Here is a 72,089-nt window from a genome sequence, read left to right as displayed (position 1 = left end):
AGAAAATGTGAAAAGTTGTCTCAAATAATGCAGAATTTGACCCTGAAAGATATTGAACACTTTTGATAATACGTGAAATTCTCCTCTTAGCCACTTTCATCATTCAGAGTTAATGATAATTAAAAAGATCTTTATTCCTGTCATCGGTCTGTCTCTACAGTCTTCTGCAGTCTTTCTGATAATTTCATGAAGGGCTTAGCGTACTGACAAAGCACAAGCCTTTCCTTCTCTCATGCCACTGAGTTTGCAGCTGAGAAAACACATGCCTTTGGCTAGGAAAATTTTCAGGATGCCATTGGACTTGTCAACATGTGGCTGTGTTCAGAAGATTTAGGCACAAAGCTCAAGGCATGCAGCTGCCAACCTCTCCTGAGGACATCTGTTTTTTTTAACTGGGATTTGAGGGTGCGAAATAAAACATTTATTTAATATCTTTATCAACATTTAATATCTTCATCTATGATCTGGACAAGGGAATTAAGTGCACCCTCAGTAAGTTTGCAGACAAGACCAAGTTTGGTGGGAGTGTTGATCTGCTTGTGGGTAGGGAGGCTCTACAGAGGGATCTGGACAGGCTGGATCAATGGACTGGGGCCAACTGTATGAGATTCAACAAGGCTGAGTGCCCGGTCCAGCCCTTGGGTCACAACAACCCCATGCAATGCTACAGGCTTGGGGGAGAGTGACTAGAAAGCTGCCTGGTGGAAAAGGAACTGGGGGTGTTGGTCGACAGCCAGCTGAATATGAGCCAGCAGTGTGCCCAGGTGGCCAAGATGGCCAGTGGCATCCTGGCTTCAGAAATAGTGTGGCCAGCGGGACTGGGGAAGTGATTGTCCCCCTGCACTCGGCACTGGTGAGGCTGCACCTTGAACACTGTGTTCAGTTTTGGGTCCCTCACTACAAGAAAGACACTGAGGTGCTGGAGTGTGTCCAAAGAAGGGCAACGAAGCTGGTGAAGGGTCTGGAGCACAAGTCTTATGAGGAGCAGCTGAGGGAACTGGGGTTGTTCAGCCTGGAGAAAAGGAGGCTCAGGGGAGACCTTATCACTCTCTACAGCTACCTGAAAGGAGGTTGTATTGAGGTGGGTGTTGGTCTCTTCTCCCAGGTAACAAGTGAAAAGACACGAGGAAATGGCCTCAAGTTGTGCCAGGAGGGGTTTAGAGTGGATTTTAGGAAAAAATTCTCACTGGAAAGGTTGTCAAGCACTGGAACAGGCTGCCCAGGGAAGTAGTTGAGTCACCATCCCTGGAGGTAGATGTGACGCTTTGGGACATGTTTTAGTGGTGGACTTGACAGTGCTAGGTTTATTGTTGGACTCGATGATCTTAAAGGTATCTTCCAGCCCAAATGGTTCTTTGATTCTATGATTTCAAAACTTCATCAGACTGACCAGCTAGTTATGTCTGTGGATGCAGTTCAGCACTTTTGCAATTGCTTTACAGCCTATTCCTGTACATGAAGGTAAGGTGGGACACTGGGGCGGGGTACTGCCCAGGGCATGGACCCTCCCTCTGCCCAGCAGTGCACACTCCCAGGGTCAGCTGTGCAATGCTGCTCTTTGAAGCAGCGTCGACTCAGCCATTTGTCAGACCACACTGTGAATCAGCTCAGGGAACTGCTTTGGTTGAAAAATAAGCCAGCAAAACACAGTGCCATGGGGAGATAAGCCTGCCCAGCTGCAAAAGCAGAAGAGGCTGCGTGAGGAAGAAGGTCTGGAGAAACTTGGGAAGGTACAAAGCCAGCGAATCCACACCAACTCGTGGCTGAAACTGTGCCCTGGTGTGAACAGCATTATACGTCTTTGTCTTCCTTCATGTAGGGAAGCAGGGTGTGAGCTGGCAGCACACATCTCCTCAGCCTGCCTCATGCCCAGGCAGGCACAGGGGGTTGTTGGGCATGTCAACCCTGTTCCCTGCCCGACATTCCGCCACCCTGCCCAGGCTTGGGTGCTCCTCCGTGATCTAGCCGGGACCGCAGCAAAGGCTGCAGCTGGTTTTCTGCCTCTTTAATGCGCAGCTCTCAGAAGGGGCTGGCAAAGGCCAAGGCCAGCTCAGTGGTGGCAGTGGGGAGATGGGCTGCTCTGATGCTGAAGGAGGGGAGATGGGGCAGCAGGGATGCCTCTGCATGGCTCAGCTGGCCAGGAAAGCACCATGCCAGCATGAGGTGGCCCGCTTCAAAAGCTGCTGCATCCGGAGGTGAGAAAAGCACCTGGGTGAGAAAGCACCAGATAGTGGGGAAGAAAACCCCTGAAAACAACAGGGACTCCAGTGTTCAGGACATCTCTTCAATTACACTGTCATCCCCCGGTGTGCCTGATCTGTCTTGATAGATTTCAACACACCTTTTCCCTGCAAAGAATCCTACATCCTTTCAAACTGTATCTTTGCAGCATTTCTAAAAGGAAACTGACACACCAGACAAGATGCTCTGCACTACTTTCATAAATGCCAGTGCCGTATTGAGAGTTTACACTGGATTTCTGAAGCAGGGGACTGAAAAATTACGTTTCTTTCTCTCCTATCAGTGTTTTAGCCCAGGGCTTCCAATTTCAGCGTGTTTCTTAGTGTAAGACATACCGCAATGTAAAAACAGGCTCCAAAGAGCAGCAGTTCATAATGGAAGTGGCATACAGTCTTGTGATATAAAAGACCTGATTCATATCAGAGGGAAAATAATAGGAATTTTTACAACTGACTTCATACAGCAGTTGTGGTGGAGGGAGAAGAAAGTTATAATCACATCCGACCCACAGAGCAACACAAACAGATTTACCTCTCCAATGCAGCAAAAAAGCCATCCTGTTATGGGTGACTGGGCACTGCACTTGCTTGTTGATAACTTGTCTGGCAAGACTGCTTTGAACTTTGGACAATGAAAGCAGTTGCCACAGGGTCTCAGGCAATTTTGAATTTACCAGAGCAAGGACCGTACTGTACACAACACCTTCTGTTTGTGTTTGGGCTCTGCTTTTTCTAAATAAGCCAGAAGAATCCTGCAGTCCATTTCAAAGACTTTTGGAAGGATTAATCCTCCCAAAAGGCTGAGAATTGGTGAATAGTGGCACTAGTGCATAGCACACAGCTGTACATGCTCCCAGTCATAGACAGATTAAACTGCAATAGAATTCAGTACTGCCACATTTTGTAGTTGAAGAAACAAGCACAGATAGATTACTGGTAATGGATTTACACCTGGTCGTCCCCTAAAAATCCAGTAACACAGCTAGAAAGAGAGCCCATAGTTGAAGACAGCTTTGCAGCCTTTCTCTGACCAATGAGCCAAAGGACAATGGAAGGTACTGCAACAGTGACAGGAGGTGACAGTGAAAACCCTGCATGTGTCCTCAGCCTCCTGGTAGGCTGACAAATGTCAGCAGTCATGAAATGAGTGGCTTTATTACTTTGAAGGAGCTTTAGCCTTGGGCTCCCCTGTACAAGAGCTGAACTGGAGAGAGTCAAGTGAAGTACCACAAAGGTGATTAAGGGACTGGAGCATCTGTCCTATGAGGAGAGGCTGAGAGAGTTGGGACTGTCCAGCCTAGAGCAGAAAAGGCTCAAGGGTATCTGATCCATGTGTATAAATCATAGAATCATATTATCATTTTAGTTGGAAAAGACCCTTAAGATCATCGTGTCCAATACTGCCAAGTCCACCACAATACCTGATGGTGGAGTAAAGAAGAGGGAGCCAGGCTGTTGTCAGTGGTGCCCAGTGACAGGACAAAGGGAGGCGATGAGCACAAACTGAAACATAGGAAATTTCATTTAAGGTAAGAAAACACTTTTCTTCTGTAATGGTGTTTGACTTCTAGAAGAGGATGCCCAGAGAGGCTGTGGAGTCTCCATCCCTGGAGATATTCAAAACCCACCTGGACACAGTCCTGAGCAACCTGCTGTGGCTGACCCTGCTCTGGCCAGGGGTTGGACCAGGTCATCTCCTGAGGTGCCTTCCTGCCTCAGCTGGTCTGTGATGGGAGGGGTGTGTGTGGGTGTGTGTGTGTGTGTCCATGTGAGAGAGCGACAGTGAGCACAAAGGCCGCTCAGTGGCCTACAGTCAGTGCATGCCACTCATTTCCAGGTTATAATTCAGTCCCTGTTTGCTGGCTGAGCCTCAAGCCTGGCTTGGGAAAGAGGGCTCTGTCAGAGCACCATGAGTTTGCCTTTCCCAAGACTGTAAGCAAAGATACTAGCATAAGTGTTTCTGGATAGATCTGATCTTGTGTTTGAATACAATGCAAGAAGGGATTGCTGTTGGTTTTTCTCCTGCTTTAGTTAAAGATTTTGAGAAGCATCTTAAAAACAGCAAAAAGACACTGTAGAAAACTGCACGTGCGGCAAAGTTTGCAAAATTAAGTATTCTGGTTTGCCATGCCAGAGTTAAAGTTAGCAGCACGGCATAGTTTGTCCCTTTGTGCTTAGTCACGATGAGACAGTTTTTGTTCAGACCATCACGTTTTTTTCCCGTGCTTTCCTCCTCCTCCCCCTCATTCCCACGATAGATGGGACTCACTGAACAAACAACCAGAGATACTGTCTTTTAACCTTATTCAGCGTTTGACCAGTCTATGTGCTCATGTACGGAGAAACAACATGGACTACCTGGGGGCCCAGAGTGTGCCAGCAGGTTCCGTTTGCCCTGAACAGCTTCCAACCCCTTTTTGGAGTAATTCCCATCTGCAGCCCCCTGTCAGCCCGCGTCCAATGCCCATCGTGCTAGGCTGTTCAGGGGAAGGGGTGTGCCAGCGTGTGCCTCTCAGTGCCCCTGTGGCACCGGGCTGCAGCCTGGGGAAGCCGGACTCATCTGCTGGATCCTCAGGAGAGCTGGCACCCAGGGCTCCCACTCATACCGAGCGGTGCCGGCTGCTGGTCTGCAAGTGCTTCGGGGATAGAAGTACAGCGAGCTGATGATGGTTTGGGGGGGCTTTACCAGAGGAAGCAGTTGTTGGTCCCAGCCTGTCTCCAGCACCATGAGGTCCTTGCAGCCTCTTCAGCTTTGCAGGGCAACTGCTCACCTCAGCTGGTCTCTGACTCACTTCCTTTTGACGTGAGCCAGGTTAATTTTGAATTAACACCAGGAATTATGGTGGTGGTTGTTTCTGCTGCAGGATGGCTCTGAATGGGATGGGTGGCCAAAGGCCTGCGTGGGCAGAAGGTCCCTTCGCCTCACCAGACCCAGCACTGAGCTGGAGGTGGACCTGACCTACATAGCCACTTATACCCCAAAACACAGCTCCCCTGAGTCTGGGCAGGACTCGGTGTGGCATGGCCAGCCCTGCCAGCCATGCTCGAAGCGGTAACCTCATGGGTGGCAGTCACAGCACAAGGGGTTTCTCAGAGGTGTGTAGGTTGGTCAGCTTTGGGCACAGACTCACGGGGGCAGGAGAAGGTGTCCTTCCAGCAAAGGCTTTGTGCCAGGGATGGTTGTGGGTCCTCATGCCAGTGCGCAGATGCACAGGAGCTCGGCAGAGCTACATCTGCCAGCATCAGGCAGTAAGAAAGGACAGCGGCTGGAGCAGGCACCTCGTGTTGAGGAGTGTACACCAACAGGGTGATGTTTAGCAGCCAAACTAGCAACGGAGGCAGAATGTTACGATCAGATGAGTTTGAAAACTGTAATTCTAGGCAATGCTATTTTCCCTGCTAATATCAGCTATGAAAAATGTGTCTTTTTTTTCAAGAGAACATATGCAGCTACAAACAAGTTTTTAAAGAAAGATTAGTCTTGCCCCAATCATACCTTAAAAAAGGTCTGTGATCAGCAAACAAAACTGAAACATTCACAAAGCCCTATAGAAAATGGCACTGTGTGCTGAGAAATTGATGCATCAAAGTCAAAGTTTAACATAAAGAATATAACTGGTGATTAAACTGTGTGCTTTTAGTCAGGGCAAAAAACCTGCATTTCACATTTAGCTATGCAGTGTCTAGGATCTGCCTCTCTAATAACAACACAAAGGATATCAAAGCTAAATTGGCAAAGCCTTGAGCTGACCTTCAGTCTGAAGTAACATCCCCATGGTGACTTCCTTAGCAGGGCCTGCTCGTGCCTCCTGGGAGATAATGCTGAACTGGTCACCTTGCTGCCGCTGCTGGAACTGTTTGAAAGTGCCTTGGCCAAATTAAACAACAAATATACTTGTGATTGAGATTCACAGACATATAGGTGTTTTATCAACACATAAACACTAACTATTACTGAGTATAAATTATCTGCTTTTAGAGCAATATTTTTATCATCTGTTTTTTCCTGTGTGGAAAACCTGGTTGCTAAATGATGTGCAGTATAAGAAAATGAGTACAAAACTAGAGATAGCAAAGAAATTACATTAACCACGACGCAGCACCGAACACTACAGTGTTGAGCTAAACGTTAGGCACTTAATTTTGATCAGTGCTGTTAATTAACAGATTTGTGGTGGTTGAATAGGACGGAGCAGAAATAAGGAAATGGATGAAAGCATCTGGCTACTAGTTTTATTTTTCTGGCACTGAAGGACACCGTCGCATTACTGGCAGCAATATCTGGTCTGGTTTTCCCGTTGGCTTGATGTCTTTGACTCACATGCCAAAACTCAAATTCTTCTTTAAGTGCTGTGTTATCTTAGCATGTACGAAAATAAGTGCAAGCCAACAACCTTGGCCAGTTGTCACATGGAAAGAAAACAAGTGCATTTGTTCATGAGCAGCAGGGCGGGTTTGCCTCTGTGGCCGAGCCGAAGGGCTTCCACCAGCCAGCTCTGCCGTGGTGCAGCGCAGTGCCCGGGCTCTCAGCGTTCCCGGGCTACTCTCACTCAGCAGAAAAACAAGCCCTCGGTATGGGCTGTTCTTCTTCCCCCCTGGCCCTCCCCCTGGCAAGCCCCAGAGCGACAACGCCACTGTCAGCCCCTCTCTGCTGCGCGGAGAGGCTGGAGGGAGCCAGCCCCATGCCTGCTGCTCACAAACACAACTCTTGGCGTCCAGATGGAGCTATCTCAAGCAAGGCAGAGTTACAGCTTAATCTGGGAGGGCTGGGGGCTGGGAAAGACCGGGCTTCCTCTCACTCCTCCTCTTCTCATTTATGTCAGGGTAAAGCGTTAGTGGAGCTAATTACAGAGGTACCTGATGTTGACAGGGGCTCCCTGAAGGCCAGCCTATGGCTCTTGGGGGTGTATGCTGTGCCTCCTCTGAGGTCATGATCACCCGTTAGTTACTGTAGTGAGAAATCTTATTAATATCTTTTTTAAAAAGCTAAGCAAAAGAAAAAAAAGGCCGTCTTTTCCTTCCCTTCCCTTTGCCTGTCAATATATATCACCGCAGTGCCTTCAAAGATTAATCTCCTTTAGTTCTCGAGAGCTGATTATGCAGAGAAAATACACTTTTTGAAAACTGAGCAGTTTGGATGGAACTGTTGTAAGGGAATGCTTCCTAAGTGCATACAGTAACAAAAACAAGTGCTTATTGGCTGCTGGGAAAAAAATATATGGGATCATTTTCAGGCTAATGGAGACCAGTTTGACCTGCCTGCTGATTAGTGGTGTAGGTGAGTGCATCTTTCCCATGACTGGATTCAGCACTTTTTAAAGCTTTTTTCTTTCCTCACCCCGCCCCCTGCCACCCCCCCACCCCCCCAATACCTATGATTCTACAAAAGGATGATTTTTTTCAAGCATGTTTTTGAAGGGATAAGGAATTTCTACAATTTCTTTTTTTTGGGGTGGGCAGGGAGGGGAAGAGAAGAAAGAGACGTAGTAGAAGCCACAGCAAACAGGGCTATTACTTGGCTGTTGGTGTGCTGCAACTATCTTCCGGGAAAGAGAAGTACGTAAGAAATGACATGCTGTGTCAGAGCAACGGCCCGTTTAGCCCAGTAGCGTGACTCTGGCAGCAGCAAGAGGAGAGGCTGTTCAGGGAGTCCCCAGGAGTCTGGCGTCCCTCTGCCCTCGGCTCCCCCCTAGTAACCCCGCGCCGCCGCTGCGGTGCCCACAGGCACAGCCCTGCACGTTGCCTGTGGCTGCACATCGCAGGCAGCGATTAATTGGCAAAAGATTGTTACAAATTGTCTTATGTTTGGGCGGTTGAGCTTTTGGACAAAGAATACGGTCCAGCTTGTTCTGAATGGCAGATGCATCAGCATCAGGGAGAATGCTGTTGCTTATCAAAGCCTTTGAAGCCTATAGCGTGGTGAGAGAGGAAAATTACTGCACGTTCCAAAGTTAATTGCAAATTCACACTCTATTATTCCTTCACCTATCTCCACATTGAAAGACCATCTATCCTTAAATAAAGAAGTCACCTGTATAAAAGCCTCATTCATGATTAACCACACAAAGAACTTAAAGCAATGGCACTTCAAACAAACCTCTAGTTAGACAGGAGCACTATTATTCAGAAGTGCAGCTTACATAAACGTCTATTCCATATCACTTTAAAACCATCTTGGGAAAGAAGTCTGTTATTGTTTATTTCAGTGCACAACTCTGAACAGAAAAATTTGCAGTCTATGACTTTTCATTTTGAAGTCTGGCTGCCTTGGATTTGAATTCTAATTAATATATCTACTGGAAGCCACAAACTGCTACCTATCCTCCCCCAACCCCCTTAAAACTGACTTCTGCTGAAGCTATTCGTTAGCTTCAGCAGATTTGCAAACATCATTGAAAAGGTGAAAACCGTGGAACTATTTTTTGATAATTTCATCTTTCTTTAGGTGGATTAAAGAAGTCTTATCATTTAAAGCTGGTATTTGGCTTCACAGGGTTCTTATTTTTTTCTGCTATAATAGAAAGAAAAAATATTTTAAAGAGGAATTACTGGAACTGTTCTGCTTAGGAACCTCTACCAAACTGGTGTTATTAAAAAAAGTAGGCTACCCTTGGTTAATAAACCCTATCTCTAGCTATGTTTCTTCACTTATGGGATATAATGATTCATGCTTAACATACACTGTTATATAGACTTTATCTATATGTGTTATATACAGAGGTATCATGTATCCTTACCAGAAGTCAGTGAAGGCTGCTGTGTGCTTGAGTGACCACAGAACCAACATACTGACTCATGGATATTCCAATTACACAGAAAAGTACAATTAATGTTTAGACACTTTCAAATAAGAGGTAGAAAAAAATCTTAGTGATGTTCTCATTTTAGATATATATGAATGTATCTCATCAATTTTATTACTATAACCGCATAGATGCACCACACTACTTAGACTGCAAAGGCTACTTCTGTTCAAGAACCTATTTCTGCTTAGTCTCAACATTGCAATCTACTTTTAAAATAAGGATGAAGATGATGAAGATCATGAAGTTGTTGTAATAGAGGTTCACACATGAGTTGCTCCAGGACCAGTCTTGGTAGGCCTTTTATTACTGCTGAGGATTTTACTCAGAGGCATCTTGATCTAGAGTTAGTATAGTACCTTAGGAAATAGGATTTGAGCTGAACTTTCATTAATTATAATTTTTGGTTTTGTGAATAAAACTAAATGTTACAATGAGAGTGTGTTTAAAATGCTAGCCTAATACACAGGCTATGTTTTAAAGAATTGGAAAAGGCACCATTGGGTCGTGTCAGATTTTAGACCTGCTGGAAGTTGATTGTGCAAAAGAAGCGTTCCAAAGATTCCTGGTGGTTTTTCATCAGATTTATTAATCAGTCTTCTTGTTAACCTAATTTCTTGTGTGTGACATCAGTAATTTTAAAAAGAAAAGCTTGCAACTAAATGTACATCCTGGTAAGCTGGTGTTTCTCTGCCATTCCACACAGTTGGTCAAATGCCCCCATAGAAGTTCAACAGTGACACTGCTGCTGCACTCATGTGAAACACGGCTAGTGTATTTAATGCCTCCCTCTGATGGCATGACAATCTATACATCGGATGGGGTCTGAAAAGATGACATCATGGAGCTGTCCTGTTAGTCCAGCAGGAGCTGCTCTGCTGCCACCCCAACATGCAGCAAGAAATCAGTCAGAAACCTGACATGTTCATCTTGACATGTTGATCTCAGCTTGCAGTGACACCATGGAATTGTGTTACCAGCTGTTGTGGTTTGAGCCCAGAGGGCAACTGAGCACCATGCAGCTGCTCACTCACCCCTTCCCTTCTCACTAGTGGGAAGGAGAAAAATTAAGCAAAATGGCTCAGGGGTGCTCACCCATTACATCCAGGGGCAAAAGACAGACTTGTTAGGGGAAGAAAATAAAACATCACTTTAATTCAAACGCTAACAAAGGAGAACACTTAACAGACAAGGTGAGGACAGTGAGAAGCACCACCACATTCAAAAACCACCGCCCTGTACCCCTCCCTTTTTTCTGGGCTGGGCTCTGCTCTCAATCTCCCTGCCTCCTCCCCAGCAGCACAGGGGGCAGGGATGGGGGTTACAGTCAGCCCAACGCTCCTTCCTTCTCAGGAGGTGGGGTGAACACCGCGCATTCCTCCGCTGCTCCACATGGCTCCTCTCTCACTGGGGACAGTCCTCCACGAACCTGCTCCACCATGAGTCCTCCCCACGGGCTGCAGCCGTTCCCGCGCTGCTCCAGCATGGGTCACCCCTGTTGCCCTGGTTGGGGCTAGACTAGAGTTCCCGTTGGTCTGGCAGCGGGAGGAGCTGCAGCACCCTGAGACCCCAGGGGCTCCCCAGGGCCCAGTGCCCTCACCTGTGTGCGGGGGCAGGGGGAGCACAGCTGGAGGGCTGGGCCCCGATTGGCCGATATCCCAGGTCATGTGACATTGTGCTCACTATATAAAGGCAGGAGTGGGCTGGGAGGGGCTCTCACTTCTGGGAGTGTGGCTGTGGGGCCTTGGTGTTTGGGATTGCTGGCCGGGAGCAGGTGGGTGGTGAGCAGCTGTATGGTAAGTTACCTGCTGATACTGCTGTCAGTGTATTGTTCTGTTACTGTTATTAAACTGTTTTTATCTCAACCCGCGAGTCTCCCTTTGCCCCTCTGATTCCCTCCCCCTTCCCAACTGGGGGGAGGGTGGGTGAGCGGCTGCGTGGCATTTAGCTGCTGAGTAGGCTCAAATGACAGCACCTGTGTGTTGCAGTCCTCCCAGTGCCAAACCACAGCAGTGGGGGCTGCTTCTTCCCTCAGAGTCCCAGCTTATTTTAAGTGCAGATGCCTGTCCTGGTGTGGGCTCCTCCACAGGCTTCAGGTCATACTCTGCTCCACCACAGACCTCCATGGGTGGCAGGGGGGCAGCCCTGCCCTCTCACCACAGGATACAGGGGTCTCTGCTCCGGAACACCTCTCCCCCTTCCTCCTCCTTCCTTCCACTGATGTGGGTGGTTTTCCTTCTTGTATCCCCTCACAAGTCCCCACCCCCTCTCAGGTTCCCCTTCTGAAGTATGATCTTGCAGAGGCAGACATTGCTGCTAATTGGCTCGGCCCTGGCCAGAGCTGGGTCCAACTTGGAGCTGGGGGAGCTTTGGGAAGCTTCTTACAGGGACCACCACAGTATCCCCCTCCCCTGCTACCAAAAACCCTGCCACAGAAACCCGGCACACTAGCACTGGAGTATCTCAAGAAGTCAACACAGTTGCAGTGGTAGAAGGGCAAAGACCTTTTACCCACAGCCTTGTGACTCCTTATTCTCAAGCACCCAGCAAAGCTTTCCCTGTGGTTGTGTCGCCAAAATTGGGAATGAAAACTCCTTAACACTGGGCTTAGCATTAATGAGCAGGCATTGGCTGGGGATATGAGGGAATCATTCCACCTAACATGTCCAATGTACGTAACAGTAGACAAAGCTTATATCACTCTGTTACATACATATTCATCAAGTTTCCTAAAACTCATTCTCATATTTTCAAAGTTATTACGCATGTGGTTTAGGTCTCTGAGGGGCTTCCATGGTGGTCTCTGGTGGCCTCTGGAGAGTAGTCCTTCTTGAACTTTGTCTACACTTTGGAATTGGCATTTCTTTGGTTTATGTCTGCACTGTCTTATCTCCCGCCTAGCTTCAGCTAGTTCATTATTTTCAGAGGGACCTAATCTTCAAGGACTTCTGATTAGTAGTCTCCCAATTTATGCATTTGCCAGGAGGTGCTTATCACTTCTGCCTAGCTCAGGACCTCTGTGTAATGGATAACATGTTGCAGGTGTTCAACTAATTGTTTAAGTTATGCTACCCTAAACAATTGTTTTTTTCCTTCATCCATTTTCCAACAATTGCGTCTTCTGGAAGTAGTTAGATTTTCTTACTACTTCCATATATTCTGCTCAATGATACTTTTAGTACAACCTATGCAGATTCCTATAACAATTACAATTATATTTATATAAATCGTTCCTTCCAACAATGTGGCCAAACATCCTTTTAGAGACCATCCACTTATTCCTTGGAGAATTTTACTGAGACAGTTATTTTCTGCTGCATCCCTGATTCTGTCTTGTCTTCTGCTACTTTTCTCATTTTACCTAATTTTTCCTGCAAGGTGTCAGTGATGTTTAGGATGTGAATACAGCAATGTTTTTTATCCAATTTAAGGTGTCCACACACTCTTTGTTCCCTAATTAAAAGCAAGTCTAAGGCTAGTCTATTCTGTAATGTCATTTTAGTATTGGCTTGGACCTGTTTATAATTTGGAGTCCTTTTTGAGTGGCTCTCAACAAGGTTTCTATTTACCAAGCCAAATTTTCTATCAATATTAATTTTTCTAAAGCCACTAGTCTTGGTAATAGGAAAATTTGGAATCCCCAATCAACTTGTACTGCTGCAGAAGGCCCTGTCCAAGTATCAAAATCTTTTTCTGCTTCAGTATCTCTTTTAATTCATCTCCAATATTGGGCTTTGATTGGACTCTTTTTCCAGGTAGGACATAAAGTCAATAATCTTAAAGTTACTTATACTAGGTCATAGCCGGGTAGTCCAATATGTATCTGACGTGACCCATGTCATGTAACCTGGGGATGGAATTTCTTGTTTACAATCCTCACTTGAAAAATTTTGTTTCTGGCAATATTCTGTCATCATCAAAGTAGAATTTAGGATTGATAATTTACTATGATTTAAAACATTGGGGCATCTCCAGTTGGGTTTGCTGATATTATAACCAGACTTCATGCCCCAATTAAAGCACCAATCTATATTTCCCATATATTTCCAATACCCTTCTAAAGGTATGGTCCAAGTTTTAAGCTTTCTTCTAAGGTTGGTACATTTTGGAGCAGTGGTCACATTAGGTACTATGTTATTAGTAATGCAGAGTTTCAATAATCCTGCAGCCTGTCTACCTGAGGCTGCTAATGTTATTTGCAGAAGTTGAGCATTTAAGGGTTGTGATCCTTTGGGACACTGTTCCGCTGAGCCCCTCCTGGATACTGTTCTATTATTCCCTGATCTCCAAGGGGTAGCATTTTGAAAAACATCACTATCTCTTTGTCTACATTTATTCTCTTTGTCTGAGTAATAGGAAGCATTAGCCCATTTAAAGGATTTTGTGATGTTATCATATTCCCCTAAGAAAGATGAATTTATCGGTATGATTCCCCATGGCATAGGCTGACTGGCTGAATGGGGAATTGGATTACACGCTGTGATACTAGTAAGGTTATGCATTCTACCAAACCCTTGTATTAAAGACAGAATTAAATTTTCTTCTAAGTCTGTGTTGGCCTCTCCATCATTTGTTATTTATCTCCACTACACCCCACCCCAGGATACATAGTACTACGAGAAATGTCCTCATCTTTTTGCTATTTTCATTCATAGACCCTCTGCTGATTTTACTCTCCACTGAGGCTCCTCTGATGGTGTGGCTGGTTTCACCTGAGTGAAATATATCCATGGTTCGATCTCTTCAACTTTGACTGCCGGGTGGGTGTTCAGGAGGATTTGGAATTGTTCTTTGCACTTTTCTTTAAGAGGCTCGTTACTCCAGGTCCTGATGTACACTGAGTCCTCTGGGTGATAGGGATGTGCTTGAACATCCAAATTCACTGGAGAGGCTAAAACCACAATTCTATGTAGAGATAAGAGTATTTTCCCTAAAGATGTTACATATTCCCTTAAGTTATAGCTTCCCATTATATGACTGTCCCCTGGAAAAACAGTTATTTGATAGGGTCTTCCATACAGGATATCATAAGGGCTCACCTCTTCCTTAGAGTTTGGTTGAATCCTGGTTCTTAATAGGGCTAAAGGAAGATCCATCAGCCTTTTAAATGATGTGTCCTGACAAATTTTACTAATTTGCCTCTTTGGGCTCTGATTGTGGTCTCCATGGGATATGTAGGTCCCATTTGATTCCCATTATCTTGGATAAATTCTGCACAACCTGTGCTATAAAATGAGGTCTTCCATCTGATAACATTCCCAAAGGAACTCCAAATCTGGTTATTATTTCTTTTAATAGAACATTTGCTACTTCCCTAGCTTTGTTGGTGTGGCAGGGAAATGCTTCAGGCCATCCTGAAAAGGTATCAAACAACACTATCAGATGTCAATATCCCTCTTGTTGAGTTAGTTCTGAAAAATCTATCTGCCAGTAGTCTCAAGGGCAATTACCTTTTTTTGTGTTTCCTAAAGGGGGTCTCCTATATGAATGTGGGTTATTCTATGAACAGATTTTCCACTTTCTGTCCACACTTTCAATGAATTCTGTCATCCTTGTGCTTAGCACTTGGCTTTTTAAGCTGTCCACAATAGCTTCTGCCCCTCAATGTGTTACATTATATTTATCTTTAGCTGTTTAGTGAGCAGGCATTACTTTATTCAGCCAGGGACACAAGGGAATCATTCCAACATGTCCACTGTACGTTAGAGTAGCCAAAGCTTATATCATTCGGTTATATACATATTCATCAAGTTTCCTAAAACTCATTCTCATATTTACATAGTTATTACGTATGTGGTTTAGGTCTCTGAGGGGCTTTGGAGAGGAGCCCTTCTTGAACTTTGTCTACACTTTGGAATTTGCCTTTCTTTCGTTTATGCCTGCACAATCTTATCTCCCGCCTAGCTTCAGCTAGTTCATTATTTTCAGAGGGCCTTAACCTCCAAGGACAGGGCCTTCTGATTAGGAGTCTCCCAATTTATGCATTTCACTCCTGCCTAGCTCAAGGATGTCTGTGCAATGGCCAACATGTTGCAGGTGTTCAACTGATTGTTTAGAGTTCTTAAGCTACCCTAAACAATTGGTTTTTTCCTTCACCCGTTTTCTAATAGTTGGGGCATTCCCAGACACACACACACGCACTGCTCTCCCTCTGCAGATGCTTTGGTGTGACTCTGTCCTGCAGGCTTCTTTCTTTCCTCGTAAGTGGAACACCCGTAGAGGGCTTTGTAAAATCTCCTTCAACCACATCATCATCAAAGTTTTTGAGATTTTTTAGCCTTCTATCAAATTTCTATCAAGTCTGGGCAAAATTAGCAGATCCCTGAGTTAATGGGGTAGAGTGAGAGAACAGGACAGAGGCACAGAGAACTCTATAAGCCTTCCCTTGTTAGGTATTAGGTGGTTATTAAGAATCACACGCATTTTTCATCAGTGCTAAGTAGTATCTCCCCCAAAATAACATATTTTGAACATTTTAGTACATAAGTAGGCCCTTTTTAACCTCATGATCAGCTGCACTTAGTTAAAAGGTAGCATGTTGCCTGACCTGATCTCCTCTCATGCTCCTCCACTATACAAAGACTATATATGAAGGAATATTGCCTTTTTTGTCCCCCTTCTTAATAAAGAAGGAGTTGAAGCTTATCCACATAACTTTGGAAGATGAGAAATGCAAAATCAGTGTGTCTATTCGTTCTTTCTGCTAGCTTAAGGGCACATAGGCATGCTATTGCAAATGAATTATTAAGAATTTTTTCCTTTTATGTGGCACATCTGGTGCATGTTTAATGACAACTACATTTCACAGTTACAATGTCTTTTTCTCCTTTTGAGCAAAAACAAAACTTTCTTAACTTTCTAAATGATCACCTTCACTGCAAATTTATGACCTGTATGTAGCAGTCAGGTTTTTGGTCCCCTGAAATAGTTGACCTTTAGCATTGATGATACCCATATGTAGCATCAAGGACGTTAACTGTGTGCTTATCTTAGCTTCAGCCAGCATTTAACAATATACCTGCATCTACCTAGAGACTGTATTTGCCACAGAAATGCAGACATCTTTTACTGCTTGAGTCATTCTATTTGGCCATCCGTAGCCATGCACAGAGCCTCTGTACGAGCACAAAGCAAGGATTTATTGCTTCCCTCACACACAGAGGAGGTCAGCAGGGCTTACTGAGCCACGCGGCTGAGCACCAGCCTGCTGACCCTGGTAAGATGCTTGGGGAGCTGCTGCTGAGCCGGCAGGCATCGGTTTGGGGGGAGGTGCTGGAGGTGGGGGAGCCACAGACCTTGGGGACTGCTGAACCGCTCCCACGCACCAAATCCACTGATACTGGCAACACCAATGACCTGACTGACTGCCAGCTGTGGGCTCAACACCCTTCATTTCTTCCCTATTTCTGACCTTTTCATGTTCACGCTTTACCCTTGAATCCTTGAGCTACCAGTAAACTGCTCTGTTAACAATCCTACTTCAGCCTGCAATTTTACCTCTCCTCTTTCTCAGGGTGCTGTCTCACGTGGCAGCACCATTTCCCAAACCCTAGGGGGGTTCAGCATCCATGCCTGGGACCCAGGGAAAGCCAACAGCCAAACGGCAAGGGGGTGAGAGGGGAAGGTACTGGCAGGTTACCAAGAGTGCAAGCTGAGTGTTGGAGGGGCAGAGAAGAAATTTTCAGGCATTACAAGTACTGAGAAGTTAACTATGATATTTTTGTTTTTGTTTATGCTAACAGAAGAAGGATGGCATTTCTCAGGCTTTTCTCGGTGACTCAGGAGCGGAGACCACAGTGAGCAGAGGAGGACACTAGTGCAGGCAAGGACCAGGAGGTGTCTGACATGGCTCCCTGAGGAAGGGCCTACGGTAAAGAACTAACTACATAACTACACCTTCAACTGGCAAGTTAATTTGTTCTTAGTAATTAAGGAAAACAGTCCTTTAAATAAACATTCAAGCAGATGGGAGATAAACAAATGACTGCAAGACGTCTCCTGCCGGTTTCAGGACTTTATGGAAATGGAAACTGTATGAGATACAAATTAAATGGAGGCAAAAAGCCCGGTAAAGTTCTGCCTTTCATTCAACCGTGGGATCCACCACTGACTTGTGTTATCATTACACTACAAAACAATAGTAATTTAGTAGCATCTTTGTTTCTTCCACCCTCCTGCAGAATTTAATCTACCTCAAGAGATACAGCTGCTGGCATTCCTACTTCCCTTCATTCCACCACACCATCTTAGCATAACATCCTTATGAAATATTTTTTAAAAAACTTGAAGCCAAGAGATGCTAACACATTTAGTCATTGCAAACCAAAGGTGAATAGAGGGCTGCTTCACACAACACAATAAAAGAAGGACTTCTTAGAAAGCAGATTTACTTGCAGACTTTATGAATTTAAACCCTTTCTTTCTTTAGTTACAAGCATCATGATTTTGAGATGCTTTAGAACCACAGCTATTGTGTGGAAGTTTTCTTAATATACGACACAATCAACTTTAATAGCTTCAATGCTATTCCCACAGACACAGTTTCCTTAATGCTGTTTGTTATACATCACTAATTTCATATCCAGTAAAAACCAGAAACACTTTATTCATTCTTAAAACCAAAAATCCTGGGGAAAAATTAATAAAGCAAGCAATCTGCTAATCTGAAAAGGAAATTATCAGATTGCTTTATTACATTTCCCTCAAAATTAAATGACAGTATTTAAATATGTATAAGTTAATCTAAATCTTATAATTGCAAAACAAATTTAACTGCCTGTGCAATCTATTATATATTTGCTACATGTAATTAGCATTTCCGATTTTGAAACAGTTGCATTATCTAGAAAGTGTTATGTGTCAGAAATATTTCTAATAAAACCAACCAAACAAAAAAAAAATTCTGTTCCTAGGGTCTGATTAATTAAAAAGCAGTAACAAGCCTTAAGCCCCCTACCCACTTTCTGGAAATGGTTTGTTGGCCTGGAAACCAGCGCATGCATTGTCATTCGGGGGTGCTAAGAGAATACCCCATCCCAACGTGAGATCCCAAGCTAGAAAAAAGGGAGAGCAACATTTTTATAATGCATTTACCAAGTTGCTGCCAAAAAAAAGGAAGAATCTTAATGGAAATAATAGATTAAGTTCTTAAATGGATCTAACTTTGTGGTATGCTCTTTTATACGCACACAGATCTCATTCTGATCAAGCAAGACTCTTCTATGTGAATTTAATTACTGTCTAATCCAGATTTAGATGCAGCTGTGTTCTCACTGTTGGGGTCTCCAGGCACTGCAATACAAATAAATTAACAAAAGGTTTCAGGATTGAGTTTAGGTGAATGTTTTTATTGGTAATATGTTCTTTTGTTTAAAAAAAAAAAGAAAAAATTCAGTTTCTGCCCTTTACCACTAGCACTTGCAAAAAAACCAAACCCCAAAACCCAACCTAAAACTGTAGCAATTATGCCAGTTTTCAGAGAGCATTTCATTAAGAAACTTATTTAAGTATGTCAGTTTCTGGCCAGTTCTTGTTGCCATTTTAAATAAGCAATAGCTTATAATACAAATGAAAACTGGTAAGCTTTAAGCTGTTAAGACTCTTAAACTGGATTTTATTTGATAGGTGTTCATAGCCTCAAATATCAGTTTTGCAAATGCAAGTCTTTCCCCCCTCTGCCTTGTTAAAGCTTGTTCACTACTTACTCAAAATACACTCATCTCATATCTGAATACCCTAAGAATCAACATTTCGTATACAGAAACAACTCAAATTTAATGCAATATTATACTAGAAAGATTTGCCAATGAAAGTCAGGCAAGCAATGAGGAAAGAAATCCCACACATGTGACAGTAGGAGCATTTTCTTATAGCACATTATTTTAAACCAAGAACAGTCATGTCTATCTTCTTGAACTCCTCAGGGCTACTGAGATGTGCAGCAGCAACTCCAGTTCAGAGCTGCCAGACAGCTGAGGTACATGCTGACCCCTTCTGCATCTGGAGGTTAAGAAAATAAAGCTCTATAGCCAGATTTTCTTTTAAGTACATATGCTAGGCATATGCTTTCCTTTCCCCCCAACACACAATCGTATTGAGGGCAATGCATAAAAAAATTTTGTTTCTCCATAGCTTGTGTCCCAAAAGTTATCCTTCCTAATTATAATCCCTCTTAAAAACAAAAGAGCCCTCCTTAACCTTGCCTGGATCAAAAACCTAATCTAATGCAACAAAAGTAAAATACTTCAAAATGTAGTAGGAAGGACTTAAAAGTGTAGATGCTGTGCTTTTAATTCTCACGAAAGCAAACACAAGAGTGTTAGATGTAACTTAATTCTCCTCACTGTTGAGCAAAGTGAAATCAAGACCCTCATCCGTCTGATCAGACACCTGGGGAATTCCAGATCCAGCCTCACTCAGACTGTATGCCAGTCATTTCCACAGATGAGAGGAACAACCGAATCTCTCCTCTCACCTGAACTTGCAGTTATCTTAGTACTGTATTAATAAGATTTACAACAGCCTGGCACATGGAGATTAATCCATCTTCTGACAACTATAATTAGTGATTGGCTTGTGCATATTTACTTACAGGCCCACTCACGTACGCGAGCAATGACACTACTGATTTTTCCCTTCCTGCACCACAAAATACCCAGACAAGTTCAAGTCCCCCCTCATGCATACTCTCAATCTGTTCCAAACTCTTTTCAGGGCCCTTCCAGAACTACATTACAGAAAAACAGCAGAATTAATCAACCTGTCCTATATAGTTCAGATATCACTATACGGAAGGCAATCAATAAATCTAGTCTGAACTTCAGCTTACTTCTCAGTTTGATTTTAAACTCAAATCTAAACCTTTCACACTAGTCATTCCTTCAGCTCAGCTATATAAATTGCTCCCTGTTTTCACTTAAAATAATAAAATCAGAGAGCACAAAGACTTTAACTTTAGCCAGGGGCCAGGAGAGTCTCTCCCCCTACCCTTGACTTTTTCAGTGCAACTCAACAACTTTGTTACACAAATACAGCTCTACAGTCTTTTTGGCATAGATTAACTAAGATTTCTCGGTACTGTAGACTGATAGAAGTTTTAAAAAAGCAGAGGCTGTTCTGTTTTATAATATATCATTACTAGTTGCATTTCAAAATTAAACCACTTTAGTCTGATCCAGCTTTATAAAAAAATCATAACAAGATAATATAATATTACAAATTTATTTAGTTTCATCAAAGTAATTTTTAAGCATTGAAAATTTCACACATATAAAACAACTTCAACTTTTATGCGTTAAAACCAAAGTACGGAAATTTTTCTTTTTTAATTTAAAGGAAGTGCTGTGCTTTTTTTTTAAAAAAAAACATCTCTCATGAACAAAATTCTTCCATTATAAAGCTGATAAAAATAAGTGATGTACCACCACATTTTTTTCTTTAACACGTGGAATTCTTCTCTTTGGGAAACTAGATCTTTTTTCATTTTAAATTGTATCATGAAAGATACAGACCTGAAAAAGGATAAACAATCATACACAAGGCATAAACATTACACTGAGTAATTCAGACATTTTATAAAGAGATCTGGAAAAGTACCTAAAATAGTGATATTTATTTAGTATAAAATTTCAATAATAAAATATTGCTCATAATAAATAAGAAAACATGAGTTTTATTAATACTGTTCTCCCCTTAAAGCTCTCTTGGATGCAACGTGATCAGATATGATCAAAACTCCAATTTTCATTTTTTTTCTATATGAAAGAGGCAGGTTTACAGGCTTCAGGTCGTTCTTTGTTAGAAACAATTTTATTATCAACAAAACACAGAATTCAGTTCAAGGCTCATGCGTAGTTATGGGGAAAAAAAAAAATCCCTAAGTGTGAATAAACCTTATCACAGTAGATTTTAATACCTAAAATATTTGCCTTTTTTGTTAAAACCAAAGTGGAATAAGACCTCTCATGGATTATAAATGCAAAGAAAAAGCTACCCAGGTTTCTTCAAAAGCTTCTAAATATCTCTGCAGCTGTACTTAATGGTTATCAAAGCTGTTAGGGAAAGTTAGCTCTATAGGGGGATAGAAGTTGCATTCCCTTTATATGGGGACATTTGATTTCATCCCTGCTCGCCCCATCTGTAGACATGGCAGTTTGGAGTAGTTCTTCAGCAGCTGCTCAATAGCAATATGACGGACGTTGAGCTCTGAGGCCAAAGAGTCCTTTTCTTGGACTTGCTGCGTCAGCTCCTCAAACACATCTGCAAGAACAATATTAGGTTAACGCACTTGGTCCCTGTACTTTTCACAGAGTTAAGCAGAAGTGCTGAACTTCACTATGAAAGAGGCACAGACATTTAAGTGGGCTCCTGCACAAAACCACCACTTTTTCTGGTTCCAGCGTAGCTTGGTGTATGCATTGTAAACTGAACAGGATCACTAGTCTATAGTTTTAGGTGACCTGAGCCAAGGTGGATCAGTTTATAACTTGAAATGAAGCCGATTCTGATTGTATCAGAGATAGTGTGGCCAGCAGAGACCGTGATCGTCCCCCTGCACTCGGCACTGGTGAGGCTGCACCTTGAACACTGTGTTCAGTTTTGGGTCCCTCACTACAAGAAAGACACTGAGGTGCTAGAGCATGTCCAGAGAAGGGCAACGAAGCTGGTGAAGGGTCTGGAGCACAAGTCTTATGAGGAGCAGCTGAGGGAGCTGGGGTTGTTTAGCCTGAAGAAAAGGAGGCTCAGGGGAGACCTTATCACTCTCTACAGATACCTGAAAGGAGGTTGTATTGAGGTGGGTGTTGGTCTCTTCTCCCAGGTAAGAAGTGATAAGGACAAGAGGAAATAGCCTCAAGTTGTGCCAGGAGAGGTTTAGAGTGGATTTTAGGAAAAAATTCTCACTGAAAAGGTTGTCAAGCACTGGAACAGGCTGCCCAGGGAAGTGGTTGAGTCATCAACCCTGGAGGTATTTAAAAAGACATGTAGATGTGGCACTTGGGGACATGATTTAGTAGTGGACTTGGCAGTATTGGGTTTACTGTTGGCCTCAATGATCTTAAAGGTCTTTTCCAAGCTGAATGACTCTATGGTTCCAGTCAAAAAACCTAAAGAAAATACTGTATTCTTCAAGTGCCAGTTTGCAACACCCAAGGAAGTTACATAATAAAAGCATCTAAAAGTTTCTTGTTTTACATGGAAGCATGATATATAGAGATTTCGGTTCAAAACTTAACTGATATGAAAGCCATCACAATTTCTTTTTAAAAACAAGATTTTCTTTACTACAAAGCAACACAAACCCAAAACAAAGAGTACTGAAAAATTCTCACCCTGGATTTGCTTGAGCAGTTTTTCATTAAGTTGCTTTAACTCTCCAGGAGTCATCATAGACACTGTAAGAATAAAATCTGTTATTACTACTAGTGAAGTCTCATAAGCATCCCTAAGCAGACTCCTATTTTCTCAAATTGTTGTCATTTGTATCCTAATAATCAGAGGTATGGCAGTAAGTCAGAGACGTTATCTATCAGTCATTTGTGGCAAGTTTGAAAATTCTCTCTCTTACATTGACATAGACAAGAATTTACTCCATAGGAAAGTCTCCTCTTCAGTGTCAAAAAGCTGGAAACTCAAGCCCTCAAAACAGTAGTGTCCAGGATCAGAATTTCTTGTAAACTGCTTTACACCTTTAAGTACTTCACCTTCCTCTGTCTGCAAAACACGGTTTCCACAGTGTAACCCCTTTACATCTGTTTAATGTGGGCAAGGAGCCACTTGTGAGGTAAGCCCTGCTATGTTTGCAAGACTACAGGAAAGAGCTTACGGACAGAATTTTCAGCCTGCAGCTACCTGTTTTGGCTATCAAATTTTGTGCTTTATGCATATAATAATAATGCATACAGTTTCCACTGAGTACCTTAGTCACAAATGATGAAGAAAAATCTTAGTCTGATACAAAGACCTGCATATAAAAATAGATTTGCTTCTCACTTTATTCTGCTATGTTCCTAGTGAGAACTGAAAGATCCTCTGCATCATTCAAAAGTCCTTCTGTATCTCAAGTTATGTGTACATTCATCATCCTAATAGGAAGCATATATTAATATATAAAATATAATATATATAAAAATGTCAAGATTTTTTTCCCCCTTTTATACCTAGCGCTAGGATGTTACTTCCCATTTCTTCATTATTTGCATCAACATTTCAACTGTAGCACATAGGCAGGTCCACACATTTCATGTGTGTGTGTGTATCAGTACAGGACTGTTTCATGTCACACAATTCAGATACAGAAGGGAAAAGGAAAAGGAACAGAACACCAAACTTAAATGATAAAATATTATTCCAACCACAGCTGAGGTAAATTATAAAGAAATATTGACCAAAATACATACCGTTACATTAACAATAATTTTTTAGTAGACTGCTATGTCATTACAGTGGAGGTATTGCAATAAGGTGGTAACTGATTCTGGCAGAGAAAGTCTAAGTTTTCCTCTAATAAAAGCTTTACATAAATCAGTCTCCAAATGAATGTCTTTTAAAGCTAAATACTGCAAAAAGGTTAAACACTCTTATAATACAAAGCAAAACTGCCTCAAAAGTGCATTATACAGTCATAACAGAAGAAAGATCTGTTACCGTGCTCAAAACAGTTTTGTGCTCCCCTGTCCCAAAGTCAGAGATCAGAGAGATAAATTTTAAGTCACTAACTTTGGTTAGATAACCCCCACAAACCAGGTCAAGCTTTCATAATTCCTCTGTTAACTGCTGTCCTGATTTATGTAATCCCAATTTATGACTTCAGAGGACAGGTGGTCAAACAGCAGAGCATATCCATTTTGATTTATGGCTTTAAGACTACTAATTCACTACAAATGCAATATTGAAGCATCATACAGCAGTTAAATGAAATCCTTTTATAAAGAATGAGAAATGACTGAACTTTGCAAGGACAGGCCTGTTAGTTTGGATAAAAAAATGGGAGCCTAAAGAAACAGATTCCAACTTTTTACAGTACCTCTTTCTTACTCTGTTTTCCAACATTCTGAATTTCATTATTACCTTGTTTTTCATCACCTAGTTTTCCACTGAATATTTTACCAGCTTTGTCTTAATTCTCAGGACTCTTGAAATTCATAAACCCTTTCCAATTACTTTCCTTATCTACAAAAGTAAGAGTGGATATATTCCAGTTTAGGACCAGGCACTGTTCTAAAAGCAGGATCATAACTGCAGAGATCTCTAGGAACTTAGTATTAACACATTTCATATAGTCTGATTCCAGAGACACTACAATATCCTACGTGTTTCTTCTAGTGACTTCTTCTAGTGACCTTCTGAAATAATGGAAAAAACTTATTATTCTGCTGCTTTCAGTATCACCAGTCATCAAAAGTTTGCTCAGGTCTACTGCCACAGCCTTTAAGAGGACATGGTAGCATAAAGGCCTTCCCATTTTCTTATGCTCAATAAATGGAAGAAAAAAAAAAATCTAGTAAAATGCACAAAAGAAAATCTGCTACTACTAAGAATCTTTAACTTTTTATATTGTTTCACAAGTTTGCTCTGCTACCTTACCTCTAATTTTTCCTATTGTTTAGGGCAGCTCTTTGTAAAACGTGACTCCAGGCACTGCACAAGTTTAAAGTGATCCTTATTTTCAGGAGTTTACTAATCTCCCCAGGCAGGTCTGTGCAACTGCCAGGACTGACATAGTGAAGTGACTACAACCAACCATAAGAGTAACTTTTTTGTGTAAATTAGGCATGTCCTGTACTGCACTGGGGTATAACTAACAGGAAAATTAAAAACAAAACAAAGCAAAACAAACAAACAAAAAAACCCCAAAACACAAAAACAACCACCAACCAAAACCCCCACACCAACCAAACCCTCCACACTATTTGCTCAGCCATGTAGCATTCTACTTCACATATTTTACAGTAATTCCAAACTGTTAAAAGCTGGATGTTGCCCCTTGCTTACTAAGTTGTGTGTAAACAGATATATACTTACGTTCTTCCTTGCTGTACTGAGGATGCCTTCTATGAACACTGCCAAGTGAATCACCTTCAGCTTTTTCAGCTTTCTGGACTTGGTTGTGATTAGACCACAAAACACTGCTGCAATGGAAGGTAGCACCTGTTTCTTGTAACACACCCAGTCTGAAATCAGTGGATTCTCTCTGTTCCAAAAGCTTCTGTGAGCAGCTTGAGATGCCTCCAGAATTCCCATCTATCCATTTTGCAGAGTATCTCGGTACTGGAGAGTCAAACTGTGGGAGTAGTTTTCTATTAGTCTGATGCCTGAAGTTAAAAAGCTGGTGTTGGGATGTTTTTGAGCTTTCAGGATCAGAGTCTAAATCCTTGTTTTGTGCATACTGTATGATCCAGTTAATTTTTTTGCTCAAGATATTTTTTACTTCTGCATATGGACTTCTAGAGAGCTTTGATCGTGGACAGTCCTGATTTGCTATTAAGTGAAATTTTTCAAAGCAGTCTCTGTGCCCCCTTAAAGATCTTGTATGTAGAAGATCTGACTTTGGTACTCCTGTAAAGACACAACAGAATAAAGTTCAATTACTGTATACTGAACTAATTTTTCAAAACCTTTATCTCACAAGCAACCAAGAAAACAAAAACTTAACTGATGCTTTCCTATTAACAGTCTAATCACTGAAGTAAACAAGGATATGTGATACTCTAAATTTTTTTAAATTCTACTCGGTCTTGAGTCTCCATCATACAAAGTGTTTTGCACACAGCAATCTCTAGTGCAGGATTTACAGATTAGCTGCGTTTGTCTCTTGGATGATAATGCAGATGAAGCAATCTGCTAACTCTACATATGGCATCACACCTATACACAAGTGTACAAACTGTAGAAGTAAAATAATCCCAACTACGTATCAGAAAGTGCTGCAGAACAATACTGAAGAGCATTTTGAGAGTAGTCATTCATGCACTCATCTTCTGTGGATAACATTATGAGCCATCTGCTCAACATACACTGCAGTGTGCAAGCTTGTGTCATCCAAGTGGTCAAACATAATTCTGACTTCAGTGTTAGCTTATTATTTTGCATTGGTACCAGCTTGTAGTTTAGCTAGAGAAGCAAGTTCTAATACTGCTGACACATGTCAACATTAAACTGTCCTGAAATTAGCTTTATGTGAGATGGATGCTTATTCTCCTCTTTGTTTGCCCTCCTTCAAAGACTATTCAGACAGCTACAGCAGGTAACTTACTCAAACCTCCAAGTAATTGATAGTGATTGACATGTTAAAAAGAAACAATCTGTGGGGACCTACAGTTGCTGAGTGAACGCAGATGGTATGAGAAATGACTATTTCAGAAAGTTAATAGTATTCCAGTACAAAATTACTTTCTGCTACTTCAGTGGATATTTATTTTCCTCCAGATTCACCTACGCAGTAGATTCAGTATCCAAGTCCAGAATATTAAACAGTTCGACATTTATCTCAACACCCAGTGTACTACTTGGGAGGTTCCCAATATAATGAAAAACAATTCTGTCAAACAAGTCATTGCAAAGAACAAATAATATACTTGTGAATCACTGGTTGCAAGTGCTCAATGCTTACGAAAGCCAGAATATTTAAATCAACATATGTTAATGTAATTTGATCTTTGAAACTACGTGACATGAACCAAGCAGCAGCCATTTCACCTTTTAGCACAGAAGTATATAAAAGTGCTTAAATTAAAAGAAAAGCCATGGAATGCAATAGGTAACAATCTGATAATAGAGACTTCAACAAGCAATTAGCAGAAAACTACATGTTATAACAATTCTCAGTTATATCTGACTTACCCTCTTACATTCTTTTGGTAAACTTTAAGTCCCCCACCCCAAATGATAAACTGTTTTTTTAAGTGATTAAATTCTGCAAAATCCCAAACTACTCTCAAAGTTAAGCTGCAAAGGTAAAATTCTTAACATTAAACTAGTGAAAACAAATCCAAGCACTTTATTTTGATTATATCACTTGCTGGTAACTGGTGTTTCAAGATGAGGAGTTCAACCATTGAGAGTAGCCATTATAATTTTTTAATTTTCCACTCTTTGGACAGCATAGAAACTCCAGAACACTAATGTTCTGGTTGAATTTGCAAGAGTATGAACAGAATTTATGGGGCAAAATGACAAGACGACTGGAAAATGCAAGAAAACAGCAGTGGAATTAATTTTGTTCTTAGCAGCAGGGGAGAAAGGTAAGGTCATGAAAGCAGACACTCCTTCTGCCTATGAACAGCCACCATCACTAATTGTCTTGGCCCTGGCCAGAGGTGGGTCCAGCTTGGAGCCGGGGGGAGCTTCGAGAAGCTTCTCACAGGGGGCACCGCTGTAGCCCCCTCCCCTGCTACCACAAACCCAGCACAACCTCAAAATATCTTTCAACCTCTCCCAGCAAACAGATATTCACTAACTTTTCTTAAGCTTTACATGATCTACTGCCTACTTGCAAGGCTATTTTCCCTATCTCCACAGACATTTAAAAAAAAAAAAAAAACCCAAAACATTTCCAGTGGAAACGAGGAAAGACAAGTCATTTGTTTTCATGACGTACCAGTACAGTTTAAATATAGCAGGTCTGCTTAACACAAGTAGCATGATGGAAATTCTTAAATCTTTAAGCCATCAAGGAAGAGCAAACACTGTCAATTGAAGTTATAGGGTGTATATTCACAACACTGCAAACCCTACAAAACCAGACTGATTTGTGCAATGTTATTTGCTTTACTCAAGTGATTCTTCAACATGCTATACTGCTGATGTTTACAGCAGTTTATTCTACTTACAGAAAACATCATCAGATTGGCTGAAAGAAGTTTTACACAATTTTCTATACAATAACACTCAGGAACCCATCTAACAACTTGACAATAAGAAGAATGAGTGACTCAAATGCCTTCTGATCACAGGACAAAATAATCCTGTCTAAAGAAAATATTTGAAGATTTTGTGAAGAAGAGGCAAGGGAACTGCAGAAAGCACAGTTAGTAAATCTAGGACAAATACGGTTTTGCACAAACTGTTTCTAGTCCACAGCTGCTAATAGGTACCAAAGTCTGTTTTGCTCTCAAGATACCACCCTTCTCCCAACTCAGAAATCAAACTACCTAGCAAGTTTTTACTTCTTATTCTCCCCTGCATCCCCTCCTTCACCAAAACTAGGGACAGAACTACTGCACTGTTTCTATTAAAAAACAGAAAAAGCTCAATCTTGCAAGCTTAATGAAATATTCCCCGAGCTGGTTCTAGAGGCATGGCCTATTGCAACTAGGTCCTCTGCCTGGCACATCCAAAGCAGCAGATCAGACTACATTTACTCATGCATACAAAATGTCAATTCTGGGGCAAACAAAAACACCTGCATAACAAGCAATAGAACACTGCAGTCTCACTTAAAAAAAAATTCCTTTGAGGTTGCTTCATTATTTCCATGAGAATAACATACTACTTGTCCATTAGGACAAGTGTGTGAGACCACACAAAACAAGTAACACACAGTTATACAAAAAAAGAACAAGTGAAGCATGACTTTATGAAGCCCCATCCGATTTTTATGTCTAAGCTATAAGCTCAAGGTTACTCAAGTCTTTTCTTCTGACAAATTTATCTTTGAAGAGTTCTGAACATTGTTAACTTCCCCACTCCAGAGGTATGCTGCTCTATTTTATAAAAATCTATTTTATCCAAACTCAGTAATATCGGGTATGCCTGAAATTAGCAACTATTACAGAAGGAAAAAATGTTACCTCGAAAGTATAAGTTTTGCTATTTCTATGCCACGTTAACCATAATGTCACTATTTCTGAATATAGAGCAAGTTATTACAAAACACTTCCAGTATAGAATAACAACCCCCTGCTCCAGACCAGTATTTACATCCTTCCCTGTCTCTTAACTCCACCAAAAAAACCCCAAAAGGGTCTATCTAAATGCTCTTTAATACAGTAAGGAACAGAAAACGTACAAAACCGGTTTGGTTTTGTACAGAATTACTAACAGACTTGCTTCAGCTTTCACATGACTAGTTTGGATTTCTATCGTAACACACACATACAAAAAAAAAACCCAAAACAACCCTCAATCTTTCTTTTGTATTAAGGTGACAATTAGTCCTTTCCTATACAGAGAATGTGAATAACATCAGCCACTAACTTTCTGGAACTGCATCCCAAGAGCTGCACGTTCACAGCAGCTGCTGTGCCAGCACAAACTAGTAATGACATACCAGTATTACAACAAGTAAGAGTACATTACTTTGACACAAATCCTACTGTTGTGGGCAATACCATCAGCTTTAGGAGGGAGAAAGATGATTTTTTTTTTTTTTTCGTAAAACAGTATTACACTCAGATTACTTCATATTTTTTCCTTTATCACAATTGCATAAAAATTTACCAGCTGGTAAACTGGCATGGATCAAACAAATGATGTATAAAGATGATTCAGTTTTAGAAGACACATTAGTTTATTCAACACTACACATGAAGAGATAAATAAAAGGTAAGACTTCTGTACATTACAAGAAGTAATACCATAATTTTGATAAACAGCTATTATCAGTTCTGTTGATTTTTCACATGGTTTCAGTTCTGTCTCAACATTCCTGTTTGCCAGTATCTATCTCAACCATTTTATTTTTTGGCTTGTTCTTCAAGTCAGCACTCATGCAACCATCAACATTTTTTTTCCCACACTTGTAGGTATGTGTACATTTGTCCCTTGTCTTATGTTCCAAGAATAGGATTGTAGAATATGTCCAAGTACATCCCACCCTTCATACTTGTTTTTTTAGAGAAGGAAAAAGAACTGTAAAAAGCCAACAACTATCCAGAGCAGGAAAGTTTCATCTGCAGAGAAAAAAAACCACAAAAATTCAGTAACATCTAGAAGACCATATCTAACTAAAGACAGGAGATGCTATTAGGAAACAAGCTTATGCCAGAGATATTCTTCAAGTGAACCAGATTCATGGGATGGTACCAAACCTCAAGACAAATAATAAAAGAATGTAACTGAGCATTTACCATCCATTATTTGCTTCACAAATTCTGGTAACCCACGTGTGCTAGATGAAATATGAATGGTATCATTTTACTCAGCAAGATCTTTGAATGTTGAGCTCCTGTAAGAACAGGGCTGCTTATTTAAAAGCCTAGTATTTAGGAAAAAAAAAAAAGTGAGTATTTCAATTTGTAAGCTATGCAAGGCAGAAATTCTTCCTCTATACTGGTACAGTTCTCAATATAATGAGTCCTAATGCACTACTGCAAACTGATTTTCTAAATGAATGACTAGCAATCTGCCAATTTAAAAAGTAGTACCCATTTCTGTAACTTCGTTAGTCGTAACTGCAAAGCAGCAGAGAGAGTATTTACCGTTAACCAGGTGTATAATGGCATCTCAAATTCTACCCTATTTCAAAGCATTTGTACTTAAAAGTAAATCAGTTTCCATCTTATTAAAGTTATGGGGTGGTTTTTTTTGAAGGGAAGAAGTCTACAAAGACTATTTCTGCCTTTGCAACTGATTCACTGAGATCTATCTATAACTTTTCTTCATGATAAAGATACAGAACTAAACTGAAATGTTTGCTCACACATATCTAAAATTGGCTAGAATAGTTGTCTTATTTGGAGATTATAGTAAGTTCAATTCAAAAAGGAATGCTCTTGAATACAAAGACTACTTCACATCTCTTCACAAATATTTTAATTAAAATAAAAATCCGTGATCATCAGCCTGCTTGTTTATCTTCAACAGTGGTTGGGGTTTTTTTTCCCCATTTGTTTGTTATTCTTTTTTAAAAAAAAATCTTATTTGGTCTTTCAGCTTCATCATTTGAAAATAATGTTAAAGAAAGTCTGCATTTCCTTCTTAGAAATTTATAATACAATGCTGGAAACTCATTATATTTGCAATGGTGAATAACCTTAGCCTGAGTAGCTGAAGAGGGGAAAAAAAAAAAAAAAAAAACAACAGAATTTAAGATGGAGTGAACTAAAAGCAAAAAGAATTCTTCTAGACACGTGAATAGTCAACTATAAGTTTGTACTTTGACATTAGTAAATTAAATCCATATTAAAGTCCCTTTAAAGAATGTATGGGTAAGATTTATACCCGACCATAGAAAAAGGAAAATAAAAGCTGCCTTCTCAGTATAATGCTGGCATTCACCGTACGCATAGCTTCCATAAGTGTGCAAAGTACACGTGCTTATTAAGGACAAAGGAGAGTGAATGCACTTCATAACACAAATTTGTGCAGTACTGGCAACATGGGTGACATTATCTGTTTAAGCCAGAACACTTAGAAAAGGTACACCTCTGGTTTTAGCTAGGAGTAGAGACTGCCTTCGCAGTCAGTGAAGAAACTTCTCAGGCACACTTCACCTCATCTTAAATAGATAACTTGAGAAAGATTTGTGATAGGCACCTGTGTTCTTTCCTTTAATCCTATAAGTAAGCAAGATCCCTCCGGAAGGGTGCCAATCCATGGCTGCCTACTTGAAGAGCCCTGGCTTTCACTCCACCTTCCCAAACGTTCCAGCTGCTGCTCCCCTCAGCTGCCCACCTCGCACGCACGCAGTATCGCTCTGCCAAGAGGGATGTTTAGCCAGCTCACGGCACAGCTCCTGAGCGTCTGCTCGTGTCCACGAGGAACACCAAGATCAGAGGAGCTCAAGTTTGGTTTGCCGAGCGTACATGGCTAAGACCTGCAGCAGACAGGGGAAAGCTTCACAAGACATTAAATGTTCATGTCTCTATTTTAAGCCACTGCTGCATACTAGTCTGCCTATTGAAAGTACCGAAAGAGGCAGGTTCTTGTAACAGAAAAGCAGATCCCAAGACCTGTTCAAAATACACTAAATAAAACCAGCCAGGATGACCTAAAACAGCCAGTCATCCACACGTCTAAATGGCAATGGGTGAGGAAAACTGCTATTTTTCAGTTGTACAATTCTGGCAACACTGAAAAATGGGATCATTAGATACACATATCTCCAGTATATCTGCCTGACAAGACTTAACACCAACCATTATTTTTAAGTGTATGTATGCAATTTCATTTGAGAGTTAAATCTTACGATTTATTAAACTGTCTAGAAGGAAAAGGCCAGTGCCATTCATTAACCTCCAAAAACAGACACCTGGTAAAGACTAGGTATTACCTTGTTCATAAATTAAAGTTCTCTCCTCACTTTCATGTGATAAAGACAGTGCATTCCATACGTCAAGCATGTACACAAATCATCTCCCACTGCATTTCTACTAGCTCATTTGTATTGTAGCACACAGCCAAGACATACTATATAAGACAGAACAGAGATCCAATTGACCCTTTAAACATCTTCTCAAAATTCATGTTCCCTATAAACTACTTTACTATCTAAGAGAGTTTTCTACTGTATTAGACAAGGCAATATATTCTGATGAAAACTTTACTACAGGAACTACTATGTTAAAGATGTCTTACACTTTGTAAGAAAAATCAAACTGACCTAGAAGAGAGTGGAAGCCAGGAGACAGCATTTCTGTATTCTGGAAGATGACAGGTAAGTAACATAACTGCTCAGTTTACTTGTTTGCACATACAAACCTCCCAAATTTACCCACAGAAAATTCAAAAATGTACTTTTAAAATTAGCCACACAGCTCTACTATTATTCAGTGGCACTTATACAGCACTTAAAAGATTAAGAATAGCATCTCCAACTATGTTTGAACTTGAATTCATAGTTAGAGAGGTTTACTGGATACTGCAGCCAGTTCCACAAGCCCATTCAAGGTTGCAGAGATGAGTCATTCCCCTGGACTGCAAATGCTACCTTGAAACAAGTTCTCATCTGTCTAGCTTAAAGGGCAACGATTTTTTTTTTTTTTTTTTTTAGTTTCTGTTGCCAAAATAATATATTTTAGTGGTTATTATTTCACAGACATTGAAAAAATAAGAATGTGTAATATTTTGGAACAGAATGAAATTAAAACAGCAGTTTCCAATCCTTTCAGCTACACTTTACAACTCATTTTATTTCAGCGAGACATTTTTCTGTAGGGTCCAAGAAGAAAAAAAGTGAAATTTGAGTGCTTACAAATTTTAACAACTAAACCTTACTGCTCCCTTTTTTTTTTAATTAAGATTCACACAAAGAACACAGAGTGAAGATATTACACAAGATTTTATAGAACTTAACAGGAAAAAAAGCAGTAAGACAGATAGATAAGACAGATTTGTTTATAGCATCTTTGCCTCAGCCTGGAGATAGGGATGCACCAACCTGATGCTGAAATTGCCTCAAACGCTATGAGTCTATCAGCACTTTAAAGGACCATGGAAATGTAACGATCTTAACACAAACCAGGGGAATAGACACCCAGTACTTAGCAGTGTACGGTTCTTTTATATTAGAATACCTGGAATAGACTGTCATTTGCTATTCAGCTGTTGTTCAACTCTAAACAGAAATGGAAGCAAGCCACGCTGCTTGTCAGCTATCATTCTCCAAGATGTTATCATAGTTGGCAGCACTAGATAAGCAAAAGAGTGAATAAAAATCAGCTCAATCAATCAGATTTTCCCCTTCTATTATGGTTTTGTTTCCGCTACAAACCCCTGAATTTCAGGAAACTCAGAATTTTAAATAATTCTACATTAAAACATACCATCATAAAACCAGGCTAAGATAGATGCATTATCTATGACAGTGTAAAGCTAAAGCGTAATTATTACAGACTTTCAACTTTGAAACTTTCAGAGACAAGTCCGATGTCTGAACAACAACATTCAGGTATTAAGTTTCTGAAGCTGGGCTTTCGGCAGGCATTCTCCAGATGGCCACAAAGCATGCATTAACAAAGGACACGTCTGCACTGCACAATGCATTTCCCTGTGAAGATATCTAAACAACTCGAAGCAGCACCACAGGCAGTACCACTGCTTACCACTCCAGCCGCCGCTGCGCGCCCTGTGAAACACGGGCTGGACAGTTACATCCTCCTGACAGGAGAATTAGGGCACAGCCAGGTCTGACTCTACAGCACCGCGTTCTTATGCGGAAACCCTATAACTGGAGTTTCAAAGCAGCTCGTAGGGACACCATATTCAGGCAGAGGGTTTTGTTTTGCTGATATATAAATAAACATACAGACAGCTTTTATACATACACACACTCACATTTTTGTGTGTTCCCCCCAACCTCCAGTTATAACTGCAGATCTGTTGTCAGTATTATATATTTACTAACGGAGTTCAGTTAATCACTTTGTCATATCATAATGAAATTAGAGGAGGAGAAATTTGTCTCAAACACACACACAACACATGATTTCCTGGCTTATGCAATCTTGTTACATACGAATTTAAAACTCTTCCTGTTTCAATCCACTGTAACACCTACTCAGAGAAACAACACTATCTCTGATGTTCATTTTGTCTGTACAAGGCAAACAGAAGCCAATATCCAGCAGATCCACATCACCAGGTCATTCTAAACCCCATCCAGAACTTTAAAACCACTGTACAGAATCAGCTTAATTTCTCACATATGAAATACTAAAGTAACATTTTAAATATTTTGCATATTTTAAGAAGCACATTAGCATTCTGATGTGCTAAATCACCTGATAATGATCCTTCAGACACAAAAGCCAGTTTTGCAATAAAGTATTTATGTGTAGCTTAGTCCACTCTGCTTTCCTGAGCATGAATCCTCAAACTAAGTGAGCTGTAAGAGCAAACGCAAACCACAAGTTTCAAGGCACACTCCCTGCCCCATTTAGCCTGAAGATTAGCAGAAGACAGAATATCACAAATTGAGATATTTTTATTTTATAATGATCAAAGATGCTAATACTTCTCTTTTACTGTGCAAAAGAATGGTTCATGTAATTTCAGGTGAGCTTTGCTTTCAACAGTATTCTGTTCAAGCAGTCTTGTTTTAAAATTAACCAAAAAATTCAAAAATTATGCGAAGTAGTCTGCTGCACAGATTAAGTCTTTACTATTATCAAGTCTACTTAGTCCCAGAAAAAAAAAGCTAAAACACATGATAATCTTATAAAGTAATATTCATAATAAGTAACTTTGCCAAATCCACAGTTTATCTCAAACAACAGAGCACAGAAACCGTACAGCCATTTTTAAATGCCTCCTGGTTTATTTGTTTCAACACTTCCAGACCAAAACTAGATTGTTAACATAACCAAAGTACTTAATTCTTATTAGGGCAGTATGTTTTTTTCTCATTTTAAAGCCTAAAGAGGGAAACACCTTAACTCCACTTCATATTAAGAACCAGAAACGTTTAATTTTAAAGCAGTAAGAAAACTGGAACAGACTCACAGGTTGTCTTATGTTACACAGTTGCTCAGAGTTTTACCAAAAAGTACAAATACACAAGCGTGTCTCTTCTAAACAAAAGCATAAATCATGCAAATTACTACTGAAGTATGAAAGTATTGCTCAGATTAAAATATATTGCTTCTAGTAGCAACAAAGACCTTAAAGGCAGCACTTTCTTTTTTTTTTTAATTGAAACACAGAACTGAGTTGGTATTTAAAAGTGATTCCAATTTGCTAATGTATTTTTCAGATTTCTGTAGGGTAAGAAGCCAATTACGTATATGTGCATTAAGACAGATGCACAAGAGCAACAGTGCATGGAACACATATCCTTACAGCTCCCTACATTCCAGTCAGTTTTATGCTTCTAAGGTTCAGAATAAGCAACTAGATCACTGGGTACACATAGCACTTTCCTCTCAGAAAGACTTGATCTTAAGACCTTTAGCATACTCTCATATAAATCAGAGACACAGCAAATCTTGCTATCTCTCATCAAGAAACAGGTCTATTCATGTAAGATCTTCATATTCAACCCCATATTGATAAAGATTACTCCAGGTAGTCATACGCATATACAATTGGCAAATACCACTTTATGTAACTGGAACAAATTACTTTGTTGCCCTCAAAATCAAGCAACAATATTTATACATAAAAACCCAAACCAAAACCAAAACTTATTTGCCTTAAAAAAGGGAAATAACTAATCTGCTCATTCATGCCCAACACTTGATTCATACATGAAGAACAACAAAAAGATAGGTAAATTCTTTAGCAAAACAAGGTTTAAAATTCTAAAAATACCATTTTGGAGGCCAGAGATGATGCTTACAAGATTAATCTTTTAAAAGATAGATGAAATTCCCACTTCATAATTTGCAAACTTTAAGAACCTTTGACAAGTATCTCATTTTATAATATTACATATATTATCGCCTTATAAAACCAAAAATAATCTTCTGATTACTTCTTGTGAGACACTGATCTGCTTCCAATAAAACCTACTATGCTCTAAAATTTTCAATGCAGTTAAGTTTTACACACTGACCCCTGTAACTATTAAACAAAAACCCTGAATAAAGGCAGGACATGAACTCCTGATCTGAATTAACACCAGAGATCTAATACCAGGTGGTGAAATTAGCACTAGGGCATTTCAGGAGCTCTCCAGAAGTGGGTGCATCTTCACATCTAGAGGAGCAGGAGCTAGGACGGATGGCTAGGGCACCCACCTGTACTGGGAACGAGCTATTTAGGAACCTGACAAACTAGTTTGGCCGGCAAGAAAACTTTCCGAACCTCCACGTTTTCAAACCCAAGCCTTCACGAAAGCTTTCCGACCAGTTTCGTTTGCGTTCAGCTCCAAGCCAAGCAGCCTGTGACCGAAGTTCGCACAAGACGACTGGTATTGAAACGTTACCTTCGATGTTCAGCTCGAAACAAACGTGGCAGAAGGAGAGAGTTTCCTTCTCGGTCCCCAGCTTGCAGACGCTGCAGACGTTGTCATCGTCCAAGTCGATGCTCACAAACTGCTCTTCGTTCATAGTGCCCTGGGGGGGGGGGGGGGGGGGGGGGGGGGGAACAACACACGACACACACACACACAGAAGGGACGGGACCGTTATTTCAGCCGCCACCCAGGCGAAGCACCGGCCGCCCCGCGCCGGGGGAGGCGGCGGGCAGCCCCGCGGCCCGGCCCCCGCCGAACCCCCGGCCCCGCCGCGCCGGGCCGAGAGCGGAACAACGCGGGGAGCGCCCCGGGAAAGTTTCTTCCTCAGAGCGCGGGCGGCGGGCAGCCCGCCCGGCGGGGCCGGCAGCGACCGAGCCTTCCCGCCGCCTCCCCCCGCAGCCTGCCCCTTCCCGCCCCGCTCCCCCGCCAGCCCCATCCCTCAGGCTCCGCACCACTCCCGCCGCTGCCCCCGCCCGCGCACCAGCGGCACGGACGCTCCGCCACCGCCCCGCTCCGCTATTGTTCGGCCGCCGCCGCCGCCGCCGCCTCAGCTCGGCGCCAGGCACCGCCCGCCGCTTCCGGCCGAGACCACGGCTCCTACGCGACGGGGGGGGGGACTGTGCGCTCTGAAGCGGCGCTCCGCCGCGCCTGGGAGGCCGGCGTCGCCTCCGAGGAGGGCAGCGAAGGGCGGTGAGGCGGGAGGAGCGAGCGGCTGCCGCTTCCCCGCCCCTCGGCGCGGCCACAGCGACTGAGATCTCCCCCCGCTCCCCGGCAGCAATTGCTCTCTCCCGGAGCGCGGCGGCTGTGCCTCCCCCGGGCGGGGGGTGAGGGGAACCCCGCGCCAGCCCCGCCCCCCGGCACGGCGGGGGCGTGTCCGCCACTCGCCCCGCCCATCACCCCGCCCATCGCCCCGCCCCGGAGGTGCTCGGTGTAGGGGGGGGGATAAGCAGCGGGGTCGTGCTTGTGCCTGATTTTTGGTTGTAATGCTCCAGTTGTCCCAGCGTACATTTACATTTAATTAGCTGGTGCGGTGTAATACAGCGTGCGCTCGGGTTTCGTGCTGATTAGGTTTTACTAGAAGTGCAAAAAAGTGAATAGGGATAGAGACGGGGCAGAGGGGAGTTGCTGAATGGCGGGGCGGGGGGGGGGGGGGGGAAATACGGTCAAGATCTGCCGCCACGGGTGTGTGTGCAGATCTCGCAAATCTGTGCTGAATTGCCACTGCGTCCTTTCATGGCTCAGGATGGGATTACTCTGAGTTTTCTAGGAAATAAAAATTGCTCCTCGGGGGTTGCTGTTATTTTTCACTTCATGTACCTATGGAGGAAGGAAAGAAGAAAGTTACTGTTGAACAGGATTAAAAATTGGTGTGGGTGAAAGGAAAAAGAGGAGGCGGAGAAAGGAGAAAGTCCACAGGAGAGAAACATTCTTAAATTCCCGTGTATACATATTTGACGAGATGGAAAATATCAAGTACAGTCTGTAAGTACAATCTGAATGGAAAATAAAACCAAGCCAGGTCTGTGCTTGCACTTTGTAGATGAAGCCACAACTAGTAGGTCATGTTGTCTTGAGAATTTCCACAACTGACGGAAATTACGTACAACACATTCCTATGTGTCAAAGTAGGATTATTTATGAAAGCGCTAAATAATCTTCCAGAAACTCCTGTGAAAACTCCTGTAAAAACGTACAGTTTTTATCATTTCTTTCACTGTATTTTCTTGGGGCATTTTCTTAAATTTTACCAAAAACAAAGAAGAAAGAAAACCCACACTGTGCTAGAGCTCTGTCCTTCACAGCTCTTAAGTAGCAAGTCAACTTTAGATTTGCTTCTGTTGGAGGATGATGGAGCATATGTCATCCCAGATCTCCTTGAAATCTTGCTCACATTGTTTCCCCCATTGGCTGAGACTGGATGTAGGAGAGGGGTTGCAATTCCTTGTCCGCTCATTGTCTGCTTCCTTGATATATGTGAAGACTGGCAAAGACGCAGCAGCCTGATGTTATTGCATAAGCAATATTAAGACAGAAAAAAGGACATAAGGGTGGGGTAGAATATTTTGAAACAGAAAGGAGAGACTGGACAGATGATGGCAGAGGATTATAAAATCTATAAATATTGGAGTATTTTCACCTCCAGAATCTGATGTAGATCTGAAGGCTATTGAGTCTAACAGCCCATCGCCACAGTGCAGCAGCAGCTGTGAAATCCAATGGCAAAAAAAGTAATGAATCTTGTTAATAAATGACATGTGGGAGACAGTATGGCTCTTGGTAACTGAGCTGCTTTTCTTGTAAAAAATTGCTCTAAAATATAGAGGTCATTGCAATAAAAACAGTGAAAGAGACCTAGTGTACCAGGTGCAAAGTTATGAAAAGACCTAGCACATGCCAAGGTGAAGATTGTCTGTGCAATCTTAACTACTGCCCATGATGTGGTTTATATGTGTACATACACATACGTATTTCCTCTCGAGACCCTTGGTTCATCAGTGCACATTATTCTAGCTAAGAGTTTACTTACATTAGAAAGTTATTTTAGTAGCAAACAAATCTGTTCTGTCTTTTTGTGTTTCTTTTTCCCTACTGAGTTTGCATTTTCATTGTAGGGAGGCTTTGGCAGTGATCATGTTTTAATAATTCCCACTTCTTCACCTTCCCACAGCTGCTTGGTCATGTTCCCACACTATTTTCTCACTGTGATTCAGTGTTTGTGAGATGACATAAGGGACTGCATCACTGATTTAAAAGAAACAAAATTAATTCTACATCAGATCAATTCACTCCTTTGCTTCACAGTACAGCCCCATAAGCACTGGTGGGAAGGTAGCTGAAGGGGTAACACACAGATGAAAATGAGTACCCTGGCCCCTGTATCATGAAATCATGGCTCGCATTTCATTAGGATCTTAACTCCAAATATCTAAAAATGAGAAATGAAGGCTTGTGTCAGTATTTTACAGACATACTTCGTTCCAGTTTCCTCAGTGAAGATTTACAAGTTCTAAAGCTAAAAGACATTTTTACTGAAAAATACAGTGTTAAACAGGAGTCCAGGGAGAGGTGGGGTTGTTTGGGCTTATCAAAAATACTGCAGCAAATCCTTAGTGGAGATAATGAATAGGATTGGCACTGCCCAAATGAAAGATTCTGTGTAGGTTTCTGTGTGTATATTAGAAGAGACTCAGGAAAGGAGAAAAGTTTATAAAGAAATTGAAACTCACAGTCTAGGTGAGGAAGGTCTGCCCCCCCTGAAAGCATCTAAAAATCAGCCTGGCTTCCTTCTCTTCCCTCTCTGCTCTCTTCATTCTGCTCTCCCTGGGCTTGGGGATACTTATTCCCCTCTGTAGGTCAGGCGACTGGGGCTCTTCCAGGCACTCTGGCAGATGTTCATCTTCTGTAGGCAGCTCTCTCTGCAGCTAAACCCATGTATTTTCTCCAACTCTTCTGTTTGTTTGGGTTTTTTGTTTTTTGTTTTTTTTTGTTTTTTTTTTTCCTAGTTTCTTTTACTTGTTGCTTTCTTTTTTTACAGATGTCTTGTTCTGGTATTTAACCTTTCATAATTTATTTTGTCTTTCACCTCTGGAAGACTGAACAAATACTTTGTTGTACCTCCTATCTTTACTCTTCTATTTTGTGACCTGTTATCTCTTCTTATTTTTCCAGTCCTCCTTTGACTTCACTCAGTGTGCAACCATTGCTATAATGTATTATTTTAAACCTTTATTGACTAGTCTTAGCTCCCTTACTGTGTAGTATAAAACCTAATTGAAGAGAGGTAGTTCCACTTTCCCACTCCCTGCCATTTCCTTTGTGTGGGGTCTGGTGATCTTATGACTGCTGCAAGGTGAAATGAGTCACCAAGATGATCCAAAAGTTAAAAAAAAAACCACCAACTGAAAAGAAACCTCAAAACTTTTCTTGATTGGCTCATTGAAATTACTATATATTCAGATACATTATTTCTAGATTTTATGTAAGGGTTTTTGGGGTGGGAATGTGACTGACCTTCCAGCAGTCTGAAATTGCATCAAACTCTGGGTCACATCACCAGTTTTATCTCTTGCTCCTAGTTCTGTTCATTTATCCAGTCCCTTTGCTGTATCTTTCCTCCAGGTTATGATCCCACGATCCTCTTTTTGTCAGCAGTGCCAGTTGAAGTATTCCCTGTTTCTATCCATTTTTTACATTATTATTTTTGTTTTTACTGGGTTATGTGCTGAAAAGTAACCCTTATCAGTCAGATTCCTGTCCAGCTGACTGCACGATTGCCCATTCATTCATTGTGGTACAGCAGGGGTTGTGTCAAGATGGCAGGAGGAGCTGAGAGCAGTAGTAGAGTCTGTTTAGGCCAACTGCATGAATACGTGGGTAAAGACAGACTAAGTCTTTCTTTTCCTGCCTTTTTTTGTTTTTCTCTTCTTCCCCTTGTGATCATTTTCCTCCAGGCCCTTCCTTCTACGTCTGTCCTGTTCTGCGATATGAAACCATGCAGTTTCTCCACTGCTCGTTCTGTAGAACACTCCTGTCTACACTATGGCACACGACCAGTCTTTATCTCTTATACCTTTTTCTTCTTGCACTCACTGAAGCAAATCTCATTCAACTGAGATCTTCTCCTGTGGAAATTTATTTTTGCTTATTAACCAGTGACAGAAGATGAAGGGCTGTTCTGGACACTTGGTAAACTCGGGACCGAACTTGAAGAGACGCTGCTAAGGAAAATTTTAAAAGCAAGCCACGATACCACTGATCTAATTAACAGATATCATCTCACTAAACAGATAGAAAAGGAGAGGTTGTTCATTGTTAAGTTTTTTGGCTTCATGATTGGCCCTTGAAATTAAATATCCAGCTAATGTGAAAAAATATTCCTTGGAAAATCATGTCCTGTATTTTCTGAGGTTCGAAAAACATATCTGCAACTGTGCACTTTTAATAGGCCACAAAATGGAGGAAACTGAGCCAACCTAAAATTACTACTGAGTCACAGCACGTGTGGGTGGAGCAACAATTTCTGTCTTATAAACAAAGGCTTATAGCAGGTTGCTGGCTACAGTGGATCAGAGACATGATAAATCAGTATATGGGTATTCAAACAAGTCATGAATGGGAGACAGAGAAGGGAGGTGACTCCTCTGACTTCACGTTCTGATAAAAGACTTCTAGTAACTAGTTTATCCTGATTTTCTATTCAGAAGAACATACAAGATTTCCTAATCCTAACAAGATCTAATTGATTAATTATAATGATGAAATAGCACTTAATTTCTAAGTGGCATTTATGCATTCCTTTTTCATCCGTAGATTTAAATGTCCTTTACAATGCCTCTTGCCCCTTAATGATCAACAGTGCTCTTTAAAGCTCTTTACACTTCTTCTTTCAAGGTTAACTGAATGTGTTGTCTACTGCCACAGCCTTGTTTCTGGAACAGCCTTGTTTTTGTCTTTGATTGTCACAACAATCTACAAAGTTGTGGATGTCTACAAGTCACTGAAAGTGCTGTCCAAAGCTGAGCATGTCTTCTTCCTGCCCAAATCTCAGTCCTTCTATTCCACCTTAATCTCCCTTGACCTCTCAGTATCATCTGACTTAGTGCAAGTCATTCCATCCTTTCTAAAATCAAGACTTCCTACTGGCTTTTGGGTTTAGTCCAACGTGCCTTCTAAGTCTTGGCTATTTATCTTAAAGCAGCTGATTCTTGTTAATCAGCTTTTAATCGTGATTTGTAAAGCATCCCCTAAGTCCTCACAGCCATGAGCCTTGTCTTTAGTTCTATTACCCATGAACTTGGCATTGACTCATATCTTATTCTGGTGATTCACAGCTCTCCACCTCTATTGCTGGCCTGTCTTTCCACACCCAGTTAAAATCAGTACCTTTCTGCCACCTCCTTGAGGGAAGCTATCACAGCCTACACTTGGCACAGCACATTCAGGTCCTGTTTTTTCTCTCACAAAACTCTTTTTCTCCCTCTTTTTACTGTGAATGCCACACTGCCCTTCCAGTCATTTGGGTCTTCAATTTGAATACTGCCTGCACCATAGCAGTCTCTCTGGATCTATACATGAAGAATGTGTCTATAGTATCTTGTTTCTTCCTATATGTCAGTTAGAAGATTCAGCCTTGTTGACTGTCTCAGCACCCCTGTCACTTCACACCTCAGCTATTACCAGCTTCTCTCTCTGACTCCTGTGACTTCCACTGTGTTCTCCGAAAGCTCATTCATAGTCGCACTGTGAGGATTATCTTCCTTGCTGACATAATGTCTATGTCTCTCTTCTGGCTTTCCGTTTCATCAGCATCAAAGGCATACTCATTGTCCTCTTCAAAGTTTCTGATCAATTGACTCTGTACTGAATCAGCTTTATTGTCGCATTGAGCATCAGCCCTCATGTACTCTCTGTCAGTAATACTAGTCTTCACTGTCTCATTAGTGTATTTCTCACACAGTCACCTTTGGCCTTTTCACAAAAAACCTACTCCTTTGCTGGAAGTTCCTTGCAAACTTTAAAAGAATTAGTCCATGCTGTTATCTTACCCAAGACTTACTTCTGCACTGTTGCCTAGAGCTGTTGCGCTGACCTGAACACATAAAATGCAGCCATTGTGCTCTCTACTCCTTATTCTCTTCACCAGTGCTATTTATCTGGCTGTTCTACTCCTTGTATTTTTGCAACCTATAAACTCTGGTCTTCCTTTTATTACAAATACTTATGCAGTTGTTATGAAAGCCTTACAGCAGCCAAACTGGGGTCTACTGAAAACCATCTTAAGTCATCTGCAGTCTCATGTTGCTTGAGTAAAAGTTTCATTAAACTTTTGGCTAATTGGTATATAACATTATGTGAAAAATTTTGGGAAGTGCCAGAGTGCTACTGGTGCCCCAAAAGTGAGGACCACTGAGTAGCACAGAAAGACCTGATTTTTGATGAGAATTTTTGTCATAATATCACAACATCAACACAGCATTATGAAACCTATATATATACCTACAGCATTATGAAACTTCTGTGGTCTTTAATGGCTTCCACATGTTGAAATACCAACCTGAAAAGTATACAGTATAGTTAACTGAGAGAGCAGAAAGATGTATATCATTATCTACTATACAGATTAAGGTGCAGCTTCTGAAGTATGTAGTTGTTTCAATATCTTAGCCAATGCTCTGTACTTACCTAGAGAACTGATGGCATTAGTTGTGCTATCAGAATACAGAGTATGCTGTCTTCATACTACGGTCTTCTGTAACAGCAAACTCAAGGAGAACAGCATCTTCATGCTACTGTCCTAACCATTTTTTTTTAAACCTGAAACTGCTCTTTAATAGGAAGTCAGAAGGGACTGATCCACTAAATGGTTCCTTCCCCCATTTATTCCTTGGAGTTAAAGTTCACTACCCAAAAAAAAAAAAAGAAAATCAACTACCTGTGTAAAATTGTACAACAAACTAAAAACATTTAATGAAACTTGTAAAAAATGAGAACCACTTTCTCTTTTGAATGCCATTGTTTTAATTATTTCTTCTCTACACTCTGTATGTTGATGATAGTAACTTACCAAGTGGTAGGATGCCTCTGTGATGGTAGTGCTTGCCTCAAGAAACATTTACCCGATTGAAGTGCCTGAACTGTTTACTGCAACACTAATTCCAATTACTGCTGCAGCAGAATCATCCGCTTTGGAAACTCATATATCCAGTGACACTGTTTGCTGCTACTCCTGCCTCTTGTTGCTATCACCATTTGTGTGTTTATTCACACACACACACATATTTAAAAGTTATTGCTTCAATGAAAAAAGTCAGTAGGGCATCAGAGGAAATGTACTTGCAGAAGCAAGCAGCACTTTGCAGCAGTATGAATTTGTGCTAGTGCAGATGGTGAACGTACCATAATACTTGCTTCACTGAGGTTCCCTGTTATAAAGGCTTTTTGTCTATGTATATATAGAGAGTTTCACTGTAGAATGGCTGTTAAGATCCCTGTGTCCAGTTTATTGCTTAGCCCTGCCTTCCAGCTCTGATGGGTATGTTTTGGTGCATTTTCACTAACTGTACACTCAGAAACTACTTACATCAGCAAGAGGAAGAGTTAGTGCCATACCACAATGTTAGAAAAGACCACTACTAATTCAGCTAGTATCCACTGTCTTGTCTCTTGTCTTGTCACTGGATACCACTACAAAGAGCCTGGCTTCCTCTTCTTTACTCCCCCCCATCAGGTATTTATACACACTGATAAGATCCCTCTGAGCCTTCTCTGCTCCAGGCTGAGCAGTCCCAGCTCTCTCAGTGTCTCCCTGTAGGACAGATGCCTTCAAATCCTTGTGATATTCTCCTGGACTGTCTCCAGTGACTCTATATCTCTCTTGTACTGGAAAGCCCAGCACTGGACCCAGGACTCCAGGTGTGTCTCACCAGGGCTGAACAGGGGGAAAGGATCTCCTCCCTTGACCTGCTAGCAACACTCTGCCTAATCCAGCTCAGGAGGCTGTTGGCTTTCTCCACTGCAAGGGCACATCGATGGATTATGTCCCACTTCCTGCCCTCCAGAAACCTTGGCTCCTTTTCTACAAAGCTGCTTTCCAGCCAGTTGGCTCCCAGCTTGCATGGGTGTATGGTGTTATTCCTTCTGAAGTGCAGGAATTTTCACTGCTCCTTGTTGTACTTCATGAGGTTCCCATCAGCCCATCTGTCCAGCCTGTTGAGGATCATCTCTCCCAGTTTTATGCCAGCTGCAAACTGGCTGAAGATGCACTCTGTCTCATCATCCAGGTAGCTAATGAAGGTGTTAAGCAGTATTGACTCTGCATCAACCCCTTAGTGGAGCACACCATTAAGCACTGGGTTCCAGCTGAACTTCATGCTGTTGATGACAACTTTTTTGAGCTCAGTTCTGCCAGTTTTTAGCCTATATCATTCACTTTCATCTAGTCCATATTTAATTAGTTTCTCTGTCAGGATGTTACCAGATACAGTGCTGAAAGCCTTGTTAAAGTCAAGATAAAGAACATCACTGCTTTTTCCTCATTCACTAAACTAGTTATTTTACTGAATAAGGCTCTCAGTTTGATGAGGTGTGATTTTCCCTTCGTAAATCCTTGCTGGTCCTAGTCGCCTTCTTGTCCTTCATGTGTCTGGAAATGATTTCTAGGATAATTTGTCCCATCACCTTCCCAGGGATCAAGATGAGGCCTGTAGTTCTCTTTGTGCTCCTTCTGGCCCTTCTTGAAGGTAGGGGTGACATTTGCTTTTCTCCAGTCCTCAGAAACCTCTCCTGATTGCCACAGCTTTTCAAAGATAATTGACAGTGGCCTCGCAGCGACAATGGCCAGCTCCCTCAGCAGTCGTGGGTGGATTCCATAAGGTTACAGGGCCTTGGGTATGTCCAGGTTGTTTATATGCTCCCTAACCTGATTCTCCTCCACTAAGGGTTAAGTCCTCCTTGCTCCAGATTTTCCCACTAGTCTCATGGGCCTGGGATTCCTGCGGGATGGTCTTTACTGGTAGTCAAAGGCATTGCATATCATGTCCTTTTCCATGTCCTTTGTCACCAGTTCCCCCACTTTGTTAAGTAGTGGGCCCACATTTTCCCTGTTTGTTTTTTTTTTTTTTTTTTTTTTTTTTTTTTTGCTGCTGATATACCTGTAGAAGTTCATCTTGTTGCCCTTCATATTCCTCACCGGATTCAATTCCAGGCGGTTGCTGAGTTTCCTAACACCATCCCTGAGCATGCTAGACTTCTGACTTACTGATTTATCAGCCTCTGAGAAATGCAGGCAGTGCCTCACGTATCTACCCAATATACATGTTATCTCTGTGAGAAGCAAAGGCTGTTTTATTTGTATCTACTTACTTAATTAAAATTAAAATGACACATCACTGTATGTACAAGCTGACCCTTAATCTCCAAAGAGTGTCAGTTAGTATTAGGCTCATTGTTGACAGTGGCCTAGTTTCCATTGATGGATTCATTAAAAGTTTGAGTCTGCAAAGTCAGGAAAAAGTAGTGACTGATAGTCCTTAGCTGCAATGAGGGGAAAAAAAAAAAGCTCAAGCCCAACTTGTTTTGTTAATCCATCCATGTACATGAAAACAGCACAGCAGGATTGGGGAACTAATCCCATTTCAAATCAGATGCCTGCTGGTTCTATTTAATGAGCATTATGTCTGTTTCTTTTTTAACCCTAACATATCTTAATACTTAAACCAGCATTCTGATTTTTTTTTTTTTCATTTTTTTTTCATTGTACTTTTGATCTATATATGGGTAAGGTACTTGCTTCTATAACTGGACCAAAGATGGATTGCTAACTACCATCTTTACTGCCAAGTGGCATGCTGAACTTCATTCATACAGAAATACCCAGAAAATGGAATTAGCACAGAGTTCTGTGAGCATTGGTACTAACGAAGTTTCCTACAGATTTGTACCTTGTAAGTAAACTTTGGTGTGTAGGAAGGAATAAAGTCGTGTGGAAGATTGTCTTAGGGTTGAGACATTCAAAACATCTCTCTCCTCACACATCTCTAGTACTTAATAGATGTTTTATACTCTCACACCACACTCTTTTCCTGTGTGAGGGCACTATTAAGGTCTCTCAACCCTATGTGCCCCTTTTCATTAAATCTGCAAAAAAAAATGTTGAGACTTCTGTGTCTCTACCAAATATGGCTGAAATTGGAGAAAGATCTAAAAATTACTGACAGAGTTTAAGGAGGATGACTAGACAGATGCATTCTTTGAACAGACCATCATAGCTATTCACAAACCCACAGTGAGGCACTCTGATCTGGTGGTCCCCAGAGGTTAACCAGAAAATCACATGTGTTCTGGAAACTTTCCCTGAAGAGCTCTGGCTCTGGTGGTAAAAGGTGAATTTTTTTTTTTTTTTTTTACTTAACAACTGTGCAATACAATGAAAATAAACAGTTCTGTGTTACACATATGACATGACAAATTCATGTGTTTCCACACTATGAAATGTAAACAAATGATGAATATGTGAAATTAGAACTAAAATAAAAAGTGAAAGAAGAAAAGCAGATTGAGAGTAAAGTAAAAGTTGCATTATTCAGTGAAGTAAAATTTTTAATTCCAGTAAAACATTGATAAGAAAATTACCCACTGGGACAGAAATCTGATCTAATTTATCTAAGTTCAGTGACCACATGCCAGGAAGAACTGGGTATTTGCAGTTGGGAACCTCTGCATGAGCTATATGTTTAAGGACAGAGGAAAACCTGAGGTACTTGACTTGTTTTTATATTGTCTTAATAATATAAAAAAATCTAAATTTTTATAAAATAATCAGATATGATTATACTATCAATATAAATAAGATAAATTAATTCATGTCAAACTGTCTGCAAGTTTATTTGCTACTTGGACTTCAGATCGTTGCTTCTAATCTATCTTGTGCCTGTGGGAAGCCTAAACTCATATCTGTCTTGCACCTCAGATTCTTTCTGATACTGTAACTTTTGCTCATCTTAACTAATGCTCAGTTGTCTTAGTCACTCTTACATCACTATTCACATGCTATCACTGGTGGTTACCATGCCCTATTTCAGTATTATATTAAATACTATACTTAGGGCTACTAAAACCATTAGGACTGATAGATTTCCAGATAACATCTCACTTTTTTAGAATAGAAAATTTTAAAAAACAAAGCCAATACCATATGTCTACTTAACCACTTAACTAGCTTAGTATTCTTGCATACCAAGTGATTTTGGAAGATAATGAATTAAAGCACAAACTATCTAGAATATGGAAAGCAATGCTCAGGTCACTGGAGAAATATCAACTATGGGTCATTCCCATTGTTTGCAACAGATCAGTTCTCTGTAGCATCCTCAGTGCTAAGAAAGATGTTTGCAGTAGTCCAGCTTGACATCATGCATAGTCCAGACTGGGGAATGAAACCCAGAAGTTCTTTTCTCAAGCATATGGATTGCTTAGTTGTTTTAGAAAGACCATCAATTTTTATTAAGGTGGCCATTTTCCCATTATTATGGAGAAGTATCACCTAGTAGACAGGCCAATGGTTAATCATCATCACTGTTAACAACATGTAAATTATTTCTAGTCTAAAATGCCTATTTTTAACTTCTGGATATTGTTTGATTGATTCAGTCTATTAAAGATTATAATTTCACTCACTTGTACATGAAACTCCAGCAAAGGAATTAAGCCACAAAATCCCCGTGACTTTAATTAGTGTTTGAACGTTGTTGGTCTAGTCATCATAACTTACTTGCTGTCTTATAAACATTAACAGAAAACAATAAATAGTAGGCAACCTACAAAAATTGGTATTAACAGTACTGGGGAGGTGGTTTTCACTACGCTGTGCCAAAGGCCATGTCAGCAGAATGAGTGAGTGCCTAATGTACCATTCATTTTAATTTGGCAATGTTTGTATCAGTGATATAAACCTTGATATTAGTGCTCACAGAGTCCATGGTAATGAAGAATTAGGTTTACATGATCCAATCCTATTGATTATCAATATTAGCTTCATATTAGTCTGATATCTATATATTGATATGAGGGGAAATAGAAATATATTTATGTAAAGTATATTATTTATTGTATAATGTGTAAAACACAGCATATTAACATATATGTAAAAATGTTACATCTATCTATTGGCAGTCATCAAAGATCAGTTTTATAGAACTGGACTGTATCACTATAGATGTATCAGTTGGAAAAAGATATTTAGAGAATAGAAGTGTTTGTTTTTAAACAAAGATGTAAGCATTTTTATGCGGAGGAAAACTTTGATTTAAAGCCTCTTCTTAAACTGATTAAACTGCTGCTGCGATGCAGCTTCTCCAACCCGTCTCTTTAATGTTTGCCACCCAGCTCCACTTCCATCAGCAGCAAAGTTCTGCAAATAAAGCAAGCACGCTCTGCTGGGATTTTCTGTTTTATTCTTCCTGGCTGGGGAGCAGCCAGCCGAGAGCTGTGTTTCTGCAAGGGCTATCTCACCAATTGTCAGGGAAGGGGCAGAATAAGTGCCAGGTTCCTTCATGAAGCTGCCACACCACAAAGCTCATTGTTGCTGCATTTTAAGACAGTAGTTCGATTTTTTTTTCCGACATCAGCTATCATCCCAGCACTGCTTATTCTCTCAGCATCTACTATATTGTCATTAATTTTCTGTCTGTTTCACAATTCTTGGGAAAAAATTATTATCCTTATTCCCCAAAATGTCTTTATCTTACATGTCATCCAGAGATACATTAAAATAATACATAACATGTTAAAACAGGTGAAGACTTAATTAAAAAATTGTCACCTACATATACAGATGTCTATGTAAGAGAATGCCTGCAGTAACAATTAGTTCAACAACCTCTTCAGCCTAGATGCCCTCAGCATCCTCTGTTGGTTTATTTGTTTAACCTTCAAGCCAGGACAGCCTGTTCATATATACAAGCAGCCAAAACAGTCCACTCAAAAGGAGAATATTTGCAGTACGGTATTTTCAAAATAAATTTTGTCCTGATGTCATGAAAATTAAGTTATAACTTCTCCATTAAAAATCAGTTAAATAAGGCTAGTGCATTTGGTCACTTCACCACATAATTGACAGCAGGCCAATTTTTGTACTTTTCAGGAATTTCGGACTTTGCACATTGTGATCACACATGTAGCCCATCCAGTAAAGATATTTATCATCATCCCAAATCACTGCTAATTTTCTGTATAGTTTGAATGATTCTTCCTTCTTTTGTGCAACAGCATAAAAGGCAAAACATTTTGGATGGATGAATCAGAAGCCTAATGATTCTCTGTGTTACTATGATATACATTATAACATTCACAAAAGAATAAAAGTTTGCAAATGCTGTCTTGTCATGATTATCAGAAGACTTATAGTTAGGTGGAACTGTGGGAGATTTCCACCTGTAAATATATGTCACATATTCTATTTCAGTAAACATAAACTATACTCTATGGACTAGAGCAATGGAGAGGATAGACACGCCACAGTAGTAGCACAGTAGTGCTGGCCTACTTGAGCAAGCTGTACAGTAGCTACCACGCAGCTCTGGCTCTTTTTCAGTAAATCAGTATATGAACTCTTGTATCTTTTGGCAGCGCAGTTATTAATTTGTTAACTTTATCTGTGACCCGCAAAGCCACCTCTTACATCACAATGATGCAACATCTACTAATTGAAAGTCAATTTTGTGCCAGTCAAGGACACTGTCTGCAAAAAGCAGACACAAACATGTCCAGGGGGGAGATATTTTAATTATTTCTTCCTCTGGATCTCTTACTCTACCTGCCATCCCTTGTTGCTACTCTCTCACTCCTCTCTCCCACCTACCCATACAGAAAAAAACCTTAAAGCATAAAAAACCTAAAACCTTTACTGGGAGAGAAAAAAAAGAAAAAAAAAAAAAAAAAGAAGGTGGAATGATATATGCTGGCCATATGGAATGGTCTTATTATGAGAAACTACTTTAAATTTACTCCTAGGATATTTCTTGGCAAAGTAAACTAGTGAGCAGGTGTGTCAAATAGCACTGCCACTCTTTTTTTTGAAGGGAAAGGTAACAACTGGCTTGATGAAATATTGAGGATGGTGAACATATTCTGAATTAACCTGCTCTTACTTTTCACTGCAGTTTTACTTAGATTCTGTTTATATTCAAAAGATCTGCAGTATTCAGAGCTAACATTTCACAAGTCTGCCAGATGCTCTGACAGGATTTAATATTTCTGGTTAGAGTGTTTTTAAAAATCTAGTTCAATCATTCACTATCATTACTGATATATATATCTAGGGCACATTTTTGGACAAGCTATAAAAAACCTACCAGAAAAGGATTGTTGACCTGGAGATTTTCTGGATCTTTAAAATTTAGAAATCTATTTTATAAGTAGAATCGAACTATTACTAAGTGTAGGAGAGGCCAAGGCACTGTGTTTTTCTTCTGAATTGCTACAGGTTTTGCATATAGCCAGATCCAGAAGTTTCCTGACTGCTCAAGCTGGGGAAAGCACCCAAGAGACATTAGTGCCAAGATCGGGAGAGAACTGCCTGTCTGAATAAAGGTAGGATGAACCAAAATTATTAGAACATAGTTGGAAGGACTAGTAAGGTATAGCTGGAAGAAGGTGAAGATCACAGTCCACTACTGGGAAGCAACTTCCATCACAAGTATCCCAAATTTTAGTGCTGCCAGATACTCATACAGCCCACTCACATAAAACCTAGTGAATTAATGGAAAGACTTCTATTCATTTTGGTGGGCTTTGGCCCAAAGGACAGCAATCTATTCAGCTGTTATCTTTCTCGGTTTTCTATATGCTGTCACTTGTTTTTATGAGAACTTCCTGTTTCTTGCTGCAAATCACCTGGCTTCTGAATCAGTGTGTTAATACAGAAAATTTGACCAAAGATAGAAAATTAAAATGTTTTATTGTACAAAACAGAAGGAATAGCGATGTCCGAGGCTGTTTTATAACTACAGCAGACATGACCCTGATTCGTATGTCATCTAAGCTTTGGGAGCTACAGATCTTCTTCCACATCTCAGTACTGTGACTCTGGCTCACCTTTACATTTCAGAGTATGAGTGAGGCTTGTGAGTATTTTATCTTCAGGCTTTTTCTCATCTAGTAAACATGCTTTACCTTTTTATTTTCTTTAGGCTTGTTACAGAACTTGTCACCTGATGAGGAAGTTCAGGAAGTGTCGTGTTAACATCAAGAGGAGCCTGCCTGACTTGCATGCTGATGTTAATGAAGCTGTGAATTGTGTCATATTAGCCTCATTTGCTTCCCATATGCTTACTCTCATTTTCCCCTCAGAAGCTGCAACTCCACTTTTCATCTTCATTTGTATGCCCAAAATGTAGCCAGCTTAATTACCAATTATAACCTTACTCATTTAAAAGCTAAATCATCTGGAAACAACACTAAAAAGTGTCTCCCTTGAGGAGAACTAAAGACTTTGTGTTAATTTTCTTCACATATTTTGATTAGCATAAACCACTGTGTAACTTACAAGTTAATCTCACCAAATGATGTTAATTTTAAATTGGGACGACACATGCATACTTATGGGATGACAGTCAGAGCAACCTGCCTTCTCTTCCTCCTTCAACTCTGACCTGCTGCACTAAAATATTTCTCCCTGGGAAACTGATAATGAAGCACAATAGCACCTGGCTCTGCCAGCAGCTTTTTATTTATGTCCACCTTTTCTTGCTTTATTTCTTACCCGCCTAACCCGTGCTATTTCCTCGAGTTTGGAATTCCCTTGTGGGTTTCTTCTAGATGCAGTTTCTTCCATCTCCATGGAAATGAGAACTCCATAAACTACCAGGTAGGTTTCACGGGACCCTGTCAAGAAATAGAAGGCATAATTGCTGTTGGGCTTGATATACTAGTGATCACCACAAAACATCCCTCCAGTCAATACTGTAAAACTCTCAGACACTCTTTAGCTCCTGAGTGAATTTATAGTTCCTAGTGACATTCTTCATTACTGCAATAAAGGCCAGAGTAACTACGAAAAGAAAACTAAATTTGGAGAGCTGCCATTGTTATTTATGGAATATTTGCATGCTATAATTTATCAACCCTTTATTAGTAACATGCCACCCTGTCTTTATGGAAGATGCAAGACATGTTTTGTAGCTGTTCTCTTTTACAAATCAAGAAGTTGAAGGTATTGAAAGTTACTGTTTTTCCTAAAAATAACCCAGTGTGACTAACAACAGAAAATGAAAGAAATTTTTGGAAATGAGTGAAATACTCGCACAATGTTGAGCTCGGTGTATTTACATTGCGTGTAGCTCAAGTGTGAACAGAACATAAAACTGAGTGTGGTTGCTGTGTGCCCCACACATGCACGGCAGCCCACAGTCTCCATACAGAGCCACCTGTACCCACCTCTTGCTTTCTTTGGAGAATGAAAGGCTCCAACCCTGCTTCTATCTTGGGAAAAAAATAACAGAAAATGTTCACAGCTCCCTTGTCACATACAGATCATAGAAATTTTAGCCTCTGACTTAGCAGAGAAGTTCTGGTTACACTTTCCCTTTCATACAGCTAGAAATGACTAAACACAACCTCATAGTAAGTTGAATATGCTACTCTGCATTTATCAGCCTCTCTGGTTTGCCCATTTTTGATTACTTGACCTATGAGTGTTTCATGGACTGCCTGTCTGGCTATGATAGATAATATTTTGATCCTAGTAAAATAAACAATAGTTTTGCTGTTATTCCAAGCAAAGCTAGGATTTTGCCCTATATGCTTCTCTTCCTATTAATTATACCATAATTTCTTAAAAAGTATGAAGGTAAGCTTTTGTTCTGTTCATATTGCAATAGGAAGGCCTGAACAGATATGATTGCTTCTTTTTAATACAGTGAACAGATGAATGCAAAGGAAAATGTTGAAACACTGAAAAATAGTGGTCATATGAAAACAAATATATATCAACTGGCACAGTACATTTCAGCTTGAGAACTAGCAGAATGTTTCTAATAAGAAAAAATAAGCTACTTAAAGCAATGTGATAAGAGTCTTCAGATATGAGTTTCACAGGTCTATAGAGAAATGATATAAATATCTGTGAGAGCAAGGTGTTGGATTCAGTGAGTGAAGTTTCCCATTCTTGTCTTATTTCTGTGGTACTTTGTCCTTAACATCATCATGTCATACACATATGCAAACACAAAAAAAAGAGAAGAAGTTATGGTGCACGCAACATAGGTTTCCCTTTCACCAATTTCTCTTTTTCACATTTCAGCCTCCCTTTTCTCACACCACCTGACATTCTTATGTAATTCCCAATTCCTGAGGTATATGTGATATTGTTTTTTCTTTAAGCTGAAGGGCAGGCTCACAAATCCTAATGAAGAGCATAAGTGCACTGTACTGGTTGAAAAACTGACAGGCAAGAAAAGAACATTTTTAACTTTTGAAGGTACCGAGATGGGGATTTTTTTCTGAAGATCTACATAATGGCTTTAAATATTGGTTTTGAGGGAATTTCTGCTCTAGCAGTGATCAAGGGAGATTACTCTTGGGACGAACTGGTGCATTTGGAAGAAATTCACATATTTGCACTGCTTACATTGCACTGGAGACAGTGGCATGGGTCACTAGCCATCTTCTGGTTGTCTTCTATTTTTAGCACGGAGGAGGAAGCACTATGAGCCATGCCATGAAGTTCAGCACACAGTGTTTCGGTATGCTTCAAAATAACATGTTTCAGGGGTTCTGCAGCAACACTGGCATTGCCCTTACTCTGCAATACAGGCATAGACCACCTTAGTGCCTACTGATTTGTATCAGCTTTCTGCTTTATGGTACTCGGCACCTTGTGGAAGGATTAAATTCTGAAGGCACAGCAGCAGGTGTATCCCTGAGTTTAGCTGCTCTATTTATAGTGTTTTCCTGTAAGCATAACACTACAATTGTCATTCACACTGTCTTCCTCCAGTTCTGTGTGGCACCAGGCTGGGGACATAATAAACGTCCTTTTATGAACATGGATTTCTTGGAGAAATAAAAATTAATTGCCTAAACAACATCACATGTAATTAAACAACAATAACAACAAAGTGATTATGAAAGAACTTTAATGCTTACAACATCAGGAAACTCTGAGCTGAATTTTAATATGGCAATACATTTTATTTATTAATTTTTACTTCAAAGTGAAAAATTTATGTCAAAATGCCTGTGAAAATAATTTACAAATTCAGTAAAACAGATTTTCTGCCTAATATAGTGAATAAAAATAGGAGCACAGGGCAGTGATTACTGCATTTCAAAATTGGTCATTAACTTACAGTTAACTATCAACCATTGGTAGGGTAAGCTACAAGAGTAGATAGACCAATATGATCATTTATTTTTTTCTGAAGTTGGTGAAGCGCAGACCCTGGTAAATGGTTTAGAGGCACAGAACTAGGGCAAGAGACAAGAATCCCCAAATCTTCTTTTAATTCCTGTTTTGTGTACAAGAAACCTTAACAATAATATGTCTCATGATACTTATTTGCAAAACAAAGGTTTGTGAATCCCTGAAAGGAGGCTTAGTCATTATGCACCATACTTTAGTTCTGCACCAGACACAGATGACTGAGAGAAAGCCAGAAGAAAAGAGTTAGCTGAGCTCAAAACAGGAAATCTGTGCATGGGCCATGTCCTTGCCCTCTGAGGAGATTTATAACACCTCAGCAATGTGAAAACAAATTAGCAAAACTGAAAATTGGGTGTCTTTTTTCAAACCATATTTGCTGCTTAAGGAGAATGATATTCTGTGGTCTTAGACTAAGGTGACATTTTGAAGACTTTCTTCACAGTAGAAACATAATTTGTTGGTTTAGACAGAAACTGAGATTTTGGAGCACAACTTTCTAAGCGGGAATAAAGACTGCAGCTAATTTTACTGCAGCTAAATTAGAGAAAACACCAGGCTCTGTCTTTTAAAACAGAGGCTCACTCTGTTTTTTCCCTGTAGCGGTGACATAACATTTACATTTCCACAGATAATGAACTAGATCTTGCTAGCAGACCAGCCTCACAGGGGACTCGTTCCCAAAGCTTAAGTATTATTTTTCTTTCCATCTGCTCCACATGGAGCTTGAAGTAAGCTATTCTTAATATCTTACGTGGATCACCATTTCTTGAAAGCAAATGCATGTTCCATTTTCTTCTTTAAACAAGAAAGATATTATTACTACCTGTCATGGCTTCTTTGCTGCAGTCACCATTACTGCTTTTAATTAGTAATTCACTAGTTTTGGCGATGAGGGTTTAGAGCCCATAAACCCACAGGGAGTTAGCTCTCAGTCTAAATGGACCTTCTGAGGATATGGGAAGCCTCAACAATGCTACCCACATCTCATAAAAGGCCATGAAAAGCAGTGTCTATTAATTTTAAATACTGCTCCTTCCCATAACTATGTTTATTTCCTATTGGTCCTTAAGTACATTCGAGGTAGCAAATAAAATAAATGACAAGGAAATGCACACCTTCTTTCTGCCAGGGATTTCTCCCAGACCAGTTCCTTTGCCCTCATCTACCTTAAGTGTTTATACAGCTGCCTTAGTATCTGCAGAGGATTAGCATAAATATCCGTATTAAGGGCCAACAGATCTGTCTTCCAATTATGGAAATGGGATCAGTAGGAAATTAATAGCATGTGGTTGCAGCACTCTCCTGCTTCAGAGGTCTCTTCAAGGGCTGAGCCTCTGGGGGGGCTTTTTGCCTGTGGCTCTTCCCCAGGAGGCCAATGCTTGGTGGTGCCTCCTTTTTTAATACCGACCTGGCATAGCCAGAGGTGCTGTGCCATGGCCTGTGTCAAAGGGAAGGTCCCGTTGCCCGATGTGGAGTAGCAGTCAGCTCGTGGGTGCAGTGGGTCAGCAGCAGATAGGCTAAAAGCAGCTCAGGCAGTGGCAGCTCCAGCTGGCAGCCGGTTACGCCTTAGATGTCTGGGTGTGAAAAAAAGCCAGGCTCACTGCTCAGCCTGATGGCAGGAGAGTTAATGGACACCAGCGCACTGGAAGAAGAAGGTCGGTTGCTGTTTCCACCGCCCCCCTGCACCCAGATATGTTTACAGCATGATCATCTGCTACGCAAGCTCTTATGTACTGGGGTATTTCCCTGCGTTTCAGAACACCTCTAGGCACTCCTGAGCCCCTGCAGCCTTTCCTGGGCTGCAGTAGCCTGCCCGCAGTCCTAGAGCAAGCCAGGAACAGCTCGCGGCTTTTCCTGCTGTCTGTGGCCTGGGCAGCCGGCATTCTTGTGTACTGAGGGCCCTTCACCAGACTCGGGCATGACCCATGTGGTCTGGGCTATATCTGAACATGTGAAAAAATTGCATCTAGGAAGTTAGCCCGAGTGGGGCGAGTGAAGGTGGTTCAGTGAGACCTGCAGTTCCCTGGGGAAGTCTCTGATGTTGTGTGGCATCTCTGTGAAACCAGGGAGCAGCACCTGCCCGTGAAACCAGAGGCGCATATCTGACTGGGAACCTGCAAACACTAAATAAAAGGAAAAGTGAGGAGAAGGGCTGCACTGATTTTTCTTGCTGTTCTACATCTCATTGCCATGTCTCTAAGAACGTCATTAGAGATGGCTTTCCATTTTGTACTCAGTCTAGCTTCCTACCAGCCTTTTAGATGCTTTTAGTGCCAGCCTTTTAGATGCTTTTTTTTCCACTGAAAGTCAATTACAAATGAAAGATATATAGAACTATGGTAAAAAAATCAGGCAATTCACAAAGGAAATTAACTACTTCCCTTTCTCTACGTTACCTTGGTTTTCTAAAGAAAACAGGTTTCAGTGACTGTACTGCAGCCCAGTATCCTGGTAAAAACACTGTTGCTAGTAACTGGCCACAGGATTTGTACTGATTTTGCAAGACCTCAGGAGGAAGGCTTGTCAGATTTGTTTTGTTTAAACTTGTCTTGGCCTGCCTGGAGCTTTGTCTTCATGTGTTTCAGATGTAATAGCAATCTTTCTAATGTCCAGGTGGCTATGCCCATGGTTTTTGTCTTTGGTTATCTTTGTATGTGTCCTGGGTTCAGCTGGGATAGAGTTAATTTTCACAAGAAGCTGGGCAGGGACACAGACAGGATGGCTGACTGGAACTAGCCAAGGGGATATTCGATACCGTATGATGTCATGCTCAGTATATAACTGGGGGTGCTGGCTGGGGGGAGGTGGGATCACAGCTCAGGAATGGGCTGAGCATTGGGTTCTGGGTGATGAGCATTTGCATTGTGCATCGTTCGCTTTATATGTTCTTTTATTAGTGTTATTGTTGTTATTACTACTTCTCTCCTTGTGTTGTCCTATTAAACTGTTCTTATCTCAACTCACGAGGTTTTATCTTTTGCTTCCCCTTCACCTCCCCATCCCACCAGTGGAGGGGAGGAGTGAGCAAACAGCCACGTGGTGCTTAGTTGCCCCCTGGGCTTAAACTACAACAGTATGTATGACTGTAATTTTACATAGATAGTACGTATGATAGTGACAAAGATAATTCCGCACAGAACAAGATGTTTATGACTAACACAAAGACACAGTGTAAGGAAACACAGCCCTGGTACGACAGCAGAGGCCTTGAGAAGTGGAACACAGGCTGCTGCGCAGAGGTGCACAGGCGTGGGATGGTCAGAGATGGGGCACAGTGTGGGCCCGGGGGCCCCACAGCTGTGCACAACTCACCCACAGTCCATTACAGAGATGCAGACCTGGAGCTAAACAAAAGTGGCTTTAGGGTAACAAAAAGTACAAAGCAAAAATTCCTAAACTATATAAAACACAACAGATACGGTAGATTGAAATGTAGCATGAACTGCAGACCAATGAAGAAAAAGCAAGGTTTGAAAGTGTTAGCAGACATCTAAAAATGATACTAAACAGATCCTAAGGTGAGGAAGAAGACACCATCAACATCAAACTCGTCCTGGCAAAGGAGTCAGGATGCTGATAGCTCACTATACCCCTCCACCTAGACTGAAGCCACTGACTATGGGAATCAGAGGGGCAGTGACAGGGTAGCATAACACAAATAAAAAAAAAGGGAGCAGATATTGAACGTGTGTGTATAGCAAATTTAACTGTATTACATTATTATTATTAGCATCATCGTTATCATCATCACCAAGTAACTTCTGAGCCTACTAACTGAGACCTAAATGAATAAAAGTCTTGAAGTCTCAAATATACCATGTCCCTACTACCAAAACTTGGTGAAAACCAGTGCTCAAACAGAAGAGAGACCCTAATTCTCCCACCGAGGAAAACTCAAGAGAACAGAGCTGTTATCTGTTTTCTTTGGCAGCAACCAGGGCACTGCTGCAGTACATGTTATCCCCTGCCCAGTGGACTGGCACAGAGAACTGGAAAGAAATGGGGGAGACACTGAGTTTGTAATAGTGAGAAGAGATTCTTTAAAGGAAAAGGACATATTTCTGTAGGAAACCTGGCTTAATAGTTCTGTTGCTCACAGAAACACTATTTTCATGACACTTTTGGACACTACATTATATTACATTATGTCATTTAACTTAAGGAAAAATTTCCTCTAATTTCAGTGACATTTCAGTTCAGGCCCTGGGTTTGAAGGAACCTCAAAGATACTTTCATTTACAACATCAACTATACGGATTTAATTTTATGTAGCTCCCTGCTGGTTTTTGCTTAAGATCAAGGACCATTGAATATGAGTCACTGACTTGTATCCTTTGATTTCTGTGACTTCATACTCATGCCATAATAATTTTTTAAGATTCATTTTTTAAGAAGACTAATGATGAGGGAGGAGGGGCATTTCATTAGGCAATCTGAAACTATATTTCAGCAAGGATGCTAAAGAAAAGGATATCTTTTGAAGTGCAGCTGATCGCCCCAATTACTATAGTTTTTGTAATTACTTTTTTGTCTTTTTAAATTGAAGTAGATTAATTGTAATTTCCTCTCACTGAGACAGTGGGAAGAGAAAAATCCATATTAAGGATAGACTTTCTTCACACAGCCACAGCAAGATCCCGTAGCCCAAAAGTCTGAGGGCAGGATTTGGCTCTGGCATTGGAAACAGCATTACAAGTATTCGCAATATTATGCCTATGCAGAAAAGAAAGTCACTTATCAGAGCATTTAGGTCTTACTGCCAATAAGAAGCCTTCTGCAGGACTGTAGAAATAGTCCATAATCTCCTACAAGGACAGGATAATGAGCCCTATCTATCCAATGAGTTCAACAGCAGCAGACCTAGGCCCAGAGTCCCTCGGCAGAGAGAGATACTAAATTGATTTCTATACTTATATCAAATAGCCTCATTTGATTCCAGTGGGGATAATTTTTCATTCAAGCAAAGATCTTGGTTTGAATGCAAGTGTTCCTTCATAGGCATTCAATGAATGAAAGCACAAAGATGCATACATGGACTTCATTATCTTATTACTAATCATCTAGCAGAAGATAAGTGAATCTGTTTTCACTTGTTCTGATGCAAGGATGTCACCACCACAAAAAATATGCAAATGAAAGTAGAGTTTGATCCAAACTATCCATAGAATTACTTTATACTGCATAGTATGTTTGCAGCATTACAGCTCTTCAGGTTAAACATTGCTCACTTGCTGTTGACATAACTAAATTGCATTTCAGCCATCCAGGTACATTATTTCTGCACTGTGAGTTACCTTCCAGTAAAATACTGCAGCTAATGGTAATTAGTCTGGAGATAAATTCAAGACCTCTGTAAAAGGTTTAACTATTGTACACCTAACAGCAAAAGCAAAGTACTTTTTTTCCAATATCAGATCTTGTAAGAGGGGATATGTTACAGCATTCAGGAATGGCCAAGAGCTGTGACAAACCTAGGTGCTAAGGGAAAACCTGTCTGTGCCATATTTACTTTAAAAATGATAAATCTTTTTTTTTTTTTTTTAGATGCATTCCAAATCTGGTGAGACTGCACTATTGCCAAGTATATAGTCAGCAAGGTTTATAAAGAGAAGGAACACATTAGACTGGGAGAGCTTATGGGTCTGGAAATTTGGCCTTTTTTCCCCTAGCCATATCAATGCATCAGATAAACCCCAACTGTGTATTTATTATTATTATTATTGTTGTTGTTGTTGTTATTACTACTACTTCAAGCAAGTTAAAAGCTAGAAACATAAAAGTGCATGTGACTGTACAACACACAGTAGTGCAATGTGGAATCTTGATGTCACCTGGTCTCTCCCTCAAAAATCACTGTCCTGAACTGGGAGCCTAGGCTTCCTCTGTGGTGCATGAGAAGAGTTAGATACCCAAGATGACACAGTTGTGTGCAAAGCAGGAAACAGCCACAGGGAACACTGAAAAGCAAGTGGGTCTGCTCTTGTCTTGGCCTTAAACTATTTATTTTTTGTTTCTCATTTCTGAGTCTTCCTCTTCAAGTTCTCTCCAAGTCTCTACTTCATGAAGAAGAGACTACTATATAAAGGGCATGTAAGGAGACAGATACAGTAACTTTCTTTTATCTAGTAGCTCAGTATTTAAAATTCTCACCAAGATAACAAAAAATTAGAATAATTTTTTCTTCCCCTGCCTGGGAGGTTGTAAATCTGTATCTCTCCGCTCTTGCAAACAGTCTAACAAGAAGACCTATTCAGAAAGGATGATACTTACTGCTTCTCCTTGAAAAGGCTTCAATTTGCAGGAAATTATAACAAATGTATTTGTCCCAGTAGAAGGGGACAATGTGGCATCAGAACACTTCCCTCCATAGTAAAAAAAGACCTGGATTTCTGTCCTTCAATATCCTATGTGATACCTGTTTAATACAAACTATAGAAACTGTAATTGAAACTGTGCCTGAAACTGATGTGATAGGTAGGCTGTGAGGTCGTCACTTTAGATTTGGCTGTGCAGCTGAGGGAAGGAATGCAAAGTCAGGTCACTGGCTCCCATTTAGTCTGGAATGCTTATTTGCACAGCACTGTCAAATCTTCGGCAGCTGCAGCCATAGGTATAGTTTAAGTGCCTTTGAAACTAGGTATCCTGGTGCTTCAAAAGGGTATCGAGTGGAGAATGTAAATTTTATTGATATGCAGTATTTCACTTAGGTGCCAACATAACCTACTTCCATCATCTCTTGTTTCAGTTTCTTCAGCATCTTCACCTGAAGTGTGAAATCCTGGCTCTGCAGAATTGCAAAAATCCCTTGGTTTTACCAGAACTGAGAATTTATCTCTGAAGCAGAAAGAATGAGGACTAGAGAGTAAGAAAAAATGACCATTAATTTGAGGAACAATAAGAGCATCAGTGAAGGCAGATTGGGTCATTCCTTTTCTTCTTTCAGATGAGCTAAATGATGAAATTTATCTCCCTCTGTAAATTCACCCTATGTATAGATCCATGGGCTTCATAAGTTCTGCTTAAGCCATTCCAAGTGTTCTGCTGACTTCTAGTCACATTGTCAAAATCCAAACAAATAAAATAGCAGATAAAATATTTAAAATAAAACAATATTGAGAAATGCAGCAAACTTGACCAAGACACTTAATTACTTAATGACTTATTTTTTACAAGGAGAGAGTGAGTAGGTCAGAATGCTTTACATTGTACAGCAAATGTGAGAAGGCTGAACAAAGGCATACTGTATAATAAAGGATAGCATATAGGATATACAAAGGATACAGATATTTCCCCTCCTCTAAGATAAAACATGGTAGTTCAAAATTAACAAGCTGATTACACACACACACACACACACACACAGAGTTTTTAGGTGGAACTTTTTGCCAAAAGATACAGTAATGTTCAGGCACTTACACAGCTTATTTAAAAGCCAGAGAACAAAGCAAAAGATATCTATTATAAGAGCAATGAAGAGATCCACAAGTTGTATTAAAGGAGATTAAAAGAACAAGCAAGCCTCAAACTCCTTTTGTATGGGGGACGTACAGAGCCATACACAGTCACCCATGCACACACAGTCACTAAATGCCTGAGGGTCAGAAGGAGCCCTTGCTGGAGAGGCTGCTGAGAACTGCCCACTGCAGGGACTCCTCTGAGGCCTCTGGTGCCAGGCAGTGCCAGGGACGGGCTGCTGGACCAGATGGAATCCCTGTTTCATGTGTTACGGCACCTCCTGCGTTCTGGGAGCTAAGCACCGACACTGTGATATGAAAGGCCCATGGGGACTTCAGCTGGCTGTTTTGACAGAAGTACCAGCTTTTAGATGTGTCAGAGTGTGCACTTGAGAACTGGACAAACAGTGTTTGACAGCCTTGAGGGCTCATTAAAAGGGCTCAGTACTTTTCGTGTTAAGCTTTTTGTGTTTTCCACTGACAGTGCAGCTTCAATGCTGCTGTCTAAACTGAGAACTATCAGTCCAAGCATGGCAAATATGTGCTCTCTCGTTGCTTGGAAGGGATTTGGGGATCCAGGCTAAATCATTACCAATCAGAAAAAAAAAAAAAAAAAAAATTTAACGTGTGTTGGTGATTTTCTTCTAGTGCACAGGCAAACTTCTTAAAGATCATGTTATATATGGCTTGGGTATAGGATACTAGAAAAAAGAAACCTATTACTACAAGGTGACTGAAACCAGAGGTGAATAAGGAAGATGTTTAGATTTAAAATGCCCAACAATGATTGCCAGAGTGAAATTTCTGTGTCAATATCTACAAAACGAATTATGAGCAAAGTTCATGTTCCTAAGAAAGAAATTGTGTCACTTCAGTGCCTCTATGTCAATTTAACATAAATAGCAAGGGAAACTGAGGTGATGACCTGCTGCATCATCTGCACACCACAGCTTTTTTTTCTGACAGGTTCCCAAAGCCAAATCCTATTGTGTTATTTAACAAAATTGATCTCAAATTCTGGAAGGACAAGAATATGTTTTGCCATCAAAGGGAGATGTGCAATGAGGCAGAGTGAGGAACTGGCATATTACTTCAATGAAAACAAAGCATACAGCCACCTTATTGTCCTGTGGGATGGCTTCAGGCACAACTTGTTAAGCAATTTGCAGTGAGAAACTAACTACTAAAAAATGTTATTTTGTTTCAGAACCCTTCTACCAAGCCTGCACTGTCAGCCCAAACTGAAGGCCAAATCACAGCTTTCTACTGTGAACAGAGAAGCCTGTGAATAGATAGAAAAGTTTTCCATATACTGGAGTGCAGGTGATAAGGAGGTGGTTCAAAATGTAACTGAAATATTAAGGGACTAGACTTATATAAGCACACTTGGACACATAATATTTTGAGATACGTGCTGAAGCCTTTGCTGTGCTGACCATGTTTCAGAATAGAGCTGGAGAGGGCTTTAAAACATGGTATATGAAAGAAAGACCTGTAAGAAACAAAAAAGCCCCTCCTATTCAAGCAGATGAATCAATTTGGCTTGCAACTTTTCTGAAGCTCAGCAACTAAACAGACACTAAGATTTTTACAGCAGTATAACAAATGCAGCTCAGTTTCCATAGCTCTTCTTTGTGCAGTGGTCTTACTTCCATTGCAACTCACACAATATTTGTTTGGATAATATGGAAGAATATATAAGCCACAGTCCTTTCTAACTTGTGTACTTATTGATCAAATATGTGATTTGATAGCATTCTGAAACATTTATAATGTGGAATTTAGTTCTGAAAAGCCATCAGTGTTCCTTTAAGTATACCATAAGTTACTTTGCCTCAATTTACTGACAAAAAATGAGAGGCACCAATGGTAAGAAGCTGATCTAGACTGATCCATGGCTTGACTGAGCTGTAGCATGATACATAATTTCTGATTTACCAGAATCAGTAAAACAAATATTCTTTCATTAAAAATACCACATTAACCCAAAGTAATTAGATGCCAATAAAAATCGTAGTCTAGGCCATTTGAACAATCCCCTGCCAGTCTAATTTTCCTTAAAAAGCATATATGTATAACTGAAGATGTTTTATAATCCCAAGTGGATTAAACCTTTTATCTCAGCACGCCATAATGTCTCAGTTTCTTCCTTTATGTTAGCATAATCGTATCACTAGGAATTATTAATGCACATTTATTAAAATAAACCAAAACTTTGGTGATCACAGGTTCTCACAGCCTTGCAAAGTACAATTAACTGAATATTGGTGAAAATCATCTTCTATAATAAACATCTTTAGGAATTTCATATAATTGTATTTTTTCAATGAACAGGGCACTTTTCATTGATTGAGGCTTGCTTTAAGGAACATTTTAATTTTTCTTTCATTTTTAAATTGTCTCTCCAAAAAATATTTAATGCTGGATTAGAACAGACTGAGCTAAGGCATTTTGGATTCTTAGACAGTTTCCAATGATCCTTTTTGCGTGACCTGATGAAATGCCTCATGAAAGGTAGGCCTGGGTTCCTGTGCTTTGGCTGGCCTTTATGGTCTAGGTGTGGTATGGTTTTAACTGTGTTGGTTGCATCTCTTTTCTTGTTAAAACAACATGGTTGAAAAACTCATAATATCTACTCCATGTGGAAAACTATGACTCCAAGCACTCAAACGGTGACATGATCAAGAGGAGACCAGACCAAGACAGAATGAAACATTTCAACATATTAAAATTCAATTTTCTCACAAAAAAAAATAATTTCAGGAAAAAAGAATGATGCTTTGACTCCTTATGCTAATTTGTGAAGGAAAGAAGATTTTTCAATAGAATTTTCCTTGCAGTGTAAATTGGAAATTTTAATAGCTCCCTGCAATATCACAGATATGCATCATATGGCATTTTAAATTTCCTGCTGCCCTCCTGTGGATGAAATGAACCATTACTTCAGTAACAATGTGGGATAAAAACCAAAACAGGAAATTAACTGCCTCAGTAGAAGGTAAATTCCAGATAGATTAGGAAAACTGTTTGTCTTGGAACATGAATGTGGGTTCCAGTCTTCAAGAAAAATGTTGAAATCAGGCAAATCAGATTTAATCTCTGTCACACTCTCTGTATAATATAGACAAAATTTGGCTGTGAAGATAAAATTAATAAAGTGTAAAAATACTTAGAAGAAAGCCAGACAGAAGTGAAAAACATTTTTATGGAGCACATCGATGCTAGACCAAGCTTGTAATCAACCAACAAGTTCCAAGATGTCAGAAAACATGTGACTTAATCTAAACAGCTCCTAAAACTGGTACCATACAGAGTTGGGCTACCGTATAGGATATGTTCAGTTCTCCTTTTCTGTCACCAAAGTGGAAGATGGATGCATCAATGAGAAAGCTGTCTTGAACCTTAGATCCAGAGGATTCCTGGATTTAGAGTTCCTGTCAAATCGCTTTGTCGAAAGAAGATGAAAAGAAATGTCACAAGTTATACCTGAAATTAAGAACAGGGGAAAAAACAGGGAGAAGCAAAACCAAACCAGAAGGTCTTCACCACAGGCAACTAACCTGCCTGTGAAAAATAACACTTGCTTTCTCTTTTTATCTGTTAACTGCTTAAACCCCCTTTCCTAAAACAACCTTGGTTCTACTTTTGTTCTTTCCAGTCGAAAAAATGTTTAGAGGCAGCATCACTTGTAACACAGTTGGTACTATGCAAAAAGACAGGACATTCACACTGTGGCACAATCTGCCAGAATATCTCATGTAATAATTCAAAACAGCACCTATGAAATCTATAAAGTTCTTAATGTAAATTTTTGCCTGAAATACAACAATATTTTTTTAAAGAAGACTCTGGAATTTAGATCCCAAATCTTGAGTGCAAACCTCTAGGTCTTGTGTTCCCAACCTCTTTGACACTGCTTAGTCTCATACAGAGCTGTCATCATTTGGTTGAGTCACGTTAAAACACAAAAGGAGCTACATGAATTTTCTGGGGCTGAAGACTAGGCTCGAGGCAGTAAGAGACCCGTTACTAGGAATTACAGGCATGTTCATCGGATACTTAACTTAGATCTGGATATGTATCTAGTTGTATCCAAAGCCCCAGGCTCTCACCTCTCATTCTTTGGGGCTGGGATTTTGCCTGATTTTCATTTCATCCTGATGCTCAGTTTTTTGGATTACAGATTTACTTCTGTATTTGGCTTCATCAAAACTTGAGATCCAAACTCTGGAGAACCAGGACAGAAGTTTGTTGCTTGGATATACAACTTTGATAAGTACTGTATGGGTTGTGCATGTGCATAAGCAAGGTGCTACATTCAGTTTTCAAACAAGCGGATGTGTTACAGCAGAACAGATTCATATGTGAATGCAAATTTCCTTGCTATTATAAAACACTGATGGTCCTGTAGGATACATTTTTTCTGTTGTTAATCAGAAGCTCTCATCCCATCTATACATTATAAAAACATGCAGAACTCTATAAAAAAAATACAATTAATGTTTTGTACAGAAGCTTTAGGGTTGAGGTACAGTGCATTTTTTGTTTAATTCAGGTCCCATAAAACGCTTATTATCTATACTTTGATCTATGATGCCTTTTGCCCAAAAGAATAGCAATGTCAAAGTGAATGTTACTAGACAGGTATTTTAAATAAAAGTAAAAGTAAACTAAGAAATTCAAAGACCAAAAAGAACAAACACCCAAAAATTTTGATCTGCAGAATTATCAAAATTTTGCAAACTCTTAAAAAGCATTTGAGAAAGTCACAGGTTCACAGACAATAGAAGAGAAAGACAAAGATGATTGCTATAGTGTATTATTTCCCTTTGTTGAAATATTTGCTGCACTCAATCTTCTCTGCAGAACTACAGAAATATTTATTAGTTTATATATTGCTATTAACTGAAAATGCATTTGAGAAAAAAACAAACAAACAAACAAACAGTGAGACAGGTGGTTCTGACAGTCTTTACATTTTTTTTTTCACTGCAACAGAAAATTAGGAAAGGCAATAAAAGAAATAAAAGCACAGGATAATATGGTTAGGTAGTGGGGTTGACCGTGGCTGGATGCCAGGTGTCCACCCAGCCCCACCTCAGCAGGACAAGGGGGAATAAAATAAGATGAAAAAGAAGGTCACAGAAGGGGACTACAAAGGAGCACAGTGTGCATTGCTCCAGGGAGGAGGAAAGATGGATACTCTTTATTTTCTAGGAAGAGCAACGGGAGCAGACCAGGGTGTGCTCTTTTTCAGAAAAAAAATCAGCCTGTGGAAGAAGCAGACAGTGAAATGCTCCCAAGAAGCGCAAGCAACAAACACAGGGTATGTCCTTAAGCACACGCTCCTCTGAATGCTTTCTGTGTGAGCAGCAATTGCACATGCACAGACGTGCAGACGAGGTGTGCTCTGTTAGCAGTCCTGCAGCCAGGCATCAGGCATCATGCTAAGAAATGCTTTATTGAGCAACACTCACAGGAAGCCAGCAGAAGCATGTCTGAGCCAAAAGACTTTCAGGGGAGGTTTGGGCTGGGGAAGGTGCACGTGGACATTCTGGAAATCCTTGGCCAAGCCCAGCCCAATCATTCAGCTGACTTCTTTGCGGGGGCAGCAGTGGGCTTGAGGTGCCCCATAAACATCCCTTCCTGGTGCATGACTGATGCAAGTGCAGACGGTCCCTGGGGCAGAGCCACTCACTGTTTGGCTTCTCTCTGCTCCTCATGGTGAGGACAGGTACAGCAACCATCCCTGACAGGAGGGTCTCCATCACTGCCAACAGCAGTGGTGCTCTGACATGGCAGAGTTGCCCTCCAGAAAGCCCCAAGGGCCTTTGCTGGGCTCTGCACGGGCCCATGTGGGGCCCTGATTACTCTCCAGAGCACCCTGGAGTCTTATCTGGGTTTTGCTAGGGCTCCTGATTCCCTCTAGAGGTCCGATCATTCTAAAAAATCTAAAAGTCTAAACCAAATCCCTTTTAAATACAAATTCACTTCTGAAGATGTTCTGGAGGGTCATAGAGGCTACATTTATACAATCCATTGTTTCTATGCTCTTTAGCTCCCGACACCCACATCTAGGTCCTCTTCATCTTCCTCCAAAATAGGTGAGAGACTGAAAAGATAATAAGGAGGATCATTCCAGTTCTTTTTTTCCAGGTCATCATCAGAAACTTCTTTGACGCAGTTGGAGGGGATGAAACCTCTTCTGCCATCCGCCAGCTTTCCCACATACCAACCATCTTTGTCCATCTGTACAGAGGTGTAAACATATTGTCCAGCAGTTAGAGGAAGCTCTAGGCCAGGCTGATTGGGGCCATCAAAAGGATCATAGCTGTATCAAGCTGTGAATATTTACAGCTTTCCCAGTTGTGGCTCCAGAGTCTGCAGGATAACAGACAGTTTGTCTGCTACTGGTTCCACTCTCTCACTTGCAGGGTCCTCCTCTGAAAGAAGGCAGGACCCAGGACTGTCTTCTGCCCAAGCTGACTCTGAGGAGCTCTGAAACCAATTCTCCAGCTCACTCAAATTCTGGGCTCGAAACAGTTGCATGGCTTATTGGTGTTCCCTTTTTCCTTCAGTCTGAGCACACTGCAAAAACTTGTCTTCTTTCTTCTGCAGCGCTTTGTCTCCTTGCCCTCCTCCTCCAGCTGTTGCCTTCTTTCTGCCATTTCTCTCGTGGCCTTCAGTTTGTGCTCAGCTTCTTCCAGTTGGGTTTGAAGACAGCTGATGGCTTGAGTGGCAGGATTTTGCTGCTTGCGTTAGTTACCCCTTCATGTCAGCATTTTCAGCTTGAAGCTTTTCTGCCCAGTGCATCTGCCCACAAAGGTGAGAGTTTTCTTCCACCAGTCTGGTATTTTCACCAATTATCTCCATTCTTCCACTGACCCTGGTGTTTGCATAGGTGTCTCCTTCACAACTCCTCCTTACAACTCCGCTTCCTCCTCCCAGGTTCCCCTTCTTAAATATGTTATCACACAGGTGTGGCCACCATCACTAACTGGCTCAACTTTAGCCAGAGGTGGGCCCAACTCGGAGCCCAGGGAGCTCTGAGAAGCTTCTCACATGGGGCCACCTCTGTAGACTCTCCCCCACTACCAAAAACCCTCACTGTACACACAAACCCAACACAAACCCTTATTCCATACCATTTGGGTCATGCTCACGTCCCACATAATTTAATACATTTCTATATATTCTCACCATCTCATTGCATTTAGTTATCATTAATGAAATCCCTTGCTACTAACATTTATAACTTATACTGCATATGTAAACCACCTTTATACCCAACATAGAGTTTTATACATTCTCATTAACTATTATACCCTGTCCCTTAAGAGACAGATATTATTCTCCCATTCCATGGGCTTCCTCTACTCCTCCAAGTGTTTATAAGAACAGGCTATGACTTGGGCCCCATCTGTCAAGATGGGTGCTCAGGACAGAAGCAGCAGCATATTCAGTTGTTGGGTGCCAGTGACACAGTATACTTCACATTTGCAGGTGGTCATGGTTAATAATTGACATAGAATACTTCACATTTGCTGACAGCCATGGTTACCGCACATATGGGGACAACTGCAAGGCTTTGAAGATTGGTCGAGTGAGCCTTAGAATCGTGGTCGAGATGACCTTGATTAGTGATAAGGAATTCATGAAGAATAGACTTTGATCTTCAAACCCTGGAAAATAGGTAGAACATTGGATCATAATGAGAATATCTGGGATTGATTATGTTGAGTTATTTGACAACCTGGCAAAGTGACTAACTGATTAATTAACTTGGCAATGAAACTAACTTTTTGAAGTGTCCTGAACTACCTTCATTAAAATACTAAAAAACACATGCAGAAGTCAGAAAGACCCCTGCACAGGTTAAGACCCTTCCCCTGAGCATACGTAATAGTAGAAGTATTATGTAAGCAGTATTATAATTGTATATAAATTACTAACCAATCAGTATCTTGTAGGTGTGTTTGGAAAAGTACTAACCTCTTATTTTTATGTATAAAAGAACCACCAAAACTTGCTATTGATGTGTTTGATTTGTGGAAATGTCCAGGGAGCATTCAAGTCTGAATAAACACAATACCTCCCCTGAGCATGTGGAAAGTGGTTTCTTGCATGCTGGGCACAAATCTTCTTTTTGGACAACACCAACACCCAACAAAAGAAACCTGAACCCCCCTCATATGCTGCTAGTCTCTCTTCAGTTAACGTGTAGTGGGCTTCTGATCCTTGATACTCCCAGCTCCAAAACCCTTTGAGCTCGGGCTTCTCCTGATGTTTTCTGCCAGAGACTCTAGGTGACACATGCTCCCTGGCTGCACTGTAGAGTATGTTTTGCACATCTGGTTCTGTCCAGACATGCCCAGGAACTACCACATGAGCTATCTCCTGTTTGATCTGTTCAAAGGTATGTTGTCACTCAAGGACCCCCACAAAATAGTTCTTCTTTCAGGTTATTCAATAGAAAGGGCTCAGAAGCTGACTATAACCTGGAATATGCATTCTCCTGAATCTCACAAGGCCTAGGAAAGTTTGTGTTTCTTGCTTGCTAGCTGGTGAAGACATAGTTGCTATCTTGTTGATCATATCCATATGATAATGACATTGTCCATCCTGCTGTTTTATTCCCAAGATCTCAATCAGGTCTCTTGCCCTTACATCTTTTTACAGTGAAACCAGCTTTCAGAAGAATCTGAATGACTCTTTTTCTCATCTTGAACACTTGTTCTGCCTTGCTGTCCCACACAATAATGTCACTGAGGTATTTTAGATGTTTAGAGGCATCACCCTGTTCCAGTAAAGTTCGGATTAGTCGATGTCAAATGATCAGAC

At 40.7% G+C, this 72,089-nt stretch overlaps 1 protein-coding gene across 2 annotated transcripts; it reads right to left on the bottom strand.

Moving 5' to 3' along the window:
- Positions 1-20,347: 20,347 nt before the first annotated feature.
- CUNH21orf91 (chromosome unknown C21orf91 homolog) lies at positions 20,348-37,669 on the bottom strand. Of its 2 annotated transcripts, none has more exons than XM_042788964.1 (5): positions 37,328-37,669; positions 36,846-36,975; positions 25,064-25,597; positions 22,372-22,434; positions 20,348-21,301 (listed from the first exon to the last, which is right to left on the bottom strand). In XM_042788964.1, exons 2-5 carry the CDS (start codon positions 36,967-36,969, stop codon positions 21,141-21,143), a joined length of 882 nt encoding a protein of 293 aa, XP_042644898.1. In that variant the 5' UTR covers positions 36,970-36,975; positions 37,328-37,669; the 3' UTR covers positions 20,348-21,140. The 2 variants fall into 2 exon arrangements, with proteins under 2 accessions (XP_042644898.1, XP_032845697.2); XM_032989806.2 differs by having other exon boundaries at positions 37,357-37,669.
- Positions 37,670-72,089: the final 34,420 nt, after the last annotated feature.

Source organism: Tyto alba, unplaced genomic scaffold (assembly GCF_018691265.1).
Source record: "Tyto alba isolate M040663 unplaced genomic scaffold, T.alba_DEE_v4.0 Super-Scaffold_14, whole genome shotgun sequence".
NCBI lineage: Eukaryota > Metazoa > Chordata > Aves > Strigiformes > Tytonidae > Tyto > Tyto alba.
This window is presented reverse-complemented; position numbering and strand designations above follow the sequence as displayed.

Excerpts from the sequence above, each read along its gene's own strand:
- CUNH21orf91 (XM_042788964.1), bottom strand. The coding sequence starts at position 36,969 with ATGAACGAAGAGCAGTTTGTGAGCATCGACTTGGACGATGACAACGTC. Across the intron at positions 25,598-36,845 it reads TTTCGAGCTGAACATCGAAG|GAGTACCAAAGTCAGATCTT; the intron begins GTAACGTTTCAA and ends GTGTCTTTACAG. Across the intron at positions 21,302-22,371 it reads ACTGCTCAAGCAAATCCAGG|ATGTGTTTGAGGAGCTGACG; the intron begins GTGAGAATTTTT and ends TTGTTCTTGCAG.